Source organism: Mustela nigripes, chromosome 4, assembly GCF_022355385.1.
Source record: "Mustela nigripes isolate SB6536 chromosome 4, MUSNIG.SB6536, whole genome shotgun sequence".
In the NCBI taxonomy this organism is placed as follows: Eukaryota; Metazoa; Chordata; class Mammalia; order Carnivora; family Mustelidae; genus Mustela; species Mustela nigripes.
Window position 1 is genome coordinate 92432652 of NC_081560.1, and position 72089 is coordinate 92504740.

At 48.7% G+C, this 72089-nt stretch overlaps 1 pseudogene; it reads left to right on the top strand.

The window, feature by feature from the left end:
• Positions 1-2363: 2363 nt before the first annotated feature.
• On the top strand, positions 2364-27220 carry LOC132016355 (serine palmitoyltransferase 1-like; annotated as a pseudogene).
• Positions 27221-72089: the final 44869 nt, after the last annotated feature.

Below are 72089 nucleotides of genomic sequence, written 5' to 3' on the forward strand. Positions count from 1 at the left end.
ATGGAAGCATCGAGGCAGAGACAGAAAACGCACAGAGGAACCAAAAAGAAACAAAGTACAGTAACTGAGATGGAAAACACAGGAGAAGCATTGGGAGACAGTGTCAGGCCAGCAGGAAAAGAGTCTGTGAACTTGAAGACTACACTGGACATTAGGAAGGCTGAGAAACGAAGGAGAAAAGATCAAAGAAAAACAAGCAGAACCCAGAAGAAATTTGGCATCTTCAAAAGGACTGACACACGTGTCTTAGAAATCTCAGAAACAGGAGAGAAAAGAGAAAAGGGCAGAGAGAATACTCGAAGAAATCATGGCTGAAAAATTCAGAATTTGAAGAACGACATGCACACAAACATCAAAGAAACCCAGTGAACTTCCTAGTAAGATGAACTGAGAGAGACCCCAAACGAGACACATTATAATCAAACTTCCAGAGCTGCCAACACAAAGTCAACACAGGGCAAGGGGTCCCCAGTAAGGCTGCAAGCAGATTGCTCACCAGAAACCTGGAAGGCCGGGAGACCGCGGGCTGATACTCAACGTGAGAACAGGAAAACCGCCAAGAAATCCCGTATCTCAGGGTCACCTGGGTGGCTCAGTTGTTGAGCGTCTGCTTTCAGCTCAGGTCATATCCCAGGACCCTGGGAGTGAGCCCCACATCGGGCTCCCTGCTTTGCAGGAAGCCTGCTTCTACCTTTCCCTCTCCTACTCCCCTGCTTGTGTTCCCTCTCTCACTGTCTCTCTCTCTCTCTGTCAAATAAATAAACAAAATCTTTAAAAAAAAAAAAAAAAGAAGAAAGAAAGATCCCGTATCTGGTTCAAGTGTTCTTTGTAAGTGAGGGAGCAATCAAGACATTCTGAAAGAAACAACAGTGGGAGGAGCTGTGACTAGACCTTCCCTACCAAAAAAAGGTCAGCAGAGTCCTGCTAGGTGCAGTGAAGGGTCAACCAGTAACTCAAAGCCACATAGAGAAATAAAGATTTCAGTAAAGGCAATGTATGGGCAATTATAAAAGCTGGTGAAGTTCATTGTCACGGGACACAGGCTCACTGACAGCCTGGGACCTAATCCCAGGGCTACAGAACAACTCCCCTCCCCCCACACCTCACAACCACATACTAAAGCCAGTTTCTGGGAGTTCCTTCTGTCCAGCGCATCACGCCTGGCTATCTAGAAAAAATCACAAGCCTTACGAAAAGGCAGAACACACAGTTTGAAGAGACAGGGAGGCCTCAGAATCAGACTTATGTATGGCAGGGCTGTTGGAAGGATCAGACGGGGGAATTTAAAACAACTCTGGTAATATACTAAGGACTTTAACAGAAAAAATACACAGTATGCAAGGACAGTATGTAGTGTCAACAGAGAGTAGAAATTCTAAGAAAGGTTAAAAAGAAAAGCCAGAGATCAAAAACATTTTGACAGAACTGGGGCTCGCTTTTGACGGGCTCATTGTCAACTGGACACGACCAAGGAGAGAATCTGTCTCTGAGTTGGGAATGTGACTGTAGCGATGCCCAAACTGAAAATCAAAGGTAGAAAAGACCGGGAAAAAATACATAAGAACATGCAAGGACCGAGGGACATCCACAGGGCTGTGACACACGTGTCATGGGGACATCAGGAGGAGAAAGAGACAAGGGAACAGCAGCAAAATCTGAGGCTGTCGTGACAGAAACACTCCCCAGATTACCACCAGGCTCCGAAGCACAGATCAGGAAGCTGGGAAATAAGACAAATGTCCAGAACAACGACACTTACATGTGTGAGAACGGGGAGTAGATAAAGACTTTCTCAAACAAATGGGAACTGAGGGAGCGTGCTGCACGCCACCCAGCGTCATGAGAGATGTTAAGGAAGTGTTTCAGGGAGCAGGAAAATGAAATAGCTCAGAACCTCAGATCTGCATAAAGAAAGGAAGAGCATCAAAGAAGGAATAAGTGAAGGTAAGAGAAAACTTATTTTTCTTATTCTTTTTTTAAGGATTTTATTTATTTGGCAGAGAGGGAGAGAGAGCACAAGCAGGGGAAGCAACGGGCAGAGGGAGAAGCGGACTCCCCGCCCAGCAGAGAGCCAGACACGGGTCTCCATCCCAGAACCCCAGGATCATGACCTGAGCTGAAGGCAGACGCTTAACGACGGAGCCACGAGGCGCCCCTGCTCTGATTCTTAATCGATGTAACGGAGCATTTTGTTCAAAATCATAACAGCCACTCTGTATTTGACTCTGTATTTATGGATGTTTATGGAGGGGCATAAAGTAGAGACACTCTTACCATACAACCCAAGAATCATGCTCCTTGGTATTTACTCAAATTATTTAAAAATTTCATAGCAGCTTTATTCATAATTACCAAACCTTGGAATGGACCAGGTAGGTGAGCCGATAGATAAGCTCCGTTGCATCCAGACAATGCAGTGTTACTCAGTGCAAGAAGAAACACGCCGTCAAGGTACGAAAGGACAAACAGGAAACTTACATGTGTATCACCACACGATGGAAGCCAGTCTGAAAGGGGGACGTACTGTATGATTCCATGATTCTATGACATTCTGGAACAGGGAGAACTGTGGAGACCATAAACAGATCAGTGGTTGCTAGGAGGGGACGGGGGCACCATAGGCAGAGCCCAGAGAATTTTTAGGGCAGTGAAACTGTTCTGCATAGCACTGCTACTGCAGAGGTAGAACCTGTCACTGTACATTGGTCTGAAGCTGTAGGAGGACTTTGGACGTGGGGTGACTATGACGTGTCACTGTAGGTTCCCTGAATGTGATGGCTGTACCACTCTAGTGGGGATGTTTGTGGTGGGGGAGCACAGGGGCATCTGGGAAGTACCTCTATGTTCTCCTCGGTATTCGCCATGAACCTAAAACGGCTCCCAAAAATAGTTTATTAACTTAAAGAAAACAAAAGCACAGGGAACACAGACATGAGCAGTCATTTCTGTGGCGATTTCACCGCTGGTTTTCCCTATCAGGAGTGAGGAGCACGTGTTTTAGGGTTAGGGTTAGTGGCCCCGGGTCACAAGTGGACAGTGTGCGTTATGTGGCCTTGCGGGCTGCTGTTCAGGAACAGATAAGGAACTTACTGGTTGCTTTTAATGGAAGTGTGGGAACAAAACAGTCACTGTCCGGTGACCAGCACCTGCTGTATTTTGTTTCCTTCTCTCATAGGAAAAGGAAGAATTGATTGAAGAAGGGCAGTCGGAACCTCTTATTCCTCCCATCTCGAAAGACCATCCTGCTCTCAACTACAACATCGTTTCAGGGTAAAGTGCTTTGCTTCTCGAAGGTTGTGTACTTGCTCTCCTGTAGGTATACTTGCCAAAGCATATAGAGGTTTATGTAGTGTTTCTAGCAGAAATACAACAGTGAGAAATCTCGGAAGCTCAGAAACCACTTTAGTGCCCGACGTAGGACTCTGCTAAGGACGTACGGACAGTTTTACGGTCTCTAGTTTGAGCATTGCAGTTTGTACCTTTCTTCCATTAAAAAAGCAAAAACCTCGTTTTGCGAAATTATATGTCTTCCTGGTAATACTTCAAATAGTGAGACAGATTCGAAATGAAAAGCAGTGCTCCTGCTTTTTTTCAGCTTCATTGTTTCTGATTTTTGATCTGTTGTGGGTTACCTTCATAGCCAGATGTGAGTCTTGTGCTCATGCTTCTGCTTAGCGAGGCAGCACGGACAGCAGCACTTGACTCTGACAGTTCGAGTTCTGAAACTGACATTCCTTGGGCTGCCTCTCTCCCCAATTGTTCCAAGGTCTGATCTGTCTTTGTGTTTAGTTCTTCTGTTGCTTGTCTTTGCTTTACCACGTCTGCTTTCTTAAATTAAGAAGTACTTTAAGTTTATAGGAAATACCCAACCCATGTATACCCACCATCCAGGATAAATAGGCATTCACCTTTTGCTATCTTTATTTCAGATCTACCTTAAGAAGGAAATAAAACGTTCCAGTTGTAGCTGAGAAACGCCTTCCCATCTCCCACTTATTCTTATCACCCACAAAGAACGACCGTTTTCATGAAGTTGGCAGATGTCTTTAACTTACATTTAAACCTTTGACAAAAAAGATTCATTTCTTTATTTTAGAGAGGGAGAGAGAGAGAGCGTGCCCAGGAACAGAGAGGGACAGAGGGAGACAGAGAACCCTCAACAGGTTCCACGCTGAGCACACAGCGTGGTGCGGGACTTGAACTCAGGACCCAACGATCAGGAGCCAAAATCAAGAGTTGGACACTTGACCAACTGAGCCACCCAGGTGTCCCTCTATTTATACTTTTAACATGTATCCTTGACACCATGAAATCATTGAGTATTTTGTCTGAATATGTGATGCAGCATATTTCTCTGAGTGTGTCCTTCCGCTCCTGCGCTGATGGAAAGGGGGTTTGCATTCTTCACTCCGTGCATTGCTATGGTCATGTGGAATTTTTAGGCGTTCTGCACTCGGACTTACTCATCAGCAGTGCCGTGGTTAAGAAGACCTTCCCTGCCCCCCGAGGTCGAATGTGCCCATGTCAGTATGGTGGTCGGCTGTCCTGGCATGCATTGACTTGTCCATCGTTTACCTACTGAGTAGAAATTTCCCTTTTTCTGTATAGTGCATGCCCTTCTAACAGGTCTGCTTCTGGCTTTGTTTCTCCTCTGCCGGCATGTCCACTTAAACTCCACTTAAATAGCACAGCTTAAGAATAGGCCTTGACTAGAGCAAGGCCTTCACCTCCTTGTCCTTCTAAACTGCGTGGCTATTTGCAGTTCTGTTCCTTGGTGTGAGCTTGTTTAACTGATCACGTTTGACCGACAAATGAGGTCGGGTTGTGACTGGCAGTGCGCTGATGTGGATTCGTGGGAAAACCACCGTGTGCCTGGTGTGTCACTCTGGTCTTTCATGTCCTATAGTAAAGCCGTGTCATTTTCTTCATAAAGACTGCTTGTCTTGGGGCTCCTGGGTGGCTCTGTGGGTTAAAGCCTCTGCCTTTGGCTCAGGTCATGGTCTCAGTGTCCTGGGATCAAGCCCGCATCGGGCTCTTTGCCAGTGGGGAGCCTGCTTCCTCCTCTCCCTCTGCCTGCCTCTCTGCCTACTTGTGATCTCTGTCTGTCAAATAAATAAATAAAATCTTTAGAAAAAAAAAATGTAGCTACTTTTCAGTGAATGCACTAGTGCTGTTCATTCAGTACTGGGTTAAACAAGAGTAAATGAATTTACTTAACTTGGAGAGGTTTTTCCTTTCAGTAATAGCCGTATTGACCTAATCCACAGATCATGAAATTGAGTGGGTTTTAGTATGTTCACAGAGTTGTGCAAACATTGCCACCATCTCATTTCAGAGTATTTTTTTAAAGATTTTATTTATTTATTTATTTGACAGAGATCACAAGTAGGCAGAGAGGCAGGCAGGGAGGGGGGAAGCAGGCTCCCTGCCGAGCAGAGTGTCCAATGCAGGGCTCGATCCCAGGACCCTGGGACCATGACCTGAGCTGAAGGCAGAGGCCCAACCCTCTGAGCCACCCAGGCACCCCCAGAATATTTTTATCAGCCCAGAAAGAGATTGCACACCCACGCTCACTCACCCCCCACACCCCCCGTTCCCCATCTACTTTCCCCTGACACCTACTAACCTACTTTCTCCGTGTTTGCCTGTTTTGGACTTTAAAGGAACCGTGCAGTATGTGGCCCTTTGTGTCTGATTTCTTTCATTTAGCATCACATTTCCAAGGTTTGTCCATGTCACAGTAGCTTGTGTCAGTTTTGTGTCTGAATAATACAGTATTTCACTCTGAATATATCATACATGGCACATTCATCAGTTGATGTTCATTAGGGTTGTTTCCACAGTAGTATATGAAAAGAGAAAAATTATATGAGTGCATAAACTCCCATGAATATTTGTGTACTTTTTTTTTAATTTCACCTTTTTTTTTTTAAGATTTTATTAGAGAGTGCATGCACGAGTGGGGGAGGGGCAGAGGGAGGCAGAGAAGGGACTCCACACTTCTGGACCCAGGGTCAAGACCTGAGCCAAAGGCAGACACTTAACTGACGGAGCCACCCTGGCAGCTCTGTGTACACATTCGTTCTGAGGACATGCATTTTTGTTTCGCCTGGATATACAGCTGAGAATGAAATTGTTGAGGTTTGTGGGAACTTACTCTGAGGAACCACCAGTCTGTCTTCCAGAGTGGCTGAACCACTTTGCATTTCCATCAGCAACACATGAGAGTTATGATTTCTCCCTGTCTTGGCCAACATTGTCTTTCATTGTGACCCCCCTGCTGGGTGGGGAGTGGCACCCTCCATGGCTGGGATTTGCATTTCCCGATGACCAATGACGCTGAGCACCTTTGCATGCGCTCATCGGCCGTTTACGTGTCTGTTCTGGAGAATGACCTACTGACATCATTTGCCCATTTTCTAATTGGGTTATTTGTCTTTTATCGTTGAGTTACAAGAGCACTTTGTATATTTTGTATACCAGTCCCTTATCAAAAATATGACATGCAGATGTTTACCCCATTCTGTGGGTTTGTGGCTTCTCTGCAGTGTGCTTGGAAGCACAGATGTTCCTAATTGTGATGAAGTCCAGTTGTCTGTTTTGTTCTTTTGTTGCTTGTGCTTCCATGTTGGTTTTGCAATCCTTCCCTGATCCGAGATTTTGCAGGTTTCCTCCTTTGTTTCCAGGAGGAGGACTCGAAGTGGATTTGTACCCAATTCCTGTTTTTGGCATGGCGCCGTGGCGAAGCTGTCCGCAGGACTCACAGTTACACTCGGGCTTTTCCAGGGAGGAAGTCTGTCTTTCTGCAGAGTAGGAGGGGATCTGAGCCAGTGGCTGCTGCTTCCCAGATTTCCAGCTGCCCTCTTGCTCACGGGGAGCTGTTCCTGGGCGGTGGGGGGTGGGGGGGGCTCGTTTTCCAGGAGCAGCAGCTAAGCCGCTCACTGCCGGCTCACGTGCAGCTTGCTTTCTGGTCTGTGACTTCTCACAGACAACCTGTCCGTTTGCCAGGAGTCGTCCCTCCCTGCGTCCTGGGCTTGGTAGCGTCAGATTGTTAGACCTTGGAGGCGTCTTATGTCTCATTAGAAGGAACCACAGGCTGACGGGTTTTGTTCATTCTGTTCTGTTTACCAGAGGCCACTGGTAGGTCTTCCTATTCATAAATAATTCTTAAATTCCTGGAATAAGGCTGTTTGATTGGTTCTTATACATTGCTGGTTTGTTTTGCTCATGTTTGGGATTCTTGACCTGCATGTTGAACTGTGAGTTTTGTTTCTTCTTTTCCCTTTCTGCTGCTGGTCCAGTTCAGGTATCAGATATAATCAGCCTTGCCCTCCTCTTTGTCATCGTGTCGTAGGCACGCTGACAACACTGACTCCGTCTCTGGCCCTCCAGTTTCATGCCCATGCAGTGGCCTCGCCAGGGCTTTGTGGTCTGGGCCCTGTGTAGGTTAACGTATGCCCTGGACCAGAAGAGGGGAGGCTCGTTCTGGTCTTCCCTGAAGAAGACACTGTAGCTAACTGGTCGGGATCACTGGCCCGCAGAAGGCACCAGTTTTGATGACCGCCCCGTGACCGTGTCCCCATGCCCTGTGCTCCCAAAGAGCCAGGGCAGGGCTCGCCTGGATGGGGCGCACAGCGGCTGTACCCCGCCCCGCCCGCCCCGGCTCCCCGTCGTTAAGTCACCCTGCAGCCCTGTCGCATGATGGGGGCCACCTTCAGCTTTCAGTCGTGCGGGGGCTGCGCAGCCCAGAGGACGCGTGACTGACCCTCTGCCGCCCTCGAACAGGTCTGCGTGGGTTGCACTGTTGGTTGTCTTGAGCCTAGACTTTTAGTCCCAAACTCCCTGTCTCCAGTGAGTTCTTCCGACCGAGTGAGTGGTGGTCATCGTCTGTAAGCAGTCGTCCTTCTTCTTACTGTTCCCGAGGGACTTGGCCTGAGCAGCTTCTCAGGGCGCGCTGACCACACGCCTTTAGGGACAGACGTGTGTGACACGCACGTGCGGGCTCGTGTTTCCCTGCAGGCTGTGCTTGCTCGGTCCCACTTCTCACTCAGCTCTGCCTGAGGCTCGTCTTCTGACACGGTGGAGGCTCCGTCTTAGTTTCTCCACGTGGGGCCTTGCGGACACAGGTGCTGACCCTGTCCTCCGTCCCACTCTGGTCGGTGTTTTACACCTGGTCCCCTTTCATCCCCCCCCCAGCCCCCCACTCGGCCGCCCCCTGAGACACTTCCAGTGAACTTCCAGTCATTGCTTGATGTCCTTTATGTCTGGATTACTAAAGTGATACTTTTTATTTTTATTATGCATGTATTGTTAACCTTAAAAATAGTTACTTTTACCAATAAAAATGGGTTGATTTGGGAATAAAAATGACAACTTGGGACCAGCAAGGTAGGGCGAAACCGTAGGCAAGTCCAACAAACAAGGGAGCGGAATGCCGTTTTCTGAGGGAGGAGGCTGTTGGCAGGGGCTGTTTAATGAAGGTTTGTTGGGGGCAAGCAAGAGTCCAGGGCGGTGACGGCTTCTCCCTGGCTGAGCCACAGGGCTGGTGCGTCTCTTGTAGGAGACGCTGTGCCCCTCTCTCCCGGTTAGGGGCTGTAGTCGAAGATTACTTCCTCTGGGAGGGGCCTGGATTCCCCAGTTCTTCTTGTGACTGGCATTGAGCCGTGCTGCTCCCCCTCCAGCTTCTCCCCTAGCCGCCCCTCCAGCCTCCCTTCTCTTCTGGGGCAGACGAACCAGCAGTGAGACAGACGTCCGTTAGTTGGCGTTAGGGGTAACGAAGAGATCTTGCGCGGCGCAGACGGGATGGGGAGGGCAGGAGGTGCTTCTCGCTCCCTCCTTCCGCCTCCCTTGTGTCCTTAGCTGCTTTTCTCATGTTGGGTACCTCAGCTGCGCCCACCCCGCTGCCACACAAGATCTGGCGATGCCCGGCCCCTTGTGCAGCTGTGTGAGTCTCTGGGGCCCGCAGTAGGTCTGGACGCAGGCCTGCCTCATTCCATGGGGCTTCCCTACCTGGTGGCTTCCCTGAGTTGGGATATGGAGGCCCAGTTCCCCACAGCCCTGCTGGACAACATTGTTTTATTTTGTATTTTTCTGAGTATTTGGGCCTTTTGAGTATCATGCCATCTGCCTCGGAGCTGCCAGGGTTTTCCCGTCCAGTGAACGCCTCTTCATGTCACCACCTGCTCTCGCTGCTCTCCGGCGCATCTTGATAAGCCCGAATCCTGTGTGCCTCCCAGACTTCCCTCCGCGGCCTGCTCTCAGCGTGGTGCTCTGTGTGTCCGTGTCTAGCACGCGTTCGCATCGTCAGATCTCTGAGCTGGGGTGAACCTCAGGGCCCCGGAGAGCTGTTGTCGGCGGGGCCTCCTCGCCTCTGTCCCTGAGAACCGGTCCTGGCCGCGCTTACCGTGGCTCCTCGGTAGAGCTGTGAGCGCCGCTGGCAGGGAGACCCGCGGCCGGTGGGGACGGACCCAGAATCCTCCCGGCCAGTGAGCAGAGGCTGCGGTGACCGAGGCTTGAGCCTCCCTCCGCCAGATTCCTGCCTGTGGGTGGTCGTGGCTGGCGTTTAGAAATGTGGCTCCATCGGGGGAAGGATGAGTTCAGTCCAGGGAGAGAGTCGCATCAGAATTTGAAGTATGGGAGACACTAAGCTGTTGGGTGAGCTTGGCCATGATGCAGGAGTGCCCCGCACGACACGGGGCTCCTGGCCGCAGAGAGGAGTCCTGTCGGCGCGCCTATGCGGTCAGTGACCCACGGTGCAGAGCGAACAGTGGGGCTCTGGTGGAGAGGTTAGGGATGTGTTGACAGATTTCTGTTATGTTTTCCGCTTCGTTGCACAGATGTAGTGCGACAGAAGTGTGTGTGTGAACTGCTCGTTCGGTGTGAACTCAGAAATTGTATGATCACGAGAAAACGTCCCCCCGTTTTCATCAGCACAGTTCTCCTTGCTTTAAAAACAGCGATGGCATCTTCGGTTCGGTGACGTGCGGTAAGTGTTGCCCATCTGTGAGCTTTGTCTGCGGTGTTGTCACCGAACCAGGGTCTCTCCCTCTCTCTCTTTTTAAGTAGGTTCCACGCACAGCGCAGAGCCCAACACTGGGCCTGAGCTCACAACTCTGAGACCAAGACCTGAGCTGAGACCAAGGGTTGGACGCGTAACTGACTGAGTACCCCCGGCTCCCCAACTAAATTCCTTTTTTTAAAAAAAGATTTTATTTATTTATTTGAGAGAGGAACAGTGAGAGAGAGCATGAGTGAGGAGAAGGGCAGAGGGAGAAGCAGACTCCCCATGGAGCTGGGATCCCAATGTGGGACTCGATCCTGGGACTCCGGGATCATGACCTGAGATGAAGGCAGTCGTCCAACCAACTGAGCCACCCAGGCACCCCTCCCCAACTAAATTCTTAATTTTGACTCCAATTCATCCATTTTGGTCTCACTCTGTATGTGTGGGAGGACTTGTCCATACTCCACGGCGTCACAAGGACATTCTTCCACATTTTCTTTTGTTACCTCTTTGATCTCCATTTTATTTTGTTACCTTTTCTGACCATTCTTGCTTTTGATTTTGATGTTTTTATATTTCCTTCATCTTTGTCTTATTTTGCATTTTTTCCCCAGGTCCTTCATTTCATTTAACTACTTCTTTCTTAATGAGTTTTAAAATCAAAGGTTTGCCACTTATCTGTGTTGGGGTTATAGCTCACTTTTTGTTGTTGTTCTTTTTTTTTTAAATTAATTTATTTATTTTTTAAATTTTGTTGTTGTTGTTGTACTTTTTTAAGTACTACAAGTTAGCCTGATAAGAAAACTAGTGGCTGATTCATCAATACCACTTGCTAATTTTACACTTCAAAAGTAATGAGAAGACGGCACCTGGTGGCTCTGTCGGCGAAGGGGCTGCCTCTTGATTAAGGTTCGGGTCATGGTTTTAGGGTCATGAGGTCAAGTTCTGCGTTAGGCTCCGTGCTCAGCTCCGAGTCTGCTGGGGACTCTCTCTCTCCCTCTGCCTCTCCCCCGTTCCCGCGTGTGTACTCACACTCTCTCTAGAAATAAATAAATCTGAAATGGTTCATCAGTTAGGTTGAGTGGAGAGCCAGGAGACCAGTGTGCAACCAGGGTAGAGTGACATCAGTACTATGTCATGTGGCCCCAGGGTGATGTGACAGCACGTGCCCTGGAATGTGAATATCTGCTCAAATCTACCTCTGTCCTCTCTCTCCCCAGCCCCCCGCCCCCCAGCCACAACATTATGGTGAATGGAAAGAAATGTGTCAACTTTGCCTCCTTTAATTTCCTGGGATTGTTGGATAACGCTCGTGTTAAGGTAAGTAGGTCCTGTGCGGAACTGCCGATTACCTACAGACCTGGGCAGGACAGAAGAGACCAAGTAGAACATGGGAAGGGGCTCCCTCTGCTGGCCACTGGCCGTCACTCTTTCTTGGCAGAGCTGTGACCAGAGTTGACAGAGTGGAGGCAGTCAGGGTGTGTGGTGTGGCTTGGCGGCCGCGACATCTGGGGAGCCCTGTGAGCCAGCCCTGTGAGCCAGCCCCCAGGTCACAGTCGGAGGTGTGCCTCGGAAATGGCTCTGTGTCCCGGAGGACGGTGAGCCATTCGGAGGAAAGACTTCTGCCCAGAAATGCCAAAAATCATAACGGCCTTGAGTCAACCATGTTTGGGTGAGGAGACTAACACTGCTTTTCCACGTTTTAAGGTCTGTCCCTCCATCTTCGCATGTATCTGCTCTCTGTGTCCCATCAGAGTCGCCACGCTTCTAAGAGAGCAAGGAACATAGTTGGCGGCGGGGGCGCTGGGAGGGGGCTAACGAATAGGGAGCGTCGGTTGTGAGCCCTGGAGATAAAGCATTAAGACTGGACATTTCTCCCACAAAGGTGGCAGTTTTGGCGTCTCTGAAGAAGTACGGCATGGGGACTTGTGGACCTAGAGGATTCTATGGCACGTTTGGTACGTACGGCTGTCTCCTTCACACCACGCACCCGCATCTAACAACGGACTCAGATTAGTTTCAGAACTCGGAAAAGAGATCCATGATGAACTGGCGTTGAGTGGGTGAGTCTGTGCGTGGGAGGGGCCCTGGTGCTTGTGGAGGAAAGGACCTGCTGCCCAGGACCAGCTCGTCAGCCCGGTGGAGCCTAAGCTGCTCTCGTAGGTGCCCCAAGGACCATGGCACGAGGGAACCCGGTTTGTTTCTGTCGCATTTGCCCGTTGAAGGGGATGAGTCCTGCCGCAGATGGCCCTGCTCTTCACATTCGTACAGGAACCGACTTCTTCCCGGTGCCCTTCCTCCAGTGCCGAGCCCACCATCCCTGTGCTTTTCTGCAAGGGTGCAGCTGGGGGCCGGCGTGGAGGAGCAGGCCGCGCGGCTGCAGTAGCCCTCAAGGCAGGCACAGGGTGTTGCACATGGCTCTGCCCACCTTCCACTGGGAGCCCAGACCCTGGCTCGAGCCTTGCTGTGAGTGGGCTGGGGGATGGCTCCAGCTGGGCAGCCGCCTCCTGCGGGAAGGGAGACAGGACAGATGGGGTGGGAGTTGGCGAAGGATCGGTGATGGGGCTCTTTCTGGAAGGAAGAGGGTCACTGGCGACCAGCTGGGTCTGAGGATGAGTGTGGTTCCAAACACGACGAAGTCCCCAACTCCGAGTCCTCAGGGAAAATGTTGTTAAATGACCATTCACGTGAATATAGTACTGGACATAACATTCTGGCATCCACACGGCAGCTTGTGGGGAAAATAGAGTCTAGGAGATGGCTTCCATCTTCTCTTCTGTCCAAGTTTCCATGTCTAAGCCTGTGCGTGTGTGTGTCTGTCTGAAACAGTGAAGGTGTTTTTATTGAAGGGAGAACCTTTCTATACTCCATAGCTAGCTTAGTGTTAGATCATTGGTATTGGAAACAGACAACAGAGAAGGTGTCCCAGTATTTTAAGCTGGAACGGGTCTGAAATATCGTATGTTCCAGCATCCCAGTCCTTCAGAAGCAGCGTGGAAGGTTCAGAGAGGTTACGCAACTTCCTCACAGTCACACAGCTCATGAATTTCAGCCTTATAACGAGGAGCCAAGTACTCTGATGCCAGCCCTGATGGCAGGACCAAAGACTTGCAGAGCACCGGTCAGTCCCCCTTTACTCTAGTGCAGACATGGTTGTCTGCGTTGTTGTTACTGGTAAGGAATTATTTCCTAGATGAGTAGTATTAGAGAGCTAGGCAAGAGTTGTAATCTCATCAACAAGAATTTCTATGATTTGCTTGCTGGGGCGAAAAAAATTAATTTCTTAAAAGCATTTCTTTCTAGCAGATTTTATTTGCATGTGTGGCCTTGACTTCTTCTTGGGAGTCAATTTAAGAAAATAGCAGATTTATTGCTGAATCAAGTCATGAAAAAGAAAGGTTTTAACTCTTCAAAACCAGTTTTCCCAGAGCCGGTAAAATAGCCCAGTCAGCTCGGTGTGTGGCTCCCCCAGACGGGAGTGTGCAGTAGTGGCTATCGTGGGCTTCCACACGCAGGATCTTTAGTTCATGGTTTCTTTCTTTTTTTTAATATTTTTATTTATTCCTTTGACAGTGAGAGAGGGAGCACAGGCAGGGGGAGTGCGAGAGCAAGAAGCAGGCTTCCCGCTGAGCAGGGAGCCCGATGCGGGGCTCAATCCCAGGACCCTGGGATCATGACCTGAGCCGAAAGCAGAGGCTTAACCACTGAGCCACGCAGATGCCCCAAGTTCATGGTTTTTAAGTTAGTATTTTTGATTGAATAATTCAGCCCATGATGTAAGCTTTGGAAGGTTCACAGAGAGTGAAAGTTGTCTCCTCCCCGACCATTATCGCAGCACCCCTCCCCCACCAGCCCCCACAAAAGGCAGCTACTAAGGAGCTACTACTATGAGTCGTTCCTTACTTATTCCTCCAGGGACGTTTTTCAGCGAATGGAAACGACTTCCGTACATACATTTTCCCTCTATTTTTACAAAAATGGCAGCATAGCCTGCATGTGTTCTGTACCTTGCTGTTGGAGTGAGTTTGAAATTTAAATTTGGTTTGGGTTTTTAGGGGTCCTGAGCAGACTCCTTGCTGAGCGCAGAGCCTGACGAGGGACTCGGTTTCACAACCCTGAGTTCATGACCCAAGCCGAAATCAGAAGTTGGACGCTCAACCACCTAAGCCACCCAGGGCCCCCACGAAAGGTGATTTTTTTACTGTCATCTTTTTTTCCCCCGGGAGTAATACATTCAGGCATCTACTTTCAAAGATGAAGAGAATTCCTTGTTTAGCTCTTTTCTCAGCTTTTCAAAATGAATGTAAATCACTAGTGAAAATAAATCTCTTCAGTAAAATGTTCTCCTTTTTATTATTTCATAGTAACGTATTAGATGACATTAGATGATTAACACAGAAAAAAGAAGTCAAATGACAGTTGAGTTAAAATTCATCTAGTTTCTTGGGCTGAATGTTCTAAGCCTTTGGCAAATAGAACCACTCAAGGTCTCTGGTCATCTCGTCAGGACCATGTGATTAGGAGTTTTCCAGCTTCTTATTTTATTATCAGAGCGTGTGTTGGAGAACAGCACCAGGATTTCTCAGGTCGCAGAGAGGACTTTCCTCTAGGGTTCGGGCTGCGCGCTTGGACACTTTGTCTTGTCCAGCTTCTCGGTTTTCCTTGAATGCATTCAGATCTCTTTTGCTGGAGGTTATCACCGGTCTCCCAGTATCTGCTTTGCATACACGGTGCCTGCTTGACTCTTTGTTCTTAAACTAAGTCAGAATATAGTCAGTGGCAGGATTTCGTGGTGAAGGATGGTGGCATTTAATTGTGTTCAGGAGCCATTAGTGAACAAGTAAATCGCTCAGTTTATTTTTCAGAATATATTCTTCCTTTAATTCAGAGCAGTCAACTGAGTCATGCCTGCATGTTTTATTAGGAGGAACATTTGGTGATAACGTTTCTAGACCTGCCACTTCTTCCTACTAACCGTCACGGGATTGCTTTTGCAAGGCAGGAGGGGACGGCCCTTGTTCACACAGCTTAGAACGTTTTGGCAAGAATCATGTAAGATGCTGCACGTAGAAATATTTTGGAGAACACTCAGCCCTATATGCTCTAAGGAGTGCGTAAGTGTATTATTCATACTTTTAAGAAAAGTTGTCCTTGTCTCCAGGGATTAAAAAGAAAACAGTATGTAACACAAAATACAGAAGCCTTGAGAAAAAATGTAGTTGGTGGTTTCTAAACTGTTCTGAAGTTGACTGTTTTGTAGACTTCCCTTTGGAAGACAACCAAGAAAGCCAAAATACCTCTTAGCAGAATAAAAGAGGAGATACATAAAAGGGAAGGCAAATGGAAAAATTACTAGAATATGAGGTTCGTAAATACGTGGGGTTTGGACCACTTAATTAGAAAATGGTGTAACTGCTTTTTTCCTTTTAAAAGAAAGCCTTTTATCCTACAAGTATTGATTTACCTGTACAAACACTTAAACGGTGTATTGGTTTTTCCATGCCGGGTGTTACTGTGAGTGTTTTGCGGGCATTGACTTGTGGTTCTGGTAACAGTCCTTTGAGGCAGATCTGACTGTTCCCTCTTTGACAGAAGGAGGACCTGAGAGGCACGCAGCAGTGTCAGGCCTGCCCTGGTCCACACCTGGTGAGGCAGGGGGCCAAATCTCAAACCCCCTGTGATGACTGCCGTGGCCGGGCCCTGCCGTGGGTGCCAGACATCCTGTACCCGGCCTCGAATCCATTCTGTTAGGTTCTGGTTAGGGAGCACGTGCAGGAAAGGGCTGTGAGTGCTGGGAGGGACACACAGCTTTCTGGACACCTCTGTCCGTGGCCTCTGCCCTGCAGCGTGTGTTCCTGGCTGTGACTCCGTGGGTGCGGTGCTCTGCCTGCACTCAGTGCAGATCCGTGGAGCAGCTGGTGGAACAATTCGTCTGCATGGAAGACCAACATCAGGAACAGGAGAGCGCGGCCTGGCGCTTTCCCTGCTGGCTGCCTCCTCCTCCCTTGGCTGAGAGTTTAGTCATTGCTCAGAGTAGCTGTCACACGTCAGAAGACAGGCAGTGCTGCACACCCGCTTATCCCAAAACCTGCTCTGCGAGGCTGCCATCAGCTAAAGCCCAGTGTCTCCAGGTACAAGGAGGAAGAGGCCAGTCTTTGTTAGACTTTTGGGAAACGCAAGAATTGGTAAGTCATTGACTTACTGTAAAGGCTTCTTAACCACTTTTTGGCAGTGATGTAAGAGCAGTTACAAGGGTGGGAACATTTCCAGCATGCAGTTTTCATCCACTGCGTAACTAATGCTGAAGCCCTGAAATTAAGTCAAGATTGTTTGACTTTACCATCGCTCATCAGTGAAAAAAGGAGTCGTGTAAAGCAGAGTCTACAGAATGATTCAAAGTCTTCTTTGTATTTAGCAAACATAGTTCTTATCCATAGCAGATATTTTGTTTTTGAAATGGAGATACCGGATGAGAGCAGTTCTGGGGCTCGTCTGCTAACTGAATCATGGAGATTTGGGGTAGATAGTCCTGATTTAGAGGCCCCGTGCAGAGGGGGACTTGGCCTCATTCTGATCAGAAGTGGGGGTGACAGGGGCTTGCCTGCAGGCACCCTGCAGAGAGCACGCTGAGGAGGAGGCAGGAGCTCCTCGTCGGCGGGGGAGGCCCAATTCTCTAGCATGTGGCCGCTTCCCTCGTTCTCGTCCGATTTTCCCCGAAAGCTTTCCCTGGCAGCGTGTGGCAGAGGGTGGGCCGTCAGGGTCAGGGTCGTGTCCTCTGTGTTGGTGATGTCACAGGTCTGATGCTCAAGACCTAAGCACCTGTGTGACGCCATTTGGATCACATGGGACACAGTCATCGACTTCGTTACTGTCAAGTCCCACACTTAGCTGATGTCAAAGTCATCCCTGCAGTGACCGTGACCTCTCGGGAATGGACGTCAAACGGCACTTCATGTGCTTTTCGTAATAGGTGTACATTTTAACTGCCTACAGGAAGAGGCACGTTTGGTCTTTCATGTACACGTGTCTTGGAGGAATTGTGAAAATGAACTGCTTATCCCATTCCAATCAGGTCATGATAAAAGAATGGACTTTTTAAAAATATGTTTTAAAAAGTGTTTAGATGAGGGAAGTCCAGTAATGTTCTCCCTTCATTTGTTAATCAGACGTGCAGTGGCTGCCAGGTAAAGCTGGGTAGTCTGGTAAGCACAGGGTCAGGGACGGGGACTGGGTTCGTGCCACCTGACAGAGGGGCACAACTGAGAGGCATCCCTGCCTCTCTCCTTTCCAGCTGGCGCAGGAAAACTCCAGGACTCCAAGCCCGTAGGAAGAGATGAGGGGCCGGATCCCGCCTGTGGCCTGCACGCCTGAAGCAGCGCGGTGCCCCATGATTCCTGACAGGAGATGAGCGCGCTTGCTCGTGAACGGAGGGTGCAGGTAGGAACTCACCGCCGTGTGGCCAACGGCAGCAGGCAGGTGTCCTGAGCTAAACCCAGCTCGATGGCAAGAGACCTGCAGAGCATGAAAACTGAGCATACGTACCCAGCAAGTACGCTAGAGCTCGCCTCAGGCGTCCGCTTCCCTGATCCTAGACGGGGAGTGCAGCAGAACTCTGACTGTTGTCTGGGTGTCGGTCCTGCTGTGGTGAAAAGAGCTAGAGGAATTTTTAAAAGTCCTCTTCTCTCTGGGTAACGCCTTGTTTAGGACCACTTCAAAGTTTTCAGGTTCAGAGCCGGTCCGTGCTCTGTTTATTCTAGCCACCGCCGGGGCATGTGGCCTGCCTGCTGGGGTGTGTAGCCTGGCACCGGGGCCTGGGAAGGTGAGCGGCCGTGAGCCACCGTGATGGGCAGTCCCCAGTTAGCGGGCGCAGTCCGCTCCAGCTGTTACACCCGTGTTCTTCTCAAGTAGCTCTTGTAAACGACAGCATTTCCCTTTGGGCATCTTTGTGCATCTCAAGTTCCCGAACACTCAGCGGAGAGTCGGACGGAGAGCGAGCGCCGTGGAGCCGGAGCAGGTGCGTGCCGCGTACGGGTGCTGCTCTCCGAGGAGGGAGTGTCGTGGTCTGCAGGGTGCGCGGACTCTTCTACCAGTCAGTTTCCAGTTGTCTCAGTGTCTGCTGTGGTACGTTCTGCTAAATGGGAAAAGGCTTTAATACTACGTCACACATTAGTAAAGCCTCCATGTGGTTGGTAGAGGGAGTTAAAGCAGGTGAAGTCGCTGGGCCTTGTGTGGCCGAGCTGGCCTGGCGAAGAAGCAAGAGCCAGGGTCGGTGCGGCCCCACTGATACCTCGTAGGGCGAAGGAGTAGCTGATGCCATTCACAGGCTTGGGGAATCTGTTGGCCGAGAGTCATCTCAGCAGATCCCATATAATTTACAATTCAAAGACGGTTTCATTTGGCCGTAAAGTGACAGTATTACCAACTAAACTGCTTACATTATTTACTTTATTCTGTACTTAAAGAAAAACAATGAGATTTTTCAACCACTGAACATCTTATTGTAGATGTGCACTTGGATTTGGAGGACCGCCTGGCAAAGTTCATGAAGACCGAAGAAGCCATCATCTACTCCTACGGGTTTGCCACCATAGCCAGTGCGATCATCACTTACTCCCAAGAGAGGGGACATCGTGTTTGTGTGAGTAACTTGACCTGTGTTGCCCGTCAGAGGTCCTCTGGAGGTGACGGTGATCTTCCTTGGGAATGCCTTTGTTAGAGGCTCTCTGCCTTAGGTAATACCGACTTTCTGTTTAAAGAGGAATTTCCACAAAGTAATTGGTGCGGCACTGATGAGACCATCACTAGAAGGATGCCGAAAGCATTTTTTTTAATTGATTGGTTTTATTTATTGATGTCGGGAAAGCCAAACTTACTTCCCTCTGTAGCTCTATGGCAGCGTAGTGTCTTTGAAGGTCCATGGTCGCCACCCACACAGTCGCTCAGCAGAGCCCTCCGTGGCCCACCGCCCTGCCCCGAGTCCTGCTTCCTGCTGACCTTGCTCTGCAGCTTGCCAGGATCATAGAAGCCACGAGCAAATCTGCGCGCTCGAGCACACGCGCCCTGGCTGTGTGGCATCTCCACTTTTGTGGAGAGGGAGAGCGGAGAGCAGTGGGCTGGGCTGGCCCAGCTGGGCAGCCAGCTGCCCCCACCGCGGGTACCACCCTCTAGCCCAAGCCTCCTCTGTCCTTTGAGTGGATCATTAAGGGACTTTGAATTTTAGGTCTCAGATTTACTTCTGTTTCCTCTTTTCCTTTTTAACAGCATAGCCAGAATAATCTTTGTTAAAAACGCTCATCTGATGATGTCATGCTTAAGCGCTCCCCTCGTTCCTGAAACAAAGATCCAAGTCCTTACTACAGTCTTCTCCGTTCCAGACCACCTTTCCAGACTCATTTTGTCCCCTTTTCCTTCAGGTGCTCATGCTGTAGCCTCATTGGCCCTATACGCTAGTTTCCTCTCGCTTTCGGGCCTTTGAACACACCAGTCCCTGTGCCTAGAATCATCTCCCCCCTCCTCCTTGATGCCGGCTCATGCCGCTCATCCCATACGGTGATGCCTCTGCAGGGCCCTCCCTCACCTCGCAGACCAAGCCGAGACCCTGCCACATGCGGAGAGAGTCTCACAGCTGGAGGGCTTTGGTCTCTCATGGAACCCATGATCACACACGGGTGCGCACGCTGCCTGTCACAGTCCCCTGCTTGTCAGGCCTCCCACACGCGCGTGTGCACACACATGCACAAGGCCCCGCTGTCCCCTGCTCATCCTGCCTCATGCTTGCTGGGCTCTGCTTCTGTGGCGCCTCCGTCGGTTCTTACTAGTCATTGCCTGGGAGCGCATCTCCACTCAGTTGTGCTCAGAAGACACCAGCTCGGTCAATAAATGAGCAGAGACTGGCACATAGAAGAGGGGGCCAAGTGCCAAGGCTCAGAGCCCAGCTTCCCGTGGCCCCGCACAGGCCTCTCGCCTCTCCCCGTGGGCTCCTGCCGGCGCGGCAAGCTCAGGCACACGCCACAGCGCCGGCTTCGGGGGGCCGGGACTGGGGGTGTGCAGCCCATTCTACCCCCGCACCCAGCAGCCTGGAGCGCCGGCATGCAGCCACATGGAGCTCGTGTGTGTCCTCATCGGGGCCCGAGTGCAGGGTCACCTTGTCTATGGTCCCGGCCCGGAGGCCTGGGCTGTGCTCGCTCCCACTTGCCGTGCTCTGACACATCACTTTAAACGTGCCACCCAGGACCCATCCAGAGTTACAAGATGGGAGCACTGGAGGCGATGCTGGTGTTTAGTAAATTATCGGATGAATTCGTCAGGCCTGGACAGTTACGCGCAGGGCTTAGTTTCTGACTCTCAGCAAGCGGTGGGGGAGCTTTGCTGGCAGGAGTCTCGGCGGAGCGCTCGCTCCATGCTGGGCCCTTTGCCCTGTCTACCCAGGGCTTGCTTCATACCTGGGATGTGGACACGGATGAAGGCAGAATCCGGAACGTTTCCGTCGCCGCGGATCCCTGGTTGCCGTACCAGTGGTCCTCCCGCCCTGCTCACTCCTTATCCCCTGGCAACCACGTCCGGTCTCCCTTTTTGTGATGTTGTCATTTCAAGATTGTTAATACAAGTGCGGCCGTGCACTCAGTAGTGTTTGGGAGTCGCTTTTTCCCTCGGCATGAATTCTGTGGGGGTCTGCCTGTGTCGTGTGGATCGCGAATTCGTTCCTTGTGATTACTGAGTCGCACTTCATGGTCCGGAAGCAGCACCATTGGTTGAACCACTTACCGACAGAGGATGTCTACGCTCTTTCCCGCCTGGGGCTAGAACACAGAAGGCTGCTGTGAGCATTTATGCACAGGTTTTCTCGAAAGCTAGGTTTTCATTTCTGTGGGCGTAGGCCAAGGAGTGCAGCTGCTGGTCTCATGGCGTCGCCTATTTTCCAGAGCGGCTGTATCATTTTGCATTCCCATAAATAGTGTTTAAGTGAAGTAGTTTCTCGACATCCTCAGAAGCATTTGGTGTTGTCATTTTTTTTTTAATTTTAGCCATTCTGATAAGCATATAGAGAGATTTTATTGTGATTTTAATTTATATTCCCTTAATAGCTAATGATGTTTGCATTTTTTGGACTTTGGTCTTGTCATTAGGAGACGAGTCCATAAAATCCCCTGGGATTCCTTCTTGTGTTTTCTGGAGAAATAGTATAAAATTAATGTCAATTCCTTAAAGGTTTGATAGATTTCTCCAGTAAAGCCAACCAGGCCTAGGGATTTATGTTTTGGAAGAATTTTAATTCTGAATTCAATTTCCTTACTACTGGTCAGATTGTCAGCATCATATTGATGAGTTAAGATGGTTTGTGTTTTTCAAGGAATTCGTTCCTCTCAGTTGTCAGACTTAAGTTATGTTCTTTATAATATTTCCTTTTTCTTCTAAATGTGATAACACGTTTCATTCCTGTCTGGTATTCTGGCTCCTCTCTTTCTAGTTAGTTTTGCTACAGTTCAATTTTATTTATCTTTGCAAAGAACCAGCTGTTTGTTTCAGTGATTGTTCTCTGTTGTGTTTTTATTTTCAATTCTGTCACTTTCTGCCACTGTTTCCTGCCTTCTGCTCTTCTTTGGCTTCTTTCTGCTCTTTTTCTAGATTCTTTAGTTGGGAATTTTGATTGTTGATTTGAGACTTTTCCTTTTTTCTAATATGTTAGTGCTGTGCGCTACTTGCGTGCTCCTCCAGCCTTGTCCCACACACCTTGGTCTGTTTTATTTTCATTGAGTTTGGTACATTTTATTTTTCTTTAGACTCTCTTTGACCCGCAAATTACTTAGAAGTGTGTTTGATTTTCCAAGTGTTGGGAGATTTTAGATTTGTTGCAGTTTGTGTCATGGCTCCCGATGTGGTCTGTGTGAGAATATGTTGCCTGGTCACTAAAGATGAATATTTGGCCATTGCTCGGTGATGTGTTGCATAAGCGACACTTAGATCGTCTTAGTTCACAGTGATGATGAGGTCTGATCTGGCCTTGCTGGTTCTCCATCTGGTAGTTCTGCAGTTATGGTAGTTGTGATGTGTCTGTGTTCTTTCTCTTACCTCAGTTTTTGCTTCTCAGCCTTTTGTAGCTCTGCCGTTTGCATATTTTCTTGGATAATTGATCCTGGTTATCACTGTATAATGTTCTTCTCTGTCTCTGGTAATTTTCTTTGTTCCAGAGTCTACTTCATCAGATAACAGCGTAGGTATTCTGCTTTCTCCTGATGAATGTCTGCATGCTGTATTTTCTGTGTGTATCACACATACAGCCACTACCACATTATTATGTACCTTGTGGTATATTTTCTCAAAGGTAGGATATTGTTGGGACCTGTTTGATCCATTCTGCCAGTCTTGATCTTTAAATCATGTATTTTGGCCATTTACATTTAAAGTAATTACTGGACATGTGAGAGCACTTTATTTTTTGTTGCATATTTGTTATCTCCTTTTTGTTTTTCTGTTTTCTTTTTCCTGCCTTTCTGGGGGTTAAGTGAACTTGTTTTGGGATTCTAGTTTGACTTATCCATGGTGTTTTTGAGTGTTTCTCATTGCATAGTCCTGTTTGTTTTTAGTCATTGCTTTCAATATGACATTATGTATACACGTAACTTACCACCATCTGCTGGTCTCATCATTTTACCATTTCAGGTAGAGAAACCTTTACCTTCCTTACACTCGTCTACTCTCCTTGTTTATAATTGTTTTCAGTACTTCCTGCACATACTTGAAAACCACATCAGACAGTGTTCTAATTTTTACTTAAATCATCCAAAATAATTTAGAAAGCTTGGGAAAGTAAGAAAAGCGTAGTGTGTTTGTTCATAATTTTACTTACTCTGTTTTCTCTTCCTCTCTGATAATCTAAGATTCTTTCGTTTTCTTTACTTATTTTTTTCTATGTGGAAAGCTCCCTTTAGCCATTCCTTTTCCCCAGGACTGCTGGGGTCATCTTCTCTTGGTTTTCCTTCATTTGCCTTCGTTTCCCCTGCTCCCTAAAGGATCTTTCTGCTCGCTGCAGAATTCTTGTTTGCGAGTTCTCTTCTTCCAAGCATTTGGAATATAAATGTAAATATAAAAACCCCACTTTTTCCTAACCTCCCTGGTTTCTAACTGGTCTTTCAAATTATTTTTCTCTTCTATGTAAGGTGTCATTTTAGGGCTGCTTTCAAGATTTCTTTATCATCATTAGTTTTCAGAAGCTTTACTGTAATTTTGGCATTTGTTTGGGTTTACCTGTATGAATTTTGCCCAGCTTCTTACCAAACTGGAGGCACCTTCCATCCTTATTTCTTTGAGTACTTTTCAGCCCCGCTATCTCTCCGTCCTCCGGTCCCCGGCTGCGGCCAGTGTGGCAGCTTTCGTTGTAGTTCCGCAGGTCCCTGAGACTCTGCTCTTTCGTTGTCGTGTGTTTTTCTCTGGTTTCCATTGCATAGCTTCTGTTCTGTCCGCTACTTCTCCCGTTCCTCTCTCCGTCCCACCCGGCCTGCTGCTAAGCCCGTCCCTGTGCTTTTCCTTTTTGTCTTTTTTTTTTTTTTCTTCTGGCCATGGTGTTTTTCAGTTCTAGCTTCCCATGGGATTCTTTGTCTCATGTTTCTTTCCTGGGGCTCTTTTTCCCTTGTCCCAAGCCTGTTCATAAGTGCCCACTGAAGTATTTTTATCATGACTGCTCTAAAATGACTCTCATATAATCCGGACATCTGTCAACTCAACATTGGTATTTGTTGATTATTTTCTTTCATTCTGTTTGATATCTTTTGATTCTTGGTATGACAAGTGATACTCGAAATCAGGACATTTTCACATTCTGCTCTCAGAGTTTATGCTTTATTTAAACCTTGGGTTTTAGTCTACTTTCTCTGTCACTCTTCCATTAGGGGTGAGGGGCATTCACTACTGCCTCATGACTGCCAGGTGGAGGTACAAGGCCGGGGTCTCCCTTCCGCCTCCACTGACACCCGGGTGGGGTTGTTTTCATTTCCATCGGTGTTAATGAGAGTCCTGCTCTCCCCTAAGCCTCCTCTGGCACAGCCCAAGCCAGGAAGAGGAGGCTGTCCCTCCCTGCGGGGAGCGGAGATGGGGCTCTCCACGCTGGTCTTCATGGAGGCCACGGGGAGGGCCCTTGTTACTGGATCACGGGGTCCAGTCCTGGCTCCCTTCTCGGAGGCTACCAGGGCGGCTGTTGGCGCGCCTCCTAGCTTTGCAGCAGTCGGAATCTGGGCCCCTCCAGCCCTCGCTGGTGTGGGGGGATGAGCCCAGGTTTTTCTCTGGTTTGGCTACAGTGGAGTCATTTCTGCTTGCTGGGTTGCCCCTTTCTTGTCCCTTGGGCCACAGAGGGCAGGTTCTGTGAGCTTTTGTGCCTGCGCCCCTGGGCACTTGGAGTGGGTCAGCTTCATCAGCTGAGAGGGCGTGCCATAGGTCGCCAGCCAGCCTGTCATTTTTCTGCACTTCTCAGAGTCTTCTTATGTTTGTTCTATGTGTAGTCTCCGGGGTTTGGGCTTGTACTTAGAAAAACAGGGAAAATAGGACTATTCCATCTTCACGGCAGAAGCCTTGCAAATACTTTAAAATAATGCAGCTTAATGTCAGAGACACCCTCCCTCCCTAACTTGGTTTAGAAGCTCTTACTGGAGTTTCAGCCGCCACAACCAGAGGCCACAGTTGGTATCACTTCTCATGGCAGAATAAGGGCATAGTCTGCGCCGGTCCCATCTGAGATGCCGCTTAGGGTGAGGTCACTAGCGTTGTGTGTGTCTCAGAAAGAAGAAATTGCTGTGGGTGAGCAGACGCGCACGCTGCCTTCTGAGAGGGCGAAACGAGGCAGGGGGAGCTCCACCAGGGTGAGCACGGTCGCTCTGTGAGAAGGACGCGCACGGTGAGGCACACGGGGCCGTGTGCGCCGCCAGAGGGTCCTGCTGACCTGCGCGTTAGCGAGTGCGCGGTGAGCGGCCCCGGAGCGCGGGCGAGAATGTTGACAAGAGCTTTGCAAACCCCAGTCTGGTGGTCTCTCTTTCCTGCAGAGACAGAGCTGCCTGCTTTGCCATTCAGAAAGGACTGCAGGCCTCACGGAGTGACATCAAGTGGTTTCAGCACAATGACTTGGCCGACCTGGAGCGCCTGCTGCAGGAACAGGAGACCGAAGACCAAAAGGTACAACTCTTTTGAAGAAAATTACACAGTTCTTCTGTGCTTGCTAACCCACTGAATTATGTATGAAATGGTAATTTGTCATGAAAACTCACCTGTGGACCACTCGTGGGTGTGAAGCGAGGGCGCTCCTGCTCCGTGTTGGAGAGGCGGGTCTGCCTATAATCACCTCCTCGTCAACCTAATTACTTACGGCAGCTTTGGGGGAAGGTAGCGTGGGCAGCTTCCTGGAAGAGGAGGGCAGCATGCGCGTCGGGGAGCGGGTGTCCTCCCCAGTCTGCGGTAGTGACGCCGGACCACGCTAGCGCTTATACCTGCGTCCGGGGCGCTGTCTGCTGAAGAGAGTCCGACGTGGTCACGGTGTGATGTAAAAAAACAAGAGAAGGGAAACCGCCTTCACCCAGCGCTGGTGCCATAGTTACTCTGTGGTGTATCCACAGCAGAGTAGTGTATCTCCACCGAAATCATGTTTTCAGTAATTATTAAAATAATTTTTTTAACTCAGGTTCTGACACTATGGCAGTAAAATCCTGATTTGAACAGAGTATAAACTCTTATAAAAGGACAGCCACTGTCAATGGGTCTTGTAACTACCTAATCTGTTAAAAAATTTTTGTACTTTCCCATGTCCTAAGATTCCTCCATTGAGTATTTTTTAAATCGTAATAAAAATACTTCACTTTGGAAAGGTAGGGGAGGCTCGCCTCTCTTCACGTCCTCCCCTGTGACCCCCAGCAAACCCATGGCATTCGGGTCTGAGTCACGAGTGGCATGAAGGTGGTCAAGCCCACTCGGAGGTGTGCATTCCACGTGCTCTCAGTGTCACAGCCGTGGGTCCTGGCATGTCCCTTGTTAGAAGCGTAGAGGCAAGAAACCTTTGCGTAGGAAGATGGTGCCAGCTCTACCCAAGGATCTCAGTATTTTTCCAGCCTTGCACCCCTGAAGCATCTACAAATTTCCCAGGGTGGGTGGCTTATTACTAGTGACCTGCCATCAGGGGGGTGCAGGAAGGTTCTGTGTCTTCTGAAGTAGCCTCTGTCACTGCCTCACGCGTGTCTGGATGAGGTCATGGTTCAGTTTTACTTGACCTGATGGTTAGGAAGGATTTTTGTCTGCTGTTTGGTAGGTGAAGGAGAACAGGGTCTGTCTGTTCAACTTTTTATCATGGGAAATCTTGGGCATATTCAAAGGAAATACAGTAGTACAAGAAGCTTCGTGCCCTTCTTGTGTCATCAGAGCCTCTGTCACAGTCCCTCCCCATCTGTGATGATTGCCATCGTCACTGTAGCTCTGTTTTAGGCAAATTTGGTAGATGTTGGAGTGAACAAATCCTGGCCATACATTTTGACCAGTGGATAATCCAGGTATCATGGCCTCGTTGTGACCTAAAATGTGCCTATCTCCCCCAGAAGTTTCCCTTGGGCTCAGTCATTCTGGGTGTGGGGGTTTGTTTGTGCTTCGGCATTCTCAGAGCACCTAAATAACGTCTGTGTGTATGTGTGTGGTCATCTCACGGACTGGGTGAACTGGGAAACATGAGAAAAGAAAGCACCGTTGTCTCAAAGTAACAGGGTATAAAACTTTGAACTTGAAACTCACCCAGACTGTCGGTTGGTTTACTTACTCAGATGAATATTGTCGGATGGAGTGCTAGGGAGCATCTAACAGATTCTGCGTTTGCAGTTACTGAGATTTAAAATGTGTTTTTAGGGGCGCCTGGATGGCTCAGTGGATTAAAACCTCTGTAACCGACAGAGCCCCACAGGCACCCCGTCTGATCCCTTTGGCAGGGTCCTGGGATGGAGCCCCACATCGGGCTCTCTGCTCAGCGGAGAGCCTGCTTCCTCCTCTCTCTCTGCCTGCCTCTCTGCCTACTTGTGATCTGTCAAATAAATAAAATCCTTAAAAAAAAATTAAATAAAATGTCTTTTTTTTTTTTTCCTTTTAAAGAATGCTCGCGAGGCTCGGGTCACCCGACGTTTCATTGTCGTGGAAGAGCTGTCTATAAACACTGGGACAATCTGTCCTCTCCCAGAGCTGGTAAACCAGCACGCTCACTGAGCATGGCAGTACTCCGATGGGGCGGTTTGTTTATGTACACTTCTCCTGTCGGACGCCTGTGCTGCTTGCATAATGGGCGCTTACGTACCCGGGAAGCAGATGAGCGTTATGTGACCACCCCGGTCTTTAAGCAATAATCAAGACTCAGCTTTTTAAAGCCTACTGTATTGAGGTGTAATTGACTTACAAGTGTACAATTTTTTTTTGTTTAAATACTTTTATTTACTTTATTTGAGAACAAAAGAAAGCACAAGCCATGGAGAGGGGCAGAGGAGGAGGGAGAAGCAGGGAGCCCAATATGGGGCTCAGTCCTTGGATTGAGATCATGACCTAAGCTGAAGGCAGATGCTTAACCAGCCGAGCCACCCAGGCGCCCCAATACAGCTCCTTCAACAGAAAAAGCAATCTACTGGTTTTAGAAAGCACGACTGCGAGATTTCTCGGTGGCTGGATGGCCACCGCACTCTGGCGGCTGGAGGGCTGCTGTGAGCTCGCGTACAAGCATGTTTGGATCCCCATTTTCAGTCTTTCTTGTGTGTTCTTGGCCGTACAGTTGCTGGATCAAATGGTGAGTCTATGCTTCACTTACTGAGCACCTGCCAGACGGTTTTCCGCAGCGGCTGCACCATTTTACACCCCCTGCCCTGCCCACAGCGCGGGAGGGCGCCGGTTTCCCCAGAGCCTCACTGACACTTGGTTGTTTCCGATTTTTGCTGCGCCAGTAGGTGTGAATCACGTGGTTGTGACTGTCCTTCCCAGAAGACCGACGATGTCGAGCCTCTTTTCTTCTGTGCAGCTCTTTGTGTGTCTTTGGGGAAGAGACTTCAGAAGTCTTTCGCCCATTTTCAAACTGGGCTGTTTGTCTCTTTATCGTTACATTCCAAGAGTCTTCCCATGCCCTGGACACAATTACCAGATACGCAATTTGCAAGTGTTTCCCCACAGTTCTGGAGGTAGTCTTGTCATTTCTTTGGTTTGTATGCTTTGATGCGCTGAAGTCTGTAATTTGATGAAGGCCAGTTTGTCTAGTCTTTCGTTGCTGCTGCTTCTGGTGTCCTTGCTGAGAAATCTGTTGTCAAATCCAGAGTCAGGAAGATACACCACTGTGTTTTCTTCTGAGAGTTTCATAGTTGTAGCTTTGTTGTAGGACCCTGATCCATCTTGGTGTTTTGTTTGTTTTTGTTTTTATAGATTTTATTTATTTGAGAGAAGGAGAAAGAGAGCCCAGAGGGAGAGGAAGAGGCAGAAGCGGACTTCCCAGGAGAAGGGAGCCCAGCGCGGGGCTTGATCCCGGGACCCTGGGATCATGACCTGAGAGCTGAAGGCAGACGTGTAACCGACAGAGCCCCACAGGCGCCCTGTCTGATCCCTTTGGACTTAATTTTTGTGTGTGTCCAGTTTCGTTCTTCTGCATGTGATTTCCAGTTGTCCCTGGACCGTCTGCTGAAGGCACGGTTGTCCTGGTCTGTCGGCCGTAGAGAGATGGGCTCTCTAGCTTTCAGGACTCTCCTGTCTGTTCCGTCGTTGTATGTGTAGCCTCATGCCAGTATCACCGTGTCTCAATTCCTTTGCTTTATAGTAAATTTTGAAATCAAGGCATGTGAGTTCTCCAACTTTGAGGTTGTTTTTGGTTATTTGCGGTCCCTGGAGATTCCTTATGAAGTTTAGTATCAGCTTTTCCATTTATGTAAAAAAAAAAAAATGCCATTGAAATTTGGATAGGGATCGTACTGAATCAGGATTGTATTGAGTCTGTAGATTGCTTTAGGAAGTATTTCCATCTTAATGATATTAAATGATATTATTTAATCCTTGAATCATTTAATCTTTAAGTCCTTGAATCCATGAACACAGAATTATTTCCATTTACTCAGATCTTCTTTAGTTTCTTTCAGCAGTGTTGTTTTTTTTTTTTTTCACTATCAGTTCAGACATCTCTTTGGTTAAATTTATTCCTAAGTATTTTATTCTTTTTGATGCTGTTATAAATGGACTTGTTCTAGGAATTGTTAACTGCCAGTTTATAGAAATATAACTGATTTTACAGGGTTTTTTATTTTTTATTTTATTGTTGTTTTAAGACTTCATTTTTACTGTATTGTCCATGCCCAGCACGGGGCTTGAACTCACAACGGTTGGGTCCTACCAACTGAGCCAAAACTCAGCCAACTGAGCCAGCCAGGCACCCCTGATTTTGTGTTTTGACCTTGTATCATGGAATATTCTGTAAGTAAGCTCCTGTAATCTATGCGTAGAGATAGTGTTACCTCTTCCTTTCCATTTTGGATGTCTTTTACTTTATTTTTCTTGCCCCACTGTTCTGGCTAGCACCTCCCACACGGTGCTGACTAGGAGTGGCGAGGGGGGAAGCTTTTCAGGCTGCGACCACTGACTATGATATTAGCGGCTTGTTTTCCATAAATGCCCTTTATCCAGTTGAGGAAGTTCCCCCTCGTCCTGGTGTGTTGTGTGTTTATACCACGACGGGTTTGGATTCTGTCCGGTACTTTTTCTGTATCCATTGGTGAGTCGGTCATGTAGTTTCCCTTCATCCTGTTAACAGAGTCGAGGTTATCCTACGGTGAACCGCCTTTGCATGCAGCCCGTGAGCTGGAACCTGAGTCTGTCAGTTTAGTGGGGATTCAGAATAAGGGTTTCATGTCTTGTTTTTAAAGTTTTTCACTGTTTCTTCAGGAAATCTAAATACATCTTTAAATATCCTGGAAACGATGTATCCATTTTCCTGTTTTCACACCAAAGGCTGACGATGGAAGCATATCGGGGTGATGGTGGCCAAAAGATAGCAACATCGCGTGGTTAGCATGGCAGCAGTGGAGAGCAGTAGCGATGGACGGATGCACCTAAGCCGGGAAAGGAAATACATAGTCTAAGGGACAAGTCGGATACACATTAGGGTTGAGTATGTAGAGATGACAGGATACAGATTAGGGTTTGACTTTGGAATTTCTGTTTTGTTTCACTGGTCTGTGTGTTTGTGCACCAGTATTGTCATAATACTATTAGAAATTTTCTAAAACCTGATTTTTAGAAAACTCACTCATATAACATTCCATACATATTAATGGATGGAAACAGTATTAAAAAGATAGAATTCTCCCCAGATTAGGTTATCCATTGTTAATAAAAACCCACCGAAATTTTAGTGGTTGATAATTACTATACTTTAATTCACTCGTGAAACTGATCACGTTCGTAATGTTTCGGGGTAAATCAGGTGAACATTGGAGGAGAAGAAAGCTGGATGCAGGTGTGCATGTGTCAGCGGCTACTGTGCTAACGAAAAAGTAACATGAATAATAAGAACCTACAGATAAATATACAAATATAAAAATATTTGACTACTTTTTTTCACTCTACAAACCCACTTCAAATATTGTGGAAATATTAAAAGATGTAATTCTCCCATTCCATTCTCATGCCTCGAAGCCCTTTAGTTTGTGTTTTTGAGAACGCTGTGCACTGAAAGTGACGTAGGTGTGCTGGGGGTCCTGATACAAGGGTGGTGTTTTCCATTCGATGATGTTTCTCGAAGGTTCACTTCAGCACAGAGGAGGTGCTGACATCTGCTGCTGCTGCTCCTCTGCGGGCTCTGCCATCCCATCACTAGGCTTACCTGCCATGCTCTGTGCCGCCAACAGTATATGGGACCGCTGGGGGTGTGTGTTCTGGGATCCTGGCTTCTCAGCTGGACCCACTGGGAGAGCCCTGGAGACCATATGATCTGCCCATAGAGTCCTACCACCGCCCAGGGTAGTAACAGGGAAAATCAAGGGCAGTGAGAACGCTTAGCACTTCTTCCCCTGGGCTCCCTGTGCCCCTTGCCGGGCAGCACCCCACCTCAGCTCCCGGCCGCCACTCCCAGGACGCAGTGGTGACTGCTGCAAACTAGGGTTATAAGAGCCTTCTGCCCACATGTGACATACATGTAATCTTAGTGAGGCAGTGACAGACCCGGGAAGAAAACAGTATCTGCTGAGAAGCTCTAACGCAGAGTTCCCGCCTGTCCTGCAGTGTCCATGCGTGAATATGTGACTTTTCATGGACTTCCACTCTTTCCATGTGAAATCGAGGGGACACTGACGCCGTGGGTAGCCCCCACCATGGAGGAAGGAAGGAAAGGGTGCTTGTGACTTACACACTGAGAGAAAGCACACAAATCACATGGCCGATGATTTGTGGAATGAGGCCTGGTAGGAAGAAAGAAGTAAAAGGAGGAACAAAAACAGAAAGGCACAGTGTCCTTTTCTTTCAGACACTAATAGATGCACTGAGGAGTCTGAAAGGTGTCTAGGAGCTGGGGTCCAGGGCCCAGCAGACACCACGGACCCCTGAGCCTCAGCACAAGCACAAATCTCGGGTCCACGTCTGTAACAGACACCTGCTCTGGATACGAAGTTTCCTTGCCTGCAAACAGTGCCTCTGCTAAATCTACCATCCTTGGACTCACAGAACGCTTTACCCATTGGCATGGTATGTGTTTACCCATGGCATGGAATGTGTTTCATAGCAGATGAAGGGCAGCAGTGAGCCCATGATGGTAAAATTCATGGTCGTACCATGCTTTCCACCATCCGAAGCAGCTGGCTTGCTAGAACAACAAAATGGCCTTTTGAAGACTCAGTTACAGAGTTGGCTGGGTGGCAATCACTTGCAGGCAAAATGTGTCCTGGGGCAATGTTCTTCAGGAGACTGGGTATGCTCTGAATCAATGCGTCCGTATGTGATGCTCTTTCTCCCATAGTCAGGATTTACGGGTCCAGGCAGCAAGCACTAGACATGGAGGGACACCCATGTCACCCTAATGATGTCACTAGGAAAACTTTGCTCCTTGTTTCTGTGACCCTCACGCCCTGCAGATCTAGGGACCCTCGTTCAAAGGGAAGAATGCTGCTGCCAGGAGACATGCTGTGATTCCATTAAAGTGGAACTGAAGATGGCTGCTCGGCCACCTTAGGCTCTTCATGCCTTTGAATACACATAAAATGAGAGTTAAGGTGTTTAATGATCCTGACTATGCAGAAAAATGAGGCAGTTAATCCACCAAAGAGGAAATGGCGGGCATGTCCAAAGTACGGGAGATTCCTTAGAACCAACAGGCCCTGGGATGAAAGTCAGTGAAAAACTACAACCGCCCAATCCTACACTAGAACTAGACTAGAACTGACTGAGAAACATACCTGGGAAGTTTAACTATTTCACTTTGTTTTGTACTTACTTTGTAAATTTGGAATAATCATTAAATTTCTAAGTCCCTCTAGCTGAAGTTAGTGACAATTAATTGAAATAAAGCATCTTAACATCTTAAGATGTTTTCAAAGTGCACATGGCTAAAGAAGCACAAAGAAATTTGAGTTTCATTTGTACTAGGGTGATGCAAGGCAACAACATATTATGCGGGGAGAATGGAGCTGCAGACAGAGGACAAAATTCCTGGGAATTAACCAAAATTCCAAGGACAAGTCCAGATTTTTAAAAGCTATGAAACTGATGGAGCACAACTGGAGATCCCAAGGGGAACAGGTATTCTCTGAGCTCCATGCAGGATGAAAGGCAAATTGACAAAGGTCTATCTCTAGCACGGTGAGCGGGTAGGAGTGTCAGGCCTGGGAGGGTGGAAGGATGACGGAGCTACAGGGCAGGCGGTAGAGAGGGGATGTGGTGCAGCTACCTGTGTCCCTTACCTGTCCTCAAGGGCCCTTTGTGACCAGACCACAGCTCTGTGATGTGGGCGTGAGGCTTGCGTCTGCACATACACACCCAGGGCTCAGTTTCCTGAGGGCAGCAGTGCGATCTGGTCACTAACTCTAGGCTCAGTTGCCTGAGGGCAGCACTGTGGTGGGACTAATGCTTCTCAGAGGAAAAAGATGGAGAATTATCTCTTCCCTCAGGAATTCCTTACTGATAGTTGGCTGAGCTCCAATCCCACTACCTGGGCAGTTAATACCATCCTTGCCTTTGTATGGGGACTGGGGCTCCTCTTCCTCTTACTTTCCTATTTCCAGCCTGATCCATCCTCACGACCACGCAAGAAACATAGGAAGAGCAGGAAGGTAAGGACCCCTCGGCCCAGACCCAGCAGAGTGTGATTCTGTCTTCTTTTCTATTATTCTACTTTTCCGAGTTACTTGGAGAGACTCCTGAGATGGGAAAGAATAGAATTGTCAGGAGAGAGTAGACCACCATGCATCCAGGACAAGCCAGACCAGGCAGGGGTTAGAGGGACACAAGGATTTCTCCCTGAAGATCTTAGGCCGGAGTCCAGGTGTGGTGGAGGGGTGCAGGACAGCGTCCTAAACACAGTGACCAGTAGCCGAGGACCAGAGGTTAAGAACTACCTCTTAGCGGAGGTCAGGTCCCTGAGCACCAGGTTACCTGCTGCTGGGGCTGGAGTCCCAGCCTCCCTCTGTTTTCTTATCTCAGTACCATGCAGAGCCACAGAGAAGAAGCAAGAGGGGAAGGAGCAAGAAAAACCAGACTCTGAAAGGTGAGTGTCCACCACTCAGCCCTGCATGCCCCAGTTACACTGCCCCCCCCCCCCCCTGCTCTGAGGGCCCAGCCCCACTGTCTCCAGGACACCAGGGCCTGAGCCCATCCCTCAGGAAACAGAGCCCTGGTGGGGGGTTGGGGGATGGGAGGAGGGAGAGCGGAATCCAGAGGCTTCCCAGATTCTGTGCCAGAACAAAGCCCTGAGGGGCTGGAAACCAGTATTGCTCAGCAGGGGCCTCAGGGCCTGGACTGGGAGTGGGACCTGCCACTTCCGCTGTGGACAAGCTGTTCAACTCCGCTCAGATTCCTCTGAGGCCACGTGGTCCTTCCTCCCACAGCAAGGTCATGAACGAGGAAGCACTTTGGAAGACAAAGCGATCCCCATCTTGAACCCTGTAATCACCGTGCGGGCACGTGGCCTTGGACAGTGCTGTTTGGGGCTTCCAAGTCCTATCCCCCAAAGGTCTCCCCTAAAGGGACATTGTACCCAGCCTCTTGTAAGACACCTGGGCCCTGCCTTCCTCTGTGACCTGGTCTCCGGTTTCTAGTTTTCAGAGATTGCCTACAGGATCTGGAAGAGGTTCAGGACCTGTTCTCTCTTCTGCAAAGGTAAAGAATCTGCCCCCTTCTCCCCTGGGTGAGCCTCCCCAAGTCTATGGTGTGACCCCGGGCTGCAGAGAACCGCCCCTGGGGGTATGGGAGGGGGGCGGGAGGAGCCATGGGGACAAACTGTGACCAAAGCCCCAGGCTGAGGGACAGCAGGAGCATTGTGACATGGGTGTGGGGCGTGGAGGGCCGTGGGGACCGCTCCTGGCCCCAGCTGCTGCTCACGCCTCCTGTCTCCCACAGCCACCTGTCGAGGCTCTCCGACCAGGGCGGCTTTCACCAGTTCTTACATCAAGCAGCCCCTGGGCAGGTGCGCCGAGGGGCACCAGCTGGAGCCAGTCAGCCATGCAGGGAGCCTGTGGAAGACGCTGCTCCCACTGTGGCCCCATCACCTGCCCACGCTCCACTGACGGGCCCCCCTTGGCCTCTGGCCTCCACCCTGCCATCAGGACCAATGACGACCTCAATTTCTGTCGGTTCACAGTCCTCCCTGAGTACTTCCTGGCCAGCAGAGCCTTTCCTCCCCCCGGATGGCTTTTCACACCAGCCCCTTGCTCTTCCTCCTTCCCCGCCATGTCTCCCTCCTTCTGAGGCCTCCCCTCGGCGTCTGACAGCCTCCTTGGACCCAGAGCAGCCGGATTCTCCTTTGACTCTCCCTCAGTGTGACTCAAGGGCACCCCTGCCGTGCCCTATCCCACAGAGCTCAGCTCCACACACACCTTGGTCAGCTGACAGGACAGCTCCTGGCCCAGCCATCTCGGGCCTGGGCCGCTCACGCTACCCCATTTCGGCCCTGTCCTGGTGGCAGGCAGCTGCCAATGCCTGGAACCTGTCCACCTCAACATGCTTGGAGTCCCGTCAAGCGCCCCTGTCCGGCGGCCCACCAGAGGCCTTGTTCTGGGGAGACCCCAGACACAGACAGGGAGAGACTAGGATCCCCCCTCTCAATAACCCGGACATCCAGAAGCTTCTGGAGATACTAACCGCCAAGAGAACAGAACTGAAGTTTTGGAAGGAGAAGGAAAAGAAGGAAAGGTCAAAATACCAGCTGACGTCTTTTGGAAGAATGCTCAAGTCCCCAGGTGATGGGCAGGACACCATGGGCTGCCCGTCCTTCTGGAGCATCAGCGGCAAAGCGAAACAGCTGTTCGGTGCTGAGAAGCCCCCACATCCCAAGATTCCAGGGGACAGTTTGGAGCAGAAATGCAGCCAGCTCTTCTGGGGTCTCCCCTTTCTGCACAGCGAGTCCCTGGTGGCCACTGTTAGGGTGACCGATCCCCCACTGGAGCTCCCATCCGTCATATTCAATGAGCTCTCTCATGCCTTGCCGCTCCAGATTCAGGCCAGTGTGACTCCAGGCCTCTCCCTGACCCAGGACGTACAAGACCCTTCAGCCCCACCCCAACCCTTGACCCAGAGCTTGTCCCAGTCCCTGCCCCTGCCTCTGCCCCAGCCCCTCCCTCTGGATCAGACCCAGCCCCGGCCCCTCCCTCTGGACCAGCCCCAGCTCCCACCTGTAGCTCAGCCCCAGACCCAGGCAAGCCTTGCACCCTCTGTCCCAGTCGGACCGCCTTCTCTGCCACCCAAGATGGGGAGCTGCGAGGTGTCTTGCCCTGTAGCCCAGAAGACACCGTCTTACGTGTCAACTGCCCTTCAGAACCTGGAATGTCACTTCCTGAAGAAGCAACTAGAAAGTGACAAGGTACCCGCTGTGGTGAAAAGATCTCAGGAAGTCTTTAGCCGAGGTCCTCCCAACCTTCCACAGGGTGGGCAGGCCCCTAAGGGCCATGGGTCAGACTCTGTCCTTCCTGGGAACTTGATCGACTCTGAGCTCCGGAAGCAACTGGAGTGGCACCTTTGGAAGAGGCTCATGAAGCAAGAAAGGGGCCCGCCCCGCAGGATCCATCTATCCCGGAAGATACAGCCTCACCAAGAGTTCCAGAAGGTGCCCCAGGCACGCAACTGGCACAGCCCCACGTCCGAGTCTGAGTCTACGAATGGAAGCTGCCAGGCCACGCAGAAGACTGGGTCCCGGTACCCAAGAAGGACCGTGCCAGGAAAAAGCCTGGGCAAGGATTCAAGGTCCGGTGCAGGGAGGATCCAGAAAGATCTACACAGGGGCGTGACGAGCTCTTCAGGGAAGGCTCCAGGAAGAAATCGTGAGAAGTCAGACACAGACTTGAAGCCCTCCACAAGCAGCGCAGAAGAGAAACACCCAGAAAAAGACCGTCAAGCCCATTTCAGGAAGTTGGGGCAGTCCAGAGAGGGTCAGGTCCCTTCCCGGCTCACTGCCCACCACGCCTCGGACCTTCCTGGAAAGCCAAGCCCTCATGGGAAACCTGGAAAGCCAGCACTTTCCAAGTGTTGGGAACCCTGCATGACCACTTCCCATGATTTTTCCATCCTCAGTCCATACGCTCAGCGGATGCTAGAAGCACATATCATAAGGTTTAGGGTGAAGCACCGGTGGGGCCTCCCCCTCAAGGTTCTCAAGCCTATAAACATCTTCAAGTTGAAGAAGGGCTTCCTCCTCTCCCGGCCCTCCCCTCCCCGCTCAGCCATCTTTGTATCCAAGGCCGGCTCAGGGACCAAGTTTGTGGGAAATCCTCCTCAGCCCTATCAAGGAGAGGTGATGAAAGAGTCTTATCCCACCTGGGGGGGTCCCCTTGGTGCTCCCCAGCCTACATGTAAGGAAATCCAGCAGACTCTGGAAGGGACCTCACCGGGGGGTGGCCCTCCGGCTGGACAGGAGACCAGGCCACCTTCTCGGACCTTCACATACAGCTTTGTGGGCAGAATCTGGCACAGTGAGACTGCCTCAAGGACTCTTATGAACAGCACCTTGGAGGGAAGTCCAAGTCCAGCAATAGCCACGAAGGAGCCAAGAAGGGCAAATGGGGGTTGGGCCTCACGGGATGTGACCGTGCTAGAACTCAGCTTAGAGCCCCAGGATTTGAGTGCCAGAGAGCCCGGGGAGGTTGAGGAGGCCCCTGCCTGGGGAGTCACCTTAGAACCCCATGTGCTGGACAACAACCAAGGCCTCTCTGGCGAGCTGAGAAGATCGGGGTCTTCAGGGGAAAGCAACAGCCCCCTGCCATCTACTGTGTTGGTCACCCAAGACCCCGAAGAGCTATGTGTTGAGGCTCGGCACAGCGGATCGGAGCCCCAGAAGTTGATGGAGTCAGAGAACCGGCCTCGGGCCGCCAGCCCCACTGTGCTCCTTCAAGACTGTGAGACTGGGGTCCTCCTTCAAGACTGTGCCACTGAGCGTCTCCTTCAAGACTGTCAGTCCAACGTTTTCCTCGCTGCTGACGTCTTGGCTTCTCAGGGATGTCTGTCTGGCTTCCAGAGCAGGTCCAGTGAAGAGACATCTACTTCCCAGGTGCCATGTGGCCAAAGATCCCGTGGCCAGAGCCCCCTCAGGCAGCCGGGACCCCTGAGACTGAAACACCAATGTAAGAGCCGGAGCAGATCATGTGTCCCCCACGAGGAGAGAGAGAGCTCCAGGAGGTCCCCCTCGAGAGAGCCTGCCAGAGGGTTGTCAGAATTGAAGCTCCTCCAGATCAGTGAGGTGAGACACCCCGTCCAGAGCCAGGAGTCAGCAGAAGCTTCGGGAAGCAAGACCTGTGAGATCTCACTGAAGAAGGAGGCAGTGCCTCCGGAAAACTACTTCAGGAGAAGGATGAAGCACCTGCTCCAGTGGTTCCTTCCCAGTAGAGGCAAAGGATTGGAAGATTCCCTTCAAAAGGGCAAGTCTTCGTCATCCCAGGGCCGGGGACAAGCCACAGGCAGGTCGGCCATGGACAGCACTTCTGCCGAGGCTCAGGTGGTCGTGACTGCTGTGGGGCAGATCCTAGAAGAGAAAATGGTGCCTCACCAGGGACTCAGGGCCCCGGAGTTCAGCTGGTGCCAGAAGGATCTCCAGGCTTCGACACGCCCAAGTGTCTGCTACCACAGGGTCCTCTCCTACCAAGAGCAGAGGAGGGTGATGAGGGAGACGGCCAGCCCACAGGGCACCCCCAGGGGCCGCAGCTATGCCAACAAGACCGAGTGGGTCGTGTGGCCCTTCCCCGCCAGGGTGCCGGGGGCCCCAGGCAGACCCTGCCAGTGCGGGTCCCTGGTGCCAGGCCCTTCAGGCCTCACCCTAAAGCCACATTGCCCCAGGCACTGCCTCCTTCAAAGATACATCACACCGGGCCAACCACTCTGTGCTGCTCACGCCTTTCCTAGGAGGACAACTTTCCTCCAAGAAAAAACGCAAACGGTGCAGAGAAAAACTTTTTTTTCTCACATTAGCACATCCTCTATGGGCTAATGGCTTCTCCATGCCACAATTACTATGCTTCCCCAAAATACATGTTCTTTTTCTCGTGAGTGGTGCTGGCCTCTGTGTGTGCCCTGCTTTGGGGGGTGGGAAGGATCAGGGTCCACTCTCCCTGATGGCGTGCTTTGGCTTCCGGAACAAATGGGGCCTTGGAGGATGGGTGACTGTGGGGCCCACCCCCGCCTCCTTCCTCATCTCCTTCAGTTTCCACGACAAGGTGAACAAGACCCAGACCGGGAACTCGCTCTGCCCATCCTCTCCTGCTCTCCCTCCACCTGGAGCTTGTGTGGCTGCAGGGAGGGTCTGCCAAGGCAGAAATCCTGCTCGGGCTCCAGGAAGATGGAGTCCTAGGTCAGAGTGGGGCCCCCAGTTGGGAGACACAAGGCTGGCCCTGAGGGCAGAGGTGAGAAATCCTGTCCCCCGGCCCGCCCCCGACAGTCTCCTGCGGAGAGTAGAGGATGGCCTCCCTGGGAGCCTTCTCACCCCAGGGAATCCAGTCCTAGCTCTGTCAGCCCCTCTTCTCACACTCAGAGCAGCAAGAGACGAGCTCACTCCCAGCGCTGAGGATGTGTGGGGGCTGCCACAGAGACACCCAGGGACCAGCCTGCTAGCCCCAGGGCACTGAAGGGGCCTGCTAACCGGCAACCCCTTCCCCTTCTGGGGGATGGAGGGGGTGTGGCTGTGGGTGGGGGGAGCTTGTGCTTAGGGTGGGATGCCAGGAAGGAGGCCAAGTGACAGGGTGTGCCTATGCCTGGGGTGACAACTGAGAACCCTTGGTGTCCCACTGCCACCCAAGGGCCCAGAGGGGAGAAGTTAGAGGCCCTGGGGCTGTCCCCACAGGGTCTCTGCCCCACTACAGCTGCCAAGTCCAGGGGTGGGGGGGTAGAGGAGGTGGGGATGGGGGGGTGTCCAGAAGCCACCTGAGCTCCCACATGGACCACCAGGTGCCCAGAGGCAGCAAGGCCTTCAGGCAGAGAAATTAACATCTGTACAATTTTATAAGCTTGTAGGACTGTAGGCCCCGGGATGGACTTGTGGTCTGTGATCTTTACATACACGTGTGGCGTGTGGCCCCAGGATGGCTCCCAGGGGACTGGTGGGGATTCAGAGGCCAAGGGACTAGCCTGGCTCCCGGTCTTGGTTACCCTAGAGCCCAGAAGGGCAGGTGGACAAGATGGGGCTCGTCCCACCCCCACCTGGAAGGAACATATCCAGAAGGAGTGTGCAGTCTAGGAGGGTGCCCCCCTGCAGCGTGTCCCGCTCCCAGCCCAACGTCATCCTCCACACACCGCTCTGACGGAGACCCACACGAGACCGCACTCAGAGACCATGTGCAGAGACCTCCGATGGAGACCCACACAGAGATGGTGCACAGAGACCTCTGACGGAGACCCACACAGAAGCCCCTCACCACAACCCTACACAGACACCTCCACGAGGACTTGCAGGAACAGGGGCTAAGTTTCCTCTTAAATCATGTTACCATTACTTATTATTACTTATCATCATCCACGTTGTAGACAACAAGCCCTTCTCAGAAACACCTGGAGACCAAGCCCGTCCCACTCAGAGAGACACCGGGCAGCTGTTGCTGTTGGGCTGTGACCAACACCATAGCAGGGGCCATGAACGCCCTGGTACAACGGGGGAGTGGGGAGGATGCCCTGAGGGCAGGCATCCTGCACTGCCGACTCCTATGAGGAGGATCTCCCCCGGAAGCTTGTATGCACCCCATTACAGACCACGCTTCCCCCCCACACACCCCGTGAGGGCCAAGCTTTGCTACACCTCCTCGCAACCCATTTCTGATGGTCTTTGGCCACATACGGAACGGAAAACAATTGGTTTCCAAAATTTTGTGAAATATACATTAACTGAAAATCTTGTTTTTTAGACTCTATCGGGAGGGCAGAGGGGGAGGAACAAAGGAGAGAGGGAGAAGGACAAGCTGACTCCCCACTGAGCGGTGAGCCCGTGCCCGCCAGACCTCAGGACCTGAGATCGTGACCTGAGTTGAAACTGAGAGTTGGTGCCTTAATCGACTGAGCCAGCCAGGTGCGCCTGAGATTTTTGAACTAACTTTCGAAGTATGCAAAAGAGGAGAAAATACGTTACTGAAGGATTCACAAAATGCTAATGACAGTGATGTTCTGTGCTTTTGAAGGGTTTCCTCCCCATGAAGCCCTGAGTCAGGACATTGGCTTAGAGCACCTAAAGATTTATCTCATTCATGTAAATGCTAAGAATGCAAGACAGAGAATTAATGACTGAAGCTTCACACATGAGGCTTGCACAGACCAGCAGAGACCTGCAGCTGATCAGCTACAGAAAAGAACCTACGCTTAAGTGACATCAACTTTGCAATCATGGGGAAAACTATGATGTGGGATTTGAAAAGTCCTAGAAATGGTCACTGTCTTTCAAAACATCCCTCCTATTCTTTCCCACAGAGTCTGAGGGGCCAGCGAGGCCTCGAACTTTTGATTTACCGTGAGTCATAAAACTTTTCAATCTGGAGAAGTCCCTTTCTGAAATGGAACTACCCTTTTGTGGCAATCTTTTAAGTCAGGTTCTCTCCTTCGTTTTCTCATCTAATCATTTGTCAAACAGCCAGGGTTGGCATGGAGCCTGGAAGAGGACCCCCCCATTAGCCTCTTTACTGGCTTCAACCAGACAGACAGACATCCAAAGAAAAGGGCTCACCTGTGCTGAGCTCTGTTTCCAGGACACTAAGTGTGATTTTTTTCATAAGCAGGATCTCAATAAATTCATGCCATGACCCTGTGGGTTAAAGTTAATCAGGCTTTTTTTTTATAGAAATAAAGAAAAACAGAGGTTGAGGTCGGAAAAGTTTCTTGGCCAAGGGGTCATCCCCAGAGAGGCCTGCCCCTGAGACTGAGAGTGGGAGGTTTCTGGAATAACGTCCCCCACCCTAGGGCGCACACTGGGAGGAATCCACTTATGGATGGGTGGTTTTATCTACACATACTCCTCGGTTTTCCTACCACATAGGACTGCTGAGTGATGGAAACACTAAGTAGGAATTCTCAAGGGAAACGCCAAGAAAGAAACATTGAGACTAGGGTGCTGAGTGACTGACTGTCTTTAGTCAACCCTTCATCTTTCTCATGCCTTCAACTATGCCGTCAGCACACGGAGGGTTTGGAAGGATGGGCTCAGAAGCCCTACAAACTCTGACTAAAAGAAAGACCCCATGACAAGATTTCACCAATGCCCAGGAGTTTAAAGGACAGCAGAAAGTGCCAAGATTCCACATCAGAAGAAGCCAGGGACATCTGGAGGAGAAAGGTACAGCTTAGCTCCTCACAAGCGTGCTTCACATGGGAAGAAAGGCAGAAAATTCTGGCACTCCTTCCCATAAGCATATAAAGACCATCCTTCCTTCACTTAAAACTTATCACCCCAAAAATCAAATGAACAAACAAATAAAACGTGGAAAGGCTGAGCCAGGGGCAGTGGTTTCCACCCCAACTATTCCCAAGTTAGTATTACGGTCTTACAATACCTCACTTTTATTGTTTAACTGTCTCTGCTCTGAGTACATTTCAGAGAAAATTCTTAAGTGAGCATTCAAGTGAGGCCATAAAATTGTTCTGTACTGTGATCAAGCGGGCATTTTAACGATTTATAATTACACTTCTAACATAGGAAATGCTCCATGCCTCCCAAGATAAACTTGTTAGGAGTCAGACAGATTCATGAATGTGTGCAGACTCTGTTGACTGTTTTTCTTCTAAATGTTTATAGCTGCTTAAGCAGTGATTTAGAAAAAATACTTTGACTACTTTTTTTCACTCTACAAACCCACTTCAAATATTGTGGAAATGTTAAAAGATATAATTCTCCCATTCCATTCTTGTGCCTCCAAGCCTTTTAGTTTGTGTTTTTGAGAACGCTGTGCACTGAAAGTGATGTGATACAAGGGTGGTGTTTTCCATTCAATGCTGTTTCTTAAAGGTTCACGTCAGCACAGAGGAGCCGCTGACATCTTCTGCGGCGCCTGTGCGGGCTCCTGTGCTCCTGTGCAGGCTCTGCCAGTCCCATCACTGGGGTTACTTGCCCGGCTCTGTGCCGCCAACAGTATATGGGACCATTGGGGTCCGTGTTCTGGGATCCTGGCTTCTCAGCTAGACCCACTGGGAGAGCCCTGGAGACTATATGATCTGCCCATAGAGTCCTACCACCGCCCAGGGTAGTAACAGGGAAGATCAAGGGCAGTGAGAACGCTTAGCACTTCTTCCCCTGGGCTCCCTGCCCCCCACCCTCACCAGGGCAGGACCACACCTCAGCTCCCAGCCACCCACTCCCAGGACACAGTGGTGGCTGCTGCAAACGAGGGTTATCTTAGTGAAGCAGTGACGGACCAGGGAAGAAAACAGTATCTGTTAAGTAGCTCTAACCCAGAGTTCCCGCCAGTCCTACGGTGTCTGTGCTTAAATCTTCGACTCTTCGTGGACTTCCACTCTTTCCATGCAAAATTGAGGGGACACTGACGCCCTGGCTAGCCCCCACCATGGAGGAAGGAAGGAAAGGATGCTTGTGACTTATAACACTGAGAGAAAGCACACGAATCCCATGGCTGATGATTTGTGGAACGAGGCCCAGTAGGAAGAAAGAAGTAAAAGAAGGAAAAAAAACAGAAAGACGCAGTGTCCTTTTCTTTCAGACAGTAACAGATGCACCAAGGAGTCTGAAAGGTGGCCAGAAGCTGGGGTCCAGGGCCAGGCGGACACCACGGACCCCTGAGCCTCAGCAGAATGCACAAAGCTCAGTTTCACATCACCATTAATGAACAGAAATGTTTCCTGTCAGTTTCAGGTGATGAAAGACTGTTTATATATTTTGGAACTGTCCTGGGCAGTACTAGAGCCTTGGTTCTCTTACCTGAGAAGGAAAATAAGTTTGAAAATGAGAATAAAGGGTGAAGACTGAATCGTAAATTGTTAGCACTTCCTCTCTCCCTGATGACTCAACATCACCACACAGAGGGCTGCGAGCCCCCTCCCGGACCCATCAAGGCAGACAGGCAGGCTCCTATCACAAGGCTCCCATCTCGCCCTCCCCTGTCTGTGACCCAGGGGCTCCAAACATACCAGTGAAATCCCCTCAAGGCTTTGTGGCCATCCCAGGCCAGAGTACAGGGACCTGCCCAGGGGTTCTCAGTGGTTCAGGTCTGCACCTGCTGGATAGGGTTACCGCCTGGGCCCGCCTGTCATGCGGCCACCAGCAAGGAGTGCCAGTTGTGCCTCCTGCCCTAGCACCTGTGAGAGTAACAAATCCAGTCATTTCTTAGCTTTCCTGCGCATGACTTCCACAACCATGCTGGAATGTTCCTTAAAGACCCCACAAGGGGGACTGACCTACCCCACTCACAACACAGTGATATTGGCCGAAAACAATCTTCATTACAAATACATGTGGTCCAGGAAAGCTAACTGATTCACTAAGCCAGACTTCTAGAAAGTGTCCTGCATCCTAGATGCCTGATGAATTCAGAGCGCCTGTTTCCTGCACAGTGGATCACAACAGCTCAGTTCCTCTGTGCCCCAAATCCTTGCTTCCCTGCTCATGACTGACCCCATTCTCATGACCATCAGCCAGGGCTTAGGACTAGTTGATTCCAATTGTGTAAAATACACTAGGAGGAGGACTTTGCATGACAAATGATTGAGACAGAAGAAGTCATACTTCTGCCACAGTCTCTTAAAACACTAAGAAACTTCTTAAACCATGAATCAGAAGGTGTCAGGACATCTGGCGCAGGAGGCTATGCAGATCTGCGACTGATTTTAAAAAGACAGTGAGTGTGTGCTTGGGAGAAGGGGGGTGGGGTTATGGACATTGGGGAGGGTATGTGCTATGGTGAGTGCTGTGAAGTGTGTAAACCTGGCAATTCACAGACCTGTACCCCTGGGGATAAAAATATATGTTCATAAAAAAATTTTTAATTAATTTTAAAAAGGAAAAAAAAAATAAAGACCGTGTGTGCTAAGTAAACGTAATCCAACATATAATTTTGGAATGCTTTACAAAAAGGACAATCACAGTTCCCAATATTATCTTTTTATGATTATGAAATGAGTTAGTTTGACCTTTGCTAGGTGTTTATTCAAGTGTGATTTTTAAGCCTCATTTTACTAAATGAGATGAACCATAAAGTTATGCGATACTGTAGCATGAGCAGTTCAGAAGTCCTGAACGCAGCTGGAAGGCGAACCCATGCAGAGAGGATCTAAGGGCAGGGGACCGGAACAATGTGCTTGTGGATGTTGTCACCATAGGCTTAAGTCACACACGACTTTTCAGTCTTACAATGAATGGGTTTTGTAAATTCAAAATTATTCTGCAGAAGCTGTCAGAGCTGTCCTTGCCTTCTGTCATCACTCTGGTGACCGAGCACTAGGAATCCTGTAAAATATTTTACATCAGCCCTTCCCACCCACCAGTGATAGAACTACGATATGCTCTATACACAGGGAATCATTTAAAAAGGTTGTTTTCTATGAGATGACAGCTGTTTTCACCTGGAAATGCAGTAAATACTTCCTTATAAGATTCCAATGGCTGACGGGTGAGGAAACACACCGGGTACTGAGTGCAAGAGGCCGGAGCCAGGCTCTCAGGGCTGCGCAGGCGGGGCTGTTGGTGGGAACCAGCACCACCAGATCGGGAGCCCCAGAGCCCAGTGTCCACAGGGAAATGCAGCAGGTGCTTTCCTCGAAGTCAGGGAGTGCTCCCTGGAGGAGGAGGTGGTGGATGCGGGGTTTTCATGGCACGGAGTTTAGATGGAGGCCACCAGAGCTGGGACAACTGGGGCAGGGGACACCTGCAGGGAAGACACCGAGCTGGAAGGAGGCCGAGGGGAGCTGGCAGGCTGCCCCCAGAACACAGGAGGATGTTTAGGACATAGGCTGGCCGGGGATGAGCCCACAAGCTGGGTCAGGTTGCCGCACTGTGAGGGACCCTGAGTGTCTGAGCCAGGAACGGTGATGCAGTCCCCAGACAAGGGGCACCCAGGAAGGCTTCAGGGCGCAGACCCACACCTGCTCCCATGGGACGACCCCGCAGGGCCTGGAGTGTTGGAGGGGAGTGGGGTTGCTGCGAACCTGGACCAGGAATCTGTCTTTACAGACTGTATCTGAAATGGAGCTAATTAGTGATCAGGACTGAGTCAAACGGAGGGACACCAGTCCTTGGAAGGTTGCAAGGTGGTTTGCCTCCTGGTGCCCAGCCTGGCTCTCGTTGTTGTCGGGTTTCCCTTCTTTTCCAGCCACCAGCCCTGACATCAGCATCTAGCAGAGTTCCTGTGACTAGCTGGACGTGGGTGGAAGCCGCAGGAAGCAGGGTCCCCATCTCCTCGTGTGGATGCGGCTCCCCCAGGGCTCCCCGGCGGAGAAGGCCGGCGCCCTGAAAGATTCATGTGGATCCTGGGTCCTTCAGCCTCCCCAGCCTGAGGTCAGAGAGGGGGCTGTCCCTCCTTCCTCTGGAGGGGCTGCCTTGGAGCGGGCCCTGAGAGGGGGCCTGTGGACCTGACCCTTCTTTGCCAGTGGCCTCCCTGCTGCACTTGTTAGGGCCCCTGGGCTGTGAGGATGTGCCCCACAGAAGTGGTCATTTAGTGATTCTCCGAGATGGCACTGCTCCCCCCCACCACGTGATGGTCACACCCAGCTGGCCCTCGGGAAACATCTGATAGGAAACGGGAAGTGCGGGTGCCTGAAAATTGGCTGGATGAGGGAAGGGCAGAGGGGCTTTGCAGAGCCAGCAACGGAGGCACACAGGACACTGCCAGTGGTCGGCAGGGACAGGTGAGGAGCCTATCTGAGTGCTGGTCCCAGCTGGGGTTCCAGCTCTCCATCAGTGTCACATGCTGCCCACAAACCTCCCCTGAGGAGGGAAGGCTGCTTTGGTCTCTGGCATGTTATTAAAGTAATTGTCATGGCCTGAGCACCAGTGGGACAGTCCCTGGTACCCAGGAGTCTTGGCAGTGTCCTTTCATTCTGTGAGCATCCAGACATGTGGTGGTGTTTCCAGCAGCATCTGGAGGGATGGATACCAGCCCTCAGTGCAGGAAGCACATCTGTGTGCAAGGAGGAGCCACTCCACTTATACATGGTCACTCGGTCTCTGTAAAAGTGACTGTATCCCTGTGCAGTGGCTCACACCACAGAAGGGGGGAAATCACTGGAAGCAGCAGGTATGACTTGTGAAAAATGTCCTAAAGGTAATTACAGACACAGACATCTGGGGCAAGTGATTACTGACTGAGGAATACAAAAGAACAGCTCCCATCCCTAAAATGAGCAAGGGTGTGAGCCTAACAGAGAGGAAGACATTAAAATCAGCCATACCAATGAGAGACCTGGGAAAAGAGCTTGTGCAAAGATCGAGGGACAACACAGGCGTGAGAAAAATGCATGCCAGGCTGATTAGCGAGGGTCTTCCCTGCATGAAGCCAGCATGTAAAGCCTCAGAGAGGGGGCTGTTTTTAAACATATCCCGTTTTCAACAAAAGATCACAAAGCATACAAGGAAGAAGTAAAATGTGGCTCATTAAAAGAATAAAATACTTCTCCAGAAACCATCCCTAAAGAAACAATGGCTTAAGACTTACTAGAGAAAGGCTTTAAAAAATTTTCCTTAAATATGCTCTAAAGGCTAAAGGAAAACATGGACAAAAGAACTAAAGGAAATTGAGAAAATATATGAGCAAAATGAGAATATCTACAAAGAATTTGGAATTATTACAAACAAATGGAAATTCTGAAGGTGAAAAATACAAATCTGAATTGAAAAAAATCATTTAAGGGGTTCAATAGCAGGCACAATCAGAAAGACTCAGCGAACTTGAAGACAGGTCACTTGAAACTATTGAGACTGAAGAGTAAAATGAGAAACAAGGGAAGAACAGTGAACAGAGCCTGAGAGACATGATGGGAGAACATCAAGCAGACCAACATAGACATTACGGGACATGCTGGGGAGAAAAGACAGAGAAAAAGGCAGAGAAGTTACTGCAAGAAATAATGGACACACATTTCACAAGTCTGAGGAAAGTCATGGATAGAGCAATACAAGCTTATCAAATGCCAAGTACGGTAAACACAAACAGACCCACACCAAGAGGAAAGTGACAGAGGCAGCCTCTGTAAAACTATCAGTGGGTTCATCAGGCAAAAAGGCAGGCCAGGGAAAATTCAACATTAGGCAAATGTCCTGCAAAAATGAGGGAGAAATAAAGACATTCCCAGATCAACAACAGAAACTGAGAATGGCCACATTACCACTAGCTCTGCCATTCCAGAAATGCTAAAGAGAGTCTATCAGGTTAGAATTAAGGATGCTAGATGGCAACTCAAAGCCATATGAAAATATCACATTCTCCAGGAGAGACAAAAACATGGACAAATACAAAAACTAGCAAAGTATTATTGCAATTTTTAATTGTTACTCCTTTCCACTTTTATTGAGAAATTACTGAAATACATAACTCCACTTTTTATTCTTCTACAAGATTTATAACAAATAACCATGAATATATACTTAAGTATATATAATAATTATAAATCTATGTTATTAAGTACAAAATATATAAAGATGTAATTTGTGACATCAATAAGGTAAAGTGTGGTTGAATAAATAAATAAATAAATAAATAAATAATAAGTTGTGGGTAGAAGTGCTAAAAGAAGACCTTTTGTATGCAATAAAGTTAAATATCATGTAAAAACAGGTTATTATAACTTCAAGATATTATATGCAATCCCCATAGAAATCATAAAGAAAATATTTCTAGAATTTACAGAAAAGGAAATGAAAATTAAATCAAAATGTATAAATCAAAATGAGTAAAAAAATTAAATACAAAAGAAGACAATAAAGGAGAAACAAAACATTTAAGACATAAAGACAAGAAATAACAAAATGCCAATAGTAGATCACCCTACCAGTAACCACTTTAAATGTAAGCGAATTAAGTTCCCCAATCAAAAGGCCTATATTGGTGGAGTGATACCAAAACAAAACAAAACAACACAGGATCCAACTTTATTCTATCTATAACATACTCATTTTAGATGGAAGGACACAAACATAGATTTGGAAGTAAAAAGGATAGAACAAGATATTCATGCAACTAGTAACCAAAAGTCCAGAGTTGGGTATACTAATATCAGATAAAACAGACTAAGGCAAGAAGTGTTCAAAGCAATGAAGAAGAACATTATATAATGATAAGAGATCAATTCACCAAGAGGATATAAGAATTATAAATAAATGTGCAACCAACATCAGATCACCTAGATATCAAACTGACAGAACTGAAGGGAGAAATAGATTGATCTAGAATAAAAGAAGGAGACTTCAATACCACATTTACAATAACAAACAGAATAATCAGACAGAAGATCAGTAAAAATTAGGGGACCTGAACAAGACTATAAGCCAGATGGTCACAACAAAGATTTACAAAATACTCCATCCAACAGTAGAATACACATCTTCTCAAAAAGACATGGAACATTCTCCAGTATAGACCAGATAATAGCCCATAAAACAAGTCTTAAAATTTTTAGAAAGATGGGGATCAGGCAAAATATCTTTTCTGATCAAAATGAAATGAAACCAGAAGGTTTCAGAAGGAAAACTGGAAAATCTACAAATATATGGAAATTGAACAACATTACCTTAAACAACAAATGAGTCAAGGAATAAATCACAAAGGAAGTGTGAAAATTTATTGAGACAAATGGGAATGAAACCACAACCTAGCAAAACTTATGGGATGTAGCAAAAGAAGTGCTAATAGGGAAATTTATAACTATCAATGCTTACATTGAAAAAGAAGAAATATCTCAAAGTCAGAAACCTAACTTTATACCACAAGGAACTAGGGAAAAAAAAGAACAGAAAATTAAGTCAAAAGATAGCAGAAGGAAGAAAATAATACAGATTAGCAAAATAGAGAATAAGAATAAGATAAACAAAACAAGATAAGCAAAATAGAGAATAGAAACAGAGAAAATCCACAAAACCAAGAGTTGAGTCTTCAAAAATCAAAAATTGACAAGCCATTAGCGACACTAATTCAAAAAAGAGAGAATACTCAAACAGCTAAAGGCAACAATGAAAGTAGGCCATTACTACAGATGTTATAGATAGGGAAGGGTTATAAGAGAATACTGTGGACACTGTATAGTAACAAACTGAAAAACTGAGATGAAATGGATTAATTTCTAGAAATATGAAATTTCACCAAGACTAATCCAGAAAGAAATAGAAAATATGAACAGACCCATAACAAGTAAGGCTACTGAATCAATCATCAGGTCTCCTTACAAAGAAAAACATGGGACTTGATGGCCTCACTGGTGATTTCTACCAAATATTTAAAGAAGAACCAACATCAATCCTCTTAAACATTTCCAGAAATAAGAAGAGGAAAGAGATCTCCCTGACTCATTCAATGAGGCCAGCATTACTCCATAATCCAGAGATACTACAAGAAAAAACAACTACTGGGCACCTGGGTGGCTCAGTGGGTTAAAGCCGCTGCCTTCGGCTTGGGTCGTGGTCTCAGGGTCCTGGGATCGAGTCCCATATCGGGCTTTCTGCTCAGCAGGGAGCCTGATTCTCTCTCTCTCTCTCTCTCTCTCTCTCTCTGCCTGCCTCTCCATCTACTTGTGATCTCTCTCTGTCAAATAAATAAATAAAATCTTTAAAAAAAAAAAAAAAGAAAAGAAAAAACAACTACCCACCAACATCCCTGATTAAGACCAGTGCAAGAATCATCAACAAAATACTAGCAAACTGAATTCAGTAGCATATGAAAAGGATTATGCACCGTTACCAAGTGGGACTAATTCCTGGAATGCAAGAATGAGTCGATATACAAGAAACAATCAGCGCCATAGTCACCTTATGAAAGGGTAAGTCACGTGATTATCTCAACTGTTGCAGAAAAACCACTTGACCACATTCAGCACATTTTCAGAATAAAACACTCAACAGACTAGGAATAGAAGAAACTATGTCAACATAATAAGAGCTGTATATGAGAAACCCACAGTGAGCATCATACCCCACAGGGAAAGGTTACAAGCTTTTCCTCTAAGATCAGGAACAATTCGGGGATGCCAGATTTTGTCACTTCTACTAAACATAATACTGGAAGTACAAGCCAGAACCATTAGGCATGAAAAGGATCCAAATTGGAAAGAAATACATAAAATTATCTCTGTTTGCAGATGGCATGTTCGTATACATAGAAAACCCTAAAGATTCCAGGAAAACAGCAACACTTTTAGAACTAATCAATGATAGTTGACCAAAATCAACATACAAAAATCTGCTGCAATTCAATACCCTAGCAGAAGGAAACTAAGAAGACAATTTCATTTATAACAGCATCAAAAAGAATAAAATACATTGGGATAATCTTAGCCAAGGGGTAGTAGAGTTGCACAGCGGAAACTATGAAATGCTGCTGAAAGAAATGAAAGAATACACTTATAACTTGAAGGCTACACCATGTTCATGTTTTGAAAAACTTGATATTTTTAAGACGTTAATGCTTTGCAAAGGGATCTACAAATAATTTTCAACATGGGTGCCAGGATTACTCAAGAGGGAAAGGACAGTTTTCCAACAACGGAGGCTAGGAAAATTGGATAATAGTATGCAAAGGAATAAAAATGCACCTTCACCTTATACCACATACAAAAATTAACTCAAAATGAATCAAAGTCCTCAACATAAGACCTAGGGCTATAAAAACTCTTAGGGAAGAAAAACAGGACAAAAGCTTTATCATGTTAAATTTGGTGATGATTTCTAGCATAGGACACTAAAAGCACAGACAACATAAGGTAAAATAGCTAAATTCAAATACATCAAAATTTAAAACTTTTGTGCATCAAATAATGCCATTAGCAGAGTGAAATGGCAACCCATGAATGACAGAAAATATCTACAAATCGTCTATCTGATTTGGGGTTCATATCCAGAATCATAAAGAACTTTGTACATCCCAACAAACAAAAAAGTCAAACACCTTGATTTTAAAATGCACAAAGTACTTCAATAGACATTTATCCAAAGCATACAAATGCCCAGTGAGCACATGAAAAGAGGCTCAACATCAGAAGTCATCAGGGAAATGCAAATCAAAACTACAGTGAAACAGCACTCACACCCTCTGGCTGTGTTTTCAATGGGAAGTAAGATGTATTGATGAGGGTGAGTTGGAGACATTGTGCACTGGTGGGAATGTAACGCAGCAAGGCAGACAGCTCAAAAACAGAAATTACAAAAACAGAATTACACAGAATCCAGGAATTGTACTTGTTGGTGCAAACACCCAAAGAACTGAAATCAAGGTCTCAAAGAGGTATTTGTTCACCCAAATTCACAGCAACTTTATCCCCTACAGCCAAAAGGTGGGAAAGTCCACGGATCCCTCAGGGGAAGAGCTGAACTGGCATATACATGCCATAGAACATTCCTTAGAATTTGACACACGCCCCAGCACAGATGGACCTGGAGGACATTATGCTGCATGAGATCCACCCATCACGGAAGGACAAAAATGGTACGATGCCACCTATATGAGGTGCCCGGATGAGTCAAATTCATGGAGACAGAAAGTGGAACCGTGGTTGCCGGGGTCTGGAGAAAGGCAGGGATGGGGAATTAGTATCTAGAAGGCAGTGAGTTTCCGTTCAGGAAGACGGCAAGGATTCTGGAGAGACTACAGTGTGAAAATGCTAATGCCATTGACCCGTCTACTTGAAAACTGTTACAAAGTTAACTTCTATGTTGTGTCTGTTTTACCACAATAAGAAATACTTAAACAAAAAGTGCACTTTTGTTAAAGTGAATGAGACCCAGCCTGATTTACGATCCAGTGAGAGACCCAATTCCTGCACATAAACTCCCTGTGGTGATGGGAAACCTCACCCACCCCTACCCGCCCCCCGTGTGTCGGCCACTGTGCCCACCCCCAACATCATGGCAGTGACATGGGATCCACCTGCCATCATGCCTCGCTTGGACCCACAGAGTGGCAGGATGCTTGGCACAATTTCTCACCTGTCCTCACAGAGTGGGATATACCCACCACCAGCTTCACACAGTGAGGGCCCCAAAATGTCCACTCTGGTGTTTCTTTTTTTTTTTTTTTAAGATTTTATTTATTTATTTGAGAGAGAGAGAATGCATGTGCATACACTGAGAGACAGCACACGAGCAGGGACAGGAGAGAGTGAGAAACAGCCTCCCCACTGAGCAGGGAGCCCGAGACAGGGCTCGATCCCAGGACCCCAGGATCATGAAGTGAGTTGAAGGCAGACACCTCCCTGCCTGAGCCCCCCAGGTGCTCAGAATGCCCAGTCTCTTAACCTAAATGTAGCCGGCACCATCACATTTCATCTTCAGGGCAATGAACTCTGTCTGACTCATTAATCTGCACAGAGCAGTGAAACGCAGGATGTTACAATCCATGACTCCATCCGGATAAAAGCTGAGGCTCCCCCTCCCACCCCCTTATGATTTGCACGGGGGCAGGTCGTACAGCTGAGCCGTCACGTCTCACTGAAACTGCCCCCTGCCCTGAGACTGGGGAGCAGCCTCTCCCAGAAGCTTGTCTGTAAGCCTGTCCCCACTGGGCTTCTTGGGGACCACAAAGCAGGAGCAGGATCATCTCCAGAGGCTGCCTGATAGGCTAAGCAGGACCAAGGTAACAAAATCCGCATTTGGCAAACAACATAAAATGTCTAATAAAAAAAAAAAAAGTATAATTTGGGAGTCACAATGCTAAAATCAGGAGTAAGAAGCAGAAAGAAAGAGAGAAGTCAGTAACTAGAAGTTTCCAAAGACCATCAGGGAGAGACTGGCATCATGGAAGTCACAGTCATCCAGGAAAATAGCCAGGAATGACACCATTTTGGAAGCTGTTCGCCCAACAGAGAAGATGTGGCTTCGTGAATATGGGGTCAACACATCATGCCTTCTTGAGAACCACAGAGATGCAAAGGGTCCTACTGCTTTAGAGGACAAGAGCACAGAGCATGGGGGGATCCACACAGAGTGAGAAGAAGCAAACCTGGACTGGGTCTGGGGAGGCAGCCCCTCAGCTCTCAGGGTTGCTATTCTGACACAGCCTGAAAATGGCCTCCATTAACTGCAGCCAGGGTCCTGGGCTCCTGGCACACCCAGCAAGGACGTGTGGGGCCACTCAGGGTCCACCGGGGATTACCTGTCCTTACAAAGCTCAAGGGTAAGAGAACCAATAAACACACTGTGTAGACAAGAAATTAGAACCCTTGTGCACTGTTGGTGGGAATGCAAAATCGTGCAGCCCCTGAGGAAAAGAGTTTGGAGCTACCTTAAAAACTTAAAATAGAATCACCATATCCACCAATTTCACTTCTGGGGATATGTCCAAAAAACTTCAAAGCAGGATCCCCAAGAGACAAGTGCACACCCATGTTCAATGCAGTATTATTCACATTAGCCAAGAGGTAGAAGCTCCTCAAGGGGCCATTAATGGATATTAAGGGATATTTCAGTCTGTTTAGGCTGGTAGAACAAATCACCATAGACTGGGTGCCTTCTAAATGACAGAAAATTACCGCTCACAGTTCCGGAGGCCGCAAGTCTGGGGCTGGTGTGCCAACGCGACCAGTGAGGACCCTCTTTTGGACCACACACATTCATTGTGTCCTCACAGGGCAGAAGGGGTAGGCAGGTGCCTGAACCTCTTTGATAAGGCACCGTCTGTTTCTAGAGGATTCTGCTCCCATGACCTAAGCACCTCCTGAAGGTCCCACCTGCTAATATTGTCATCACCACTGGGGATTTGGGTTAGAGTGGTGACTTCAGGTAGGACACAAATATTCAGATCATCACAACAGATAAAGAAAAGATGGTGTATCAAGACAATGGGATATTACGCAGCCATTACAAGGAAAGACGTCCTGTCCCTCGGTACAATGTGGATGAACCCCAAAGACCTTATGCTGAGTGAAGTAAGACAGCCACAGCTAGACTCATGCTATAGGATTCCACTTACACAAAGCACCTGAAGCAGGCTAAGTCCTAGACACAGTTAATAAAATGTGGTTTCCGAGGGCTGGGGAGAGGAGGAAGGGGAAATTCGTGTTCAGTGTGTTCGGACCTCCTTCCATTTTACAAGATGAGAAACTTCTAGACAACATAAATATATTTAATATATTACCTTAATATAATTAACTTCAGTAATTATACTTAACTAAACACCTAAAACCTGTTAAGATAGTAAATTTAATGTTATGGGCTTCTTACCACAATAAAAATTAACCGTTTCATATTTTCTTTGTTTTTTAAGTCCTTTCAAACCCAGTATTTAATCAAACAGCAATGTATACATGTCGTTTAAAAATAACAATTATTGTGTATTTTTAGCCCCCATCCCCTTCCGCAGAGTAAGAAGTGCTATTACTAATTTGCTGTGTGTCTTTTCAGAGTTACCGCGTATGTGCACGGTCATCTCGGGGACCTCGGAAGGGGGCACAGTGTGCGCATCGCTTTCCTCTCTTAAAATAGCATTTCCTGAAGATCCTTATGAATAGATTCACCTCCCTATTTTCAAAAGAAGGCACTTGACGAAATACTGCACCATAGCATGCTTTATCTCTGCACTCACCAGCGGCAGAGAACCAGACGGTGACTGTGAGGACGTGACACTGTCCTCACGGGCATATTCTGTGCCCCTCACATGTCCCTGCAGAATTCGTTCCCAGGAGTGGAGTTTCTCAGTGTAGACAGAGCACTGAGGGGACTTAAGGTGATGCTCCTTCCAGACTGTCATCTTCAGAGCTACACAGCACGTGTCTGGGACCCCCTTTATTTAATTTTATGGAAATTGCCCTCCAAGGGTTTGTGAGAGGGAACAACTTTTCATGCATTTACAAAACTCTCTCTTTCATTTTGTTTACAGCCTATTTCTATCTTTACCCAATTTTTTTCAAGATTATTTATTTATTTATTTGTCAGAGAGAGAGAGAGAGAGAGCCAAAGCTCAGAGAACAACAGGCAGAACAGGCAGAGCAGGCAGAGCAGGCAAAGGGAGAAGCAGGCTCCCCGTGGAGCAAGGAGCCCGGTGCAGGACTTGATCCCAGGACCCTGGGGTCATGACCTGAGCCAAAGGAAGATGCTTAACCAACTGAGCCACCCAGGCATCCCTATCTTTACCCATTTTTAAATGATATTTTAAATCATACCCATTTATTTACAAGAATGCTTTATAAATGAAGAAAACTCATTCTTTGTCATATATATTTAAATTTGCCCCAATTTATGTTTGGTGTCTTGTCACAGAAATTTTTTTCCACACATCATTTTTAAATTAATCTGATTTATCATTTTTTTTTTTTTGTAGCATCTGGGTTTCCCATTTTCCTTAGCATGCTCTTTACAATAATCCATACAAAACATTTTCTAATTGCATCTAGCCCTTTCTCTGTGGCTGATTTAAGTATCTATTTAAGGTATAATATAGGGATCCAACTTTATTTTTTTTTCCAGGTTGTCCCAGTATCATTTAATGAATAATCCATTTTTTGTCACTAATTTGAAATGCCACATTTATTTTATGCTAATTATGTAAATATATTTATTAATGAACCCTATTGTGTTTCTTCACTAATCTTTGCATTAATATGCTAATATAAACAATAGTAAGTAGTTTCAAACAGCTACATTTAAGCTTTGTAAGGCATTTTACTAACTTAATATGAATAATTTCCTTTAATACTATTCTTTTTACCAATTGCTGTAACTACTTCTGCATACAAACATTTTAAAATGAAAGTTAGAAGACCTCATTTCAGGGGCACCTGCGTGGCTCAGTGGTTCAGCGTCTGCCTTCAGCTGAGGTCATGATCCCAGGGTCCTGGGATCAAGGCCCGCATCAGGCTCCCTGCTCAATGGGAAGTCTGCTCTCCCTCTCCCAATCCCCCCCTACTTGTGTTCCCCCTCTCTCTCTCTCTCTCTCTGTCAAATAAATAAAATAGAAAGAAAGAGAAAAAGGAAGGAAGGAAGCAACAAAGAGAAGAAAAGAAAGACTTCATTTTATTTCAGGGTTAGTTAAGGATGAGCAAACATTGTACATCATTACACTACCAAGTCTTGATACCCAAGGACAGGATTAATCTAACTTTTATTTCATGCCCCTTAGTGTTGTTTTAAGTATTTTTTGGAGCATTTCTTGTCAATTTTATTGTTTGTGATTCTATTATAAATGAAGTCCATGGTTCCTTTATCATTTAACTAATTACTTACAGGTACAGGTACAAAGAGAAATTAATTAATTTTGGAAATTACTTTCATGAGGAGATACATCGCTGAGTTATTTTAATTTTTTTTTTATTTGACAGAGAGAGATCACAAGTAAATGGAGAGACAGACGAGAGGCGGTGGGAATTAGGCTCCCTGCCAAGCAGAGAGCCCGATGTGGGACTCGATCCCAGGACCCTGAGATCATGACCTGAGCCGAAGGCAGCAGCTTAACCCACTGAGCCACCCAGGCATCCCAGTTTTATAAATTATTTCCCAGGAGATTTTCTACAGTTCTCTAAGAACATAAAATGATAATATATCTTCATTTCTAATTTTTATGCCTCTTGTATTATTTCCCTCTCTATCTGAAGGCACTTCATAACTTGAAAACGTAAGTTTAGAGGCTTAGAAAGGAGAGCTTAACATGTTCATCTTTTTTTTTTATTTTTTATTTATTTATTTGACAGACAGAGATCACAAGTAGGCAGAGAGGCAGGCAGAGAGAGAGGAATGGAAGCAGGCTCCCTGCTGAGCAGAGAGCCCAATGCGAGGCTTGATCCCAGGACCCTGTGATTATGACCCTAGCCGAAGGCAAAGACTTTAATCCACTGAGCTACCCAGGTGCCCCATCACATTCATCTTTTAAGGTCATGTGGTGTAAGTGCTTTTAAAAAGCCCTCCAGATTCTCAAAAGTTAAGGAAATCCCAGATTGATTATCTTTGAGACAGGTTCTGAAATAAAGCAGAAGTAGAAGTTTAAAACTGAATTTGGAGATGAGCAAAGAATAAGGGGAAACACTACTTTTTACCTAAGTAAGACGACCCATTATGAAGACAAGTCACCCATAAGACCTCATGACAGAAATGTGAAAAATACTGGTCTCCTTCAGATTGCCGAGCAGGTGTCTGTTTTACATCCATGCTAATCCTGTTTCCTGCCTAACACTGCTCAGTAAATGATACTGTAGCAACTAGGCAACCATCTAGAAAAATCCATGAGCACGGATCCCTACCTCATGCCTTAGATACAAAATGGATTAAACCAGGGATCAAGCAACATGTAGCCCAGAGCCAAATGCAGCCGGTGCATGTTTTTGTAAATAAAGTTTTATTAGAACACAGCCACACTCGTTCACTTACACAATGCCTCTGGCTTCTTTCACACAAGGGAGGAGCTACAACAAAGACTGTATGGTCTACAACATTGAAAACATTTGTCATCTGCCCCTTTACAGAACAAGCTAGCAGACCCCTGGAACACACCAGCAGTCCCCTCAGCATGAGAAATCTGAACGTATTTAGAGGACCTCCAGCTTCTCAACTGATGCCCTGACAGTACTGGCTGGAAAACTGAGGATTGCTAATCAGAAATTCTCACCATCTTGAAGTTTTAAGACCAGCTACATTAACATTTTTTAAATACTCTCATCCTCTTCTGCAAAATACTATTATTTATTTCGTTGCTGCCTTTGTCTATACAAATTTACAAAATGTGCTCTGCATCAAAGGTGGAAAACTTTCTAACTGCAGGCGGGCACAATTTCTCCAACTTGCAGAGATACTGTATGTATACAGAATGCGTAAGTACACACCACACTTTTGCATTCTGTATATTTACGGTATCTGCAAGTTATAGAAAGTGTAGAGTTGACGGTCCCTCCATCTGAGACCAACTGTTGGTACATCATCCTCTGACACTCAGCTGCCCGAGTTGCCAGGGGCTGGGAAGACTCTCCAGGAGACTCTGCCGGAGATTCCCTGAGCTTCCCTGCCTTCTGCCTCCCCGAGACTCAGCTCAATGACGTTTCCTTTCCATGACTGTGCTGCTGCAAAAACTCCTCTGTAAGAACTTAATTTTTCCATTGTTCACTTTTCTTGCTTAACACAAAAAGGATCCTTTTATTTTTATTTTTGTGTTCTTTCAAGGAATTAAAAAAAAACAACCCTACTTTTAATGAAGTAGGTACAAAGGATAGAGAGAGAATCAAGCCAGAGACCCAGACTCCAGAGCCGATTTGAAATAGTCATGAGATGAATGAGTGGAGTGAAAAAGAGTAGTGAGCGAGACACGAGAGAGTAGTGAGTGGAACATGAGAGAGCAGGGAGTGTGCTAGCAATTTCAGCACAGAGTGAAGGCTTTCGGGCTGGGGAGGATTGTCATTGACAGAGAAGGGAGGAAGGAGGGAAGGGAGGGAGGGAAGAAGGACAGATTTCCAGGATGGAATCCCGCTTTTATCTGCTGTCACTGAGACCTGCAGTTAAGGGCACACCGGAGACCACCTTAGGCTCAATAGGCATCATCCATGTACAATGTTGTGGGGAAGCAGTGTTAAACTTCTCACTCTCATATTTGGCAACTAAAGCCTCCCACTGCATAAGCCACATCCCATGGGTGGCTAAGGTCTCCATATCGTTAACTACCCATCTGGCTGAGGCCTATTGGAGAACAGCAACCTTCCCTTAATTCAACCCAACAGCCCTTTATCGAGAAACCATAATAGGCCTGGGCCTCCCCGGAGATCAGTTCCTGACCTAATGGCCCTCAGAGCCCAGGAAGGGAAGACACGCATAGAAAATCCAATCGCCGTCCACAACAGTTAAGCAGGATCCACAAAGGAGGGTAGAGAGGGGCTGCCATGGTGATCGATTCGCTGTACTTGAGGAGCGGAATGGTTAAGCAGGAGATACCCATGTCCCCGCAAGGCTGAGTACACAGAAGTGACTGATAATGGAATCGTCAAGTGCTGCTCCCATTCTGCTATAAACCGACTGGTCTCAGAGCCGCACTTGGACCTGGTGAGCCTGGCATTGGCCCAGACCCAGTCTGACCGTGCAGGCCCTGCACACCCTTTCTGCAACTGCCTACGTGAGGTGGGGCTTGGTTCTGTCGGGTCGTCAGCTCAATAGTGAACGTGCACACCCAGACCTGAAATAAACTGGCACGGACTTAGCGACTGAACTCACAGGGGCTGCGTCCGTTGAGTTCCCCTTTGGCTCCCGGCCGAGCTGCCTACTCAGCAGAGTGCCTACTTCTTTGCTCACATGCTTCCTTATTTCTGATTCAAGTTGATCTTATTATGATTGGACATGGTTCTTATCCCTCTTTATTCTAAAATCACGTACTGGTCTCGCAATTTTTCTACTTAAACCAAGTAACCATGGTTCATTTAAATCTGAATTCAATAGTTTGGGATTTTTTTCTGGTGATGCCATGTTTAAAACATATCCTGAACTACAAACACATGTGCCTGTGACCTGGATTTCACAAGCAATTGTTTTCCTGTAGGTGCACCAGCCTCTTCCCTCAAACACATGAACCACTGCAGAAGTAACTGGTGGCCCCATCCCATTTGCATTGCTCCCAGCATTTTCCTGTCATTTCTTCTACCCTAAACCTTTGGAGTCACCTCTGTCACTCTTGTAGAGCACTACAAGATTGTCCTGTCTTTCCATGTAATGTTACTTAGCCTCACTAATCAGTCAACACTTTCTGCTTGGTTCAGGTAAATTATCCAAAGTAGAACAAAGTTTCAAATTCTTTGCTATTTCGCGTTGGTGGTATAGTGGTGAGCACAGCTGCCTTCCAAATTCCTTGTGATTTCTCTTTTATTTTCACCCAAGGACCTACTGATACACATTTTCTCCAGGCAAAAGAAATCTATTCAATAGAATTATTATACTAGATCCTATGTTCATTTCAAATAATTTCTGTTGTTGTTTTTCTTTCTCCAAATCCATTTACCAGTCTATCCTTAGACTATGCCTTTCGCGTGCAAACAACCTGCAGAGGAAGAAAACGCCACTTAAATTCTAAGTTGTCGGTATGTTCCGGGTAACAGCCCAGTCTTGAAATCCTAAGAGATACATAATCTTTGAACTTGAGTTCTCAGGAGTTAAGAATAAAGCCCCAATCAATGCAAAATGTACAGGTTCAGGAAATAATCTAGTTCTCAAAGATGGTACTAACTTTAAGCACTTGGCCATTGTTGATAGAAGCAACGAGAAGACACTCTGAGCTTTGTTCCACTAGGTTGGTGACTACTGGGGAGAAAACAAGTGTCCTGCAGCCAAAAGACAATGGAGTGAGAGTCCTAAGGACTCATTAAAGGGAAGAACATGACTCAGGGTAACAGGTGCCCAGGACAAGCTGCATCCTCCAGCAGGTTGTAATCTCCTGCAATCCAGGCAGGTAAGGTCACTAAAGGAGCAGAACCACTTCTCTCGCAGATGGGACATGGGTCTTTCAGTCAGCACTTCTGGGATCCTCTGGGAATCTTGTTAAAATGCAGATCTGCGGGGCGCCTGGGTGGCTCATTGGGTTAAGCCTTGGCCTTCGGCTCAGGTCATGATCTCAGGGTCCTGGGATTGAGCCCCACATTTGGGTCTCTGCTCAGCGAGGAGCCTGCTTCCCCCTCTCTGTCTGCCTGCTCTCTGCCTACTTGTGATCTCTGTCTGTCAAATAAATAAATAAAATCTTTAAAAAAAAAAATGCAGATCTGGGATCCCAGAAGCCAGGATGGGGGTTGAAACTCCATTATCCCTGTCAGGAGCCCAGGTGATTCTGATGGTCGGTGGGCCTCCTATTGAGCTGTAAGGCCTGTGGTCATCCATGTCCTCTCTTGCAGAGAAGGGGAGGACAGGAGTAGAAAGACGCAATGTATAGGCAGAGGAAAGCAGATAAATATAGAAGAAAGCAGAGGATCATAAAGAGAGATGAAGACTAGGAGATTTGAAAATATGGCCCTCCCGGCATCCCTCCCTTCTTAGTCCACGGCAGCCCATGAGGGTGGCTGCAAGGTCCTTACATGGCTCTGCCCACAGCCCAGGACCCTCAGTGCCTAGCATGGGGCAGGTGGCACCACCCAGTGGCAAGGAGTCTTCCAACAACCACAGATGGAAGTTCTCAGATGACCCCTCTGGTGGAGCCAGACAAGTCTGAGTGCTTCCCTGGGCTTCCGAACCCATCTGTCTGCACCAGGGAAAACGGGCCAGTAGCTGACCCAGGGAAGGCGGGGGGCAGGCCTCCCTCTTGGGTACAGCTGAGCTTGAGACCACCTGAATCTTCCTCTTCACAGCGGTCAGACTCCTAAATCACCTAGACAGATTCAAATCTCAAGGCTGGCACAGTCCCAAGACCCTAATAATGCGAGCAGATCACTGTGCCTAATGTTTGTGCAGACAACTCATTTACACTCAGTACCCATTGTCCTGGTCAGGGTCTTGCAAGAAGGGAGCCTGTGTGACAGGCCTCCAATAAATGCCCAGGCTGCTGAATTTCTAATGAGCTTCCGTGGTTGACCACACTTGGCGTGGACAGTTCTCACTTGTTCTGGAGGGAACTGAGCACGTTCTGCATGTCTCCACTTGGAGAGGACCCCTGGAGGCTCATGCATGATTTCCTGCAGACTTCATCCCATCGACCTTTTTCCTTTACTCCTTCTGCTTTGTACCCTGGACACATCATAGTTTTATGACTATGCATCAGTCCTGCGAGTCTCCCCAGTGAATCACAGCACCTGAGGAGGATCCCGGGGATCTCCAGACACCCAGGAGGGGAAAAAAATGCAGCTTGGCCAACAGCTTACCCAGAGGACGCAGCCAGGTGAACCAGACTTCAGATCTACAGAAACTGTGACCTAACAGCTCTGTCTCGTAAAGCGCCTGGTCGCTTTTTACAGGAGTAGCACAAAACCAGGAAAACAACAGTATCTCTTCTGCTAATAAAGAGGGTAAATATCTCAAGGAAAGTTTTTAGAATCTTAATTCACTCTCAAATTGATGTCAGGGAAGCACAGATTAAAAACCAGCACCTGGGGGTGCCTGGGTGGCTCAGTGGGTTAAAGCCTCTGCCTTCGGCTCAGGTCATGGTCCCAGGGTCCTGGGATCAAGCCCCGCATCGGGCTCTCTGCTCAGCGGGGAGCCTGCTTCCTCCTCTATCTGCCTGCCTCTCTGCATATTTGTGATCTCTGTCTGTCAAATAAAATAAATAAAAATCTTTAAAAAAAAAAAAAAGAAGAAGAAGAAAAGAAAAAGAAAAAGAAAAAGAAAAAAAACAGCACCTAAAGAGTGGGAAGGTCCTCCGGGAAGGTACATGCTTTAGGGTTAAGAGCAGGTCGTCTGTGTGAGAGGAGCCAGAGAGCAGCCAAATCCACCTGATCATCTTCAAGAGACTGTGGGTAGAATCTCTTAATTATCAGCTTGTGGGACTTACTGTGGCCAGAGCCAGCCATGTATGCAGTCTGGGGTGGAGACAGCACCATGTGCGCTGTGGGAATGGCTGAAGGACTGCCTGGAGGAGCGCCTTTCCTAGAGGAGACTGAAATGCAGAAGGAATTCCTGCCCTGGAGGAGCTTTAAGAAGCCCTGAGCCGAGACAAGGGCCTCAAAGGGCGCAGAACAGGGAGCTCAGGAGAAGAGTCCTACCTCAAGGGAAGGTAGATTCCACCCCTGCACTCATCCAGCAAACATTTACCAAGGCAGTCTCTGTGAGTGAGCTCCCCGGGTGTAGGAGGGAGGCCACCACACCAGTCGTGACCATGCGACGGCCAGTGGGACCGAGGAGTCCAAGCATCCGTCCTCAACTGCGTGGTCTAGGGTCAGTAACACCACTATCCTTGGTCCTTACTCCCCTGGGCTCCTGGAAACAAGGTGCCACAAGGTGATGCTTAGGTTTGGGTCCCCCCAAAACTGCTTAGCTAAAAAACAGGAATAGTCACAATGTCGCATCCTTGTACTGGGGTGGGATGGGGGTAAAAATATGAACCTTGGTTAATACAACTAAGAAAAAGCACGCGTTAGTGATCCATTACTTGATTTCGAAAAGCAAGATTTAATTTGGAACAAAAGCTCTCTATATAGATAAATGCTTCCTTAACTTTTAACTGTTATTCATTCTTAATTAATGTTGGTCTTAACCCTGGTTTGGACCTGGAGTGCCTAGAATTAGCTCAATGTCGAGATGTACTTCCAATTACAAACTTGGCAACTGCCTGTTTGGGGTATTAAAGTCAGCTGGTCCCCTAAACACAAATTCTCGCCTATTTTGTTCATTTACCCAGTGTTAGACAACTGACTAGTTCTTCCTAATTCAATTTAAATCAACATCTATTGATGAACTAGAAAGAGGTCTAGAGATAAAAAATTAAATAGGCCATGATCTATGAAATTATACTAAGTTACAAAGTTCTAAGGGAGTTCAAGTGAGGCCAATTTGTTACCCAAATATTATTTTGTTGCTTGTTAGTGTTACAGATAAGCTAATGAGCTACCAGCTAACAAGTAATGGCTTTTTCGTTGATATCTCCCCTCTTGCCATGAAGAGACAATTTTTTAAGACTTACCCAAATATCCTTACCTAAATTAAATGGAACCTAAACTGTATATGTTTTTTTTGTGGGTAAATTGCCCTAATATAAAATTCGCCACTTTGGCCACTTGTAAGCGTGTTGTGTACCACTGACAATCACACGGCTGGACAACCGTCACCGTCAGGCACCCCCAGAACTTTCTCATTTTCTCAACTGAAGCTGTCCCCATTAAACAGTAATTCTCCATTCCTCCCTTCCCCTAGCCCCTGGCAACCATCTAAGTGTATTTTTTTTAAAGATTTATTTATTCATGAGACAGAGTGTGTGGGAACAGGGAAGGGGGGAGAGCAGTAGGAGAGGGAGAGAAAATCTCAAGCAGACCACCCACTGAGCGCAGAGCCAACAGAGAGCTCATGAGAATTTGCCAGAAAACCCCCAGCGACCTCACTTTATGCACCCCACGTCTGCAGCGCCACCCCCTGGGCCTGGTCCAGGATCCCGAGTGGTCGCAGCTCGAACCCCACCAGAAAGCCCTCCATGAGTGAAGCACAGGTGAGACCAACACCTCTGCTCCTCAGCCTCTGGGGGTCCCCTCACTGGCACTGGCAGACAGGGCCGGGCCTGCCCCTGGGCCTGGGCCCTAACCCTCGCCTGCTTTTGCAGACTTCCGTTTCCAGGGTCCTGTCCCTCGGGTCCTCCAATTGGGCAATCCCGAGTCCCGCGCCATGACTCCCCCTAACATCCCCCGCACAAACAGTGCCTTTCGCGGCTGCAGAAAAACCTCGGAGCCAGAGAAACCTTCGTGCCCCCACTGAGGCCAGCCCCAACCTTGGGCGCCCCAGCAGCCTGAAAAGTCGGAGGCGGACATCTGGCCACAACCCCTCCCTCAACTCTGCTCCAGGAAAGCTCCCCTGTGCTGGGGCCCCCAGGTGGGCCGTGTCGTCTCAGCGCATTCTCCAGGTGGCTGCGACGTGCCCCGAGCAAGAAATCGTTGTAGCCTACAGGCGACAGAGCAGTCCGAATCACCGCCCAAGGCCAACCAATTCTCACAATATGGATTTGGGCAGGAAGCTGGTGAGTATCGGCAGGAAACCCACTGGCAAACTCACTCCCTGCAGCGCATGTCTGCGTTGACACTGCCTTTATCTAGAGTTGGGTCCTGAGTGCTCACTTCTGGGACTCTGTGAGAAAGCCCTCTAGGAGCCAAGTAACAGGAGTCCTTTGCCTCCTGCTCCTGAGCCCCTGCATGACTGCCTCAGTCCCAGCAGATCTGGCCTACCATGGCCCTAGGCTTTACATAATCCCTAGTTTCAGTATTCAGGCTTCCATTCCTAGGCTCCTGGCCCCAAAACCCTGCAGATAAAGGAGGTCTGAGTGACACACCATGACTCCACATGCCACATGGTAGGAATTTGTGCATATGGGAGCTATGTCGAGCCCTCAAACAGAGTGAGACCTACATGCACCCATAAAGCTCTCCTGACCATCCCAGCACCCCCTGGCCATAAAGCCATACACTTGTTACGCCAGAGGTGTGCCCCCAATTCAGCCCTGAGGGCAGTCTGCCTCAGATCCAGCAGATGTGGCCTGCAATGACCCAAGGCCCTAACCCTAACCCTGCTTTGGGTTTTTAGGCATCCATTCTGAGGGGCCTGGCCCCCAAGGACCCCAGATTAAGGACCCCTGAGCCACACCCCAGGCATTCGCCCTCCGCACGGAGGGAAACCATGCCATTTGGAGCTGTGCTGAACCCTCAGAGGGGGAGAAACCTGTATGTCCCCTAAAGCCACCTCTACCATCAGCGGCCCACCAGAAACAAACCCTGATTCTTCAGGGTGGCCAGATGAATGTCTTAAACTCAGCCCCAAGAGGAGCCAACTTCAGTGCTGTCAAATCAGGCCTGCCATGTCCCTAGGCCTTAACCCTAACCCTAGGCAGGGTATACAGGCTTCCATACCCTGAGGCCTGGCTCCCAAAACCACCAGATTGGGGATGCCTGATACTCAGGCTGGCACACCCCGGCCTCCCAGGGTGAAGTGGTGCCATTGGGAGCTGGGCAGATTCCTCAGAGTGGGGAAACCTGCATGCCTGCCGAGGCCACGCCCAGCATCTGTGACCCCCTGGACTCAAAACCGGAATCAGACCCCCCATCTGGTGCCCGCCCTCAATTCATCCCACCAGGAAACCTGCCTCAGCACTGGCAGATTGGGCCTGCCATGCCCCTAGGCCCCTTACCATAACCCTAGTTTGGGTTTTCAGGCTTCCATCCAAAGAGACCTGGTCCCCACATCCCCCAGATTAAGGACTACTGAGGGACAACACAGGACTCCACCACGTGGGAGGATATCTTGTGATTTGGAGCTGCGCCAAACTCTCAGACAGGGAGAAACCTGCATGCCACTCTGAGGATACCCCCAGCTTCTGTAGCCTCCCTGGACACAAACTCGGAGTCTAATGCCGCCTGACGCCCACCCTGACATCGGCCCACTGGGGAGCCCACCTCAGCACCAGCAGATCGAGCCGGCCATGCCTGGAGGCTGTCACCATAACTCTAGTTTCTGTTTTGGGGCTCCCATCCCAAGAGGCCTGGCCCCCAAACCCCCCAGATTAAGGACCCCTCTGTGACAACCCAAGAATCTGACAGCCTTGCACGGAGAAACCATGCTGTTTGGAGCTCCGCAGTGGCCTCAGAGAGGAAGAAACCCGCACACCCTTCTAAACCACTGCCACCATCAGCAGTCCCCCTGGCCAGCAACCCCGATTCTGCCACACTGCAGGACACATTCCCTCAACTCACCCCTGAGGGGAGCCCGCATCAGAGCCAGTGGATCAGAGCTGCCATTCCCCAAGGCCATAACCCTAACCCTAAGTTGCATTTCCAGGTTTCCTTCTACAGGGGCCTGTCCCGCAAGCCCTCTGGGTTGGGAACCCTGGAGTCACACCTGCCACCCATCAGGTAACCAGTCCATTTGGAGATGCACAGGGGCATCAGAGCCAGAGAAATCTGCATTTCCCCATGAGTACTCCCCCATGTTCTGCAGCCCCCCCCCCCCAGGAGCCTGATGCACCACCTGACCCCCATCCTCAATTCGGCTCCTCAGGGAACCCACCTCAGCACCAGCAGTTCAGGCCTGCCACACCCCTACCTCAGCTCTCCTCAGGGACCCCTGTCAGCTCTAGGCAGACCTGGAACTCCCCTGCCTGCTGCAAAGCTCTGGGATCCCCTCTCCTTCTCGATTGACATCGCCCAAGGCTTCCTTGACAAAGGGGGAAGGCTACCTCCTGACTGCTTAACACCTCCTTTCCTCTTCTGCCCTATTTCTCTCCACTTACCTTTGTACCTGGGCAAACTGCAAGGAACATAACCATGGAACATGGACATGCTCTGACATCTGAATCTTCCTGGCAGCTTTCTGAGGGCTCCTTATGCAAACAGAAACTAGTGTATCATAATACAGTATGTTTGCAAATGATCATCGACAGAACAGGAGAGTGAAAATCCCTCCATTTGTACCTCACTCTTCATGAAGTAGAACATGGTCTTCTCTCCTTCCTTGACTTCAATTCCAATTCGTTTCCATGCAGTGTTCGTGCCTTTGCTTCAGGGGTAGGATTTCATGATTCCTCGCCTGCACAGAACACCCAGAGCTCATCACAATGAGTGCCCTCCCTAAGAGCCATCACCCTTTGAACCCTTCCCCTCCACACCCCTGCTCTCTAGCCACCCTCAGTTTGTGCTCTAAGTTTGAGTCTCTTTCCTCATTGACCTATCATTCTCCCCTCATTATGTTCATGTTTTCTTTCTGAAATTCCATAGAAGTCAAAATATAGGCTATAGGTCTTTTCTTACTGATTTTGTTTAGCTAAATCCACTCTAGATCCATCCACATCCTTGCAAATGGTAAGATTTCATTCCTTTTGAACCTGGCTCCTGTTCCAATAAAAAGATGTGGGAAATTACATATCTATGTTCATATATACATCATCAGTGAATGAACACTGAGACTCCCTCCATCGTTTCGCTATGGTTGATAATGCTGGTGTCCATATCACAGTTCTTGTACCCCAATGAATGTGCATTTTTGTGCCCTTGAGGGAAATTCTTAGGAGGGAAACTGTTGTTTCCTAAGGTTGTTCAATTTTTAGCATTCAGAGGAACCACCTTGCTCTTTTCCAGAGCGGCTGCAACAACCCACATGCCCACCGACAGTGCAGGACGGTTCCTCTGGATGCAGAACCTTCCATGCCAGCAATCCCCTAAGAAGGAAACAGAAGACCTGGGGGATAACATGACTTAGACAGCATCTGGCAAGCAGCCCCAGAAATTCACCCCAGGGTTCCTGACGCCATGCCCTGGGAAGTCATCAGAATGCCTCTATCCAGTGGAATTCCCAAAGACTCTCCTTCTGACTTCACCACCCATGGAACTGCAGAGAAAGGACAGCATGTCCAACTCTCTAGAGGGTCCACCAAGTGAAACTAGAAAGTCAAGCTTCCCTTTTCAATCGTCCAAGCCTCCTTGGAATCCTTTTGAATGTTCCCTCTGCCCTCATTGGAACTCTTTGGATAAAAAAGACAAATCCATTAGGATCCACAAAGGAGAAGCCATTCTCCAAGCCTCTCTCTGACCACAAGCAGCCACCTCACTCTAGATGCCAGCCATTCCACCGCAGCCTAGGACCCATGGAATCAACACTGTTCGATGAAGGAACACATTCTAGGTCCCAAACACACACCGTATCCATCTCATCTTCCTTTTCGAATCCAAGGGATTGCCTAGGAAAGAGATGTTCCAAATACCTCTGTGAGCCAGAAAGCAGAGAAAATGAGATCCCCTGCCAGGTGCTCCCTGCAAGGAAACTCAGGAACCCTAGCACCCGCGCTCCATGGCCAACAGCTGCATTTGTGTGACTTTTTGGCTCCACTGGAAATGAGAGAAAACCCAGGATGTTTGGGTGAAAGAGAAGTTTTACCTCCCATGCTGGCATCAATATGCCACTGTGCCCCCACGGGCCTGCTGTTTTCTCTGAATGCTGACGTCCTGGGACAAGCTGTAAAACGGATTCAGATGCTGATTTCCAAACTTCAGGTCTCGTGGAGCCAGAGTGAGGAAGGGTTGTCAGGTGGGGATATGGAGGCGCCTCCCACCTAAAGCCTACACACCTGCTCCGATTCCTGGGAGAAGGAGAGACAGACACATGCTTGTTTCTTCAGTGGTCATCCACTTCCATGCCCTTGTCCTTTTTGGAGAAGCAAATAGACTCTTCCAAACAGACACTCAACTCCTCAGTTCCAAAGGCACCATGGGATGAATTTGGTTCCCCTGGCCCCAGACCCCTACCGGGAGGAGCCTCCGGAACCATCCTGACAGCACATTCCCATCAACCTGGGGCAACAGGGCACAGTGCCAAGTAGGGGCTTGGCTCCAGTGGTTCTTACCACCACTTTTGAGCCTGGGGAAACAGAGTCTTCAGCTCCACATTCCGTCCTGTAAAAACAAGCTTCCGTGCCTCACGTTTCCGGGTCTCTCACCCAGCACCTCCCCACTGCCCTCAGAGCCAGCAGGCGGCACAGATTCTGCTTCTGGGGTTTCCCATGGCAGCTCGCCACTGCCTCCAGTGGTAGGAAGCAGCATTGCACCCTACCATGCTCTCTTGCACCAGAGCTCACCACGCCCTCCAGTGGCGTGAATCGGCACTGCCGAGCCTTCCACCGACTCCTAACGCCGCTCCCAAACCCTCCACAGGTCTAAAGCCACACTGGGACTGTCCCTCCAGATTGGGACCTCTGGGCCACACCCCACGAGTCTGCCTGCCACCCAGGAGGAAACTGCGCCATTTGAAGCTATGTAGAAGCCTAGGAATGGAACGACCCGCATGCCTCCCTGAGGACATCCCCAATCTTAACGGCCCCCCAGTCACAAACTCACCGCCTGATGAGCTTCCTGATCCCTGTGCTCGACTCAGTCCCCAGGGTTCTTGACTCAGCACCGGAAGATCAGGCATGGATACCCCTAAGCCCTAACCCAAACCCCAGTTTGTGTTTTCAGGCTTCTGCGCCCAGAGATCTGGCCAACAAGCCCTCTAGATTGGGAATCCCTGAGCCACACCTAAGGACTTCACCTGCCATCCAGGAGGAAACCCTTCCATTTGGAGCTTCCCAGAACCCTCAGACCTCGGGAGACCCGCATGCATTCCTGAGGCCACCCTCACCACAGATGGCTCACAGAACAATGAAACCCAGAGTCTGATGTTCCGCTTGACCCCCATTCTCAACTCATCCCATTATGGAACCCACTTCAGTACCAGCAGATTGGGTCTGCCATGCCCCTAGGCCCTAACCCGAACCCTAAATTGGCTTTTCAGGTTTCCATTCCCAGAGAACTGGCCCCGAAGCCTTCCAAATTGGGGATACCTGAGCCACACCCCAGGACTATGGCTACCAACCAGGAGGAAACTGCCCATAGGGGCTGCGTGACACCCTCAGAACATGAGAAACATGCATGCCCCCCTAAGGCCACCCCAAACATCAGCAGCCCCAGGCCATAAGCCGGGTTCTGCCTCAGTGCTAGAAAAATGCACTGAACTCAGCCCTGAGGGGAGCCCGCCTCAGTGCCAGCAGGTTGGGGCTGCTATGCCCCTAGGCCCTGGACCTAACCCTCAGTTGGGTTTTCAGTTGTCTTTCCACAAGGCCCTGTACCTCTAGCCCTCATATTGGGGAACACTGAGTCACACCTCGTGAGTCTACCTGCCACCATGGAAGAAACCATAACTTTCAGAGCTGCAGAAAACCCTCAGAGCAAGAGAAACCTTCATGACCCCACTAAGGCCACAACTTCCCCCAACTTTTGGCACCACATCAGGCAGAAACGTCAGAGGCTGAGGCCCGGCCACCACCCCTCCCTCAACTCTACTCTGGGAAAGCTCCCCTGCACAAAGGCCCCTGGGTGGGCCGCGTCGTCTCGGCACATTTTCCCAGTGGCCACGACATTCCCCGAGCGAGAAAGGCCCTTGGCCACAGGGGACAGGTGGTCCACAGTGCCGCCCAACGCCGGCCAATTCTCACGAGCTTTCTGCCCAAATCAGTATCGATTTGGGCAGAAAGCTCGTGAGAATTGGCCGGAAAACCCCCAGCAAACTCGCTTCCTCCAATGCACATCTGCAGGGCCTCCCCCTGGGCCTGGCCCGGGATCCTGAGTTGTGCTAGCTCAAACCCTGCCAGAAAGCCCTCCGTGAGTCTGGCACATGCAAGGCCAATGCCTCCTGCTACTCCACCTCCTCGGGTACCTTCCCTGACACTGGCAGATGGGGTCTGCCATGCCCCAGTCCTGGGCCATAAACCCTGCCTGGTTTTTCAGTCTTCCTTTCCCAGGGTCCTGTCCCTTGAGCCTTCAACTGGGGGAACCCTGAAACACACCCTATGAGTCCTCCTGCTCCCTAAGTGGAAACCGTGCCTTTCAGAGCTGCAGAAAACCCCCAGAACAGAAGACACCAGCATGCCCCCCCAACGAGGCCATCCCCCACCATCAGTGCGACACTGGACCAAAGACTTGGAGGCTGATGCCCAGTCACAACCCCTCCTCAACTTTCCCCTCAGAAAGCTCCTCTGTGCTGCAGCCCTCGAGGGAGCCACGTGGTCACAGCCCATTTCCCAGGGGGTCTTGACCCATACTGAGTGAGAAAGGGCTCTAGACCACGGGTGACAGTGCAGCCCAAGTGGCTGCCCAACACTGGCCAATTCTCACGAGCTTTCTGCCCAAATCGAAATCGATTGGGCAGAAAGCTCGTGAGAAT